General features: G+C 46.6%; 1 long non-coding RNA gene and 1 pseudogene across 1 annotated transcript; one reads left to right on the top strand and one right to left on the bottom strand.

Moving 5' to 3' along the window:
* Positions 1–10,654: 10,654 nt before the first annotated feature.
* Positions 10,655–11,454, bottom strand: LOC141058179 (uncharacterized). Its single transcript, XR_012222116.1, has 3 exons — positions 11,075–11,454; positions 10,921–11,002; positions 10,655–10,843 (listed from the first exon to the last, which is right to left on the bottom strand). It is a non-coding gene; the product is annotated as an uncharacterized lncRNA (long non-coding RNA).
* Positions 11,455–34,995: 23,541 nt separating this feature from the next.
* Positions 34,996–53,686, top strand: LOC141058153 (probable tRNA(His) guanylyltransferase; annotated as a pseudogene).
* The last annotated feature ends 18,403 nt before the right edge of the window (positions 53,687–72,089 follow it).

Genomic DNA, 72,089 nt, shown 5'->3' with positions numbered 1-72,089 from the left:
TGCGGGGGGCAGTGATCCATCACTATCACACTGTACATGGTGGATGCTGGGGGCAGTGATCCATCACTATCACACTGTACATGGTGGATGCTGGGGGCAATGATCCTTCACTATCACACTGTACATGGTGGATGATGGGGGCAGTGATCCATCACTATCACACTGTACGTGGTGGATGCTGGGGGCAGTGATCCATGACTATCACACTGTACATGGTGGATGCTGGGGGCAGTGATCCATCACTATCACACAGTACATGGTGGATGAGGGGGGTAGTGATCCATCACTATCACACTGTACATGGTGGATGCTGGGGGCAGTGATCCCTCACTATCACACAGTACATGGTGGATGCTGGGGTCAGTGATCCATCACTATCACACTGTACATGGTGGATGCTGGGGGTAGAGATCCATCACTATCACACTGTACATGGTGGATGCTGGGGGTAGAGATCCATCACACTGTACATGGTGGATGCTGGGGGTAGTGATCCATCACTATCACACTGTACATGGTGGATGCTGGGGGTAGTGATCCATCACACTGTACATGGTGGATGCTGGGGGTAATGATCCATCGCTATCACACTGTACATGGTGGATGCTGGGGGTAATGATCCATCACTATCACACTGTACATGGTGGATGCTGGGGGCAGTGATCCATCACTATCACACTGTACATGGTGGATGCTGGGGGCAGTGATCCATCACTATCACACTGTACATGGTGGATGCTGGGGGCAGTGATCCATCACTATCACACTGTACATGGTGGATGCTGGGGGCAGTGATCCATCACTATCACACTGTACATGGTGGATGCGGGGGGCAGTGATCCATCACTATCACACTGTACATGGTGGATGCTGGGGGCAGTGATCCATCACTATCACACTGTACATGGTGGATGCTGGGGGTAGTGATCCATCACACTGTACATGGTGGATGCTGGGGGTAATGATCCATCGCTATCACACTGTACATGGTGGATGCTGGGGGTAATGATCCATCACTATCACACTGTACATGGTGGATGCTGGGGGCAGTGATCCATCACTATCACACTGTACATGGTGGATGCTGGGGGCAGTGATCCATCACTATCACACTGTACATGGTGGATGCTGGGGGCAGTGATCCATCACTATCACACTGTACATGGTGGATGCTGGGGGCAGTGATCCATCACTATCACACTGTACATGGTGGATGCTGGGGGCAGTGATCCATCACTATCACACTGTACATGGTGGATGCTGGGGGCAGTGATCCATCACTATCACACTGTACATGGTGGATGCTGGGGGCAGTGATCCATCACTATCACACTGTACATGGTGGATGCTGGGGGCAGTGATCCATCACTATCACACTGTACATGGTGGATGCTGGGGGCAGTGATCCATCACTATCACACTGTACATGGTGGATGCTGGGGGCAATGATCCATCACTATCAATCTGTACATGGTGGATGCTGGGGGCAATGATCCATCACTATCACACTGTACATGGTGGATGATGGGGGCAGTGATCCATCACTATCACACTGTACATGGTGGATGCTGGGGGCAGTGATCCATCACTATCACACTGTACATGGTGGATGCTGGGGGCAGTGATCCATCACTATCACACAGTACATGGTGGATGAGAGGGGTAGTGATCCATCACTATCACACTGTACATGGTGGATGCTGGGGGTAGTGATCCATCACTATCACACTGTACATGGTGGATGCTGGGGCAGTGATCCATCACTATCACACTGTACATGGTGGATGATGGGGGCAGTGATCCATCACTATCACACTGTACATGGTGGATGCTGGGGGCAGTGATCCATCACTATCACACTGTACATGGTGGATGCTGGGGGCAGTGATCCATCACTATCACACTGTACATGGTGGATGCTGGGGGCAGTGATCCATCACTATCATACTGTACATGGTGGATGCTGGGGGCAATGATCCATCACTATCATACTGTACATGGTGGATGCTGGGGGCAGTGATCCATCACTATCACTCTGTACATGGTGGATGATGGGGGCAGTGATCCATCACTATCACACTGTACATGGTGGATGCTGTGGGCAGTGATCCATCACTATCATACTGTACATGGTGGATGCTGGGGGCAATGATCCATCACTATCATACTGTACATGGTGGATGCTGGGGGCAGTGATCCATCACTATCACACTGTACATGGTGGATGCTGGGGGCAGTGATCCATCACTATCACACTGTACATGGTGGATGCTGGGGGCAATGATCCATCACTATCAATCTGTACATGGTGGATGCTGGGGGCAATGATCCATCACTATCACACTGTACATGGTGGATGATGGGGGCAGTGATCCATCACTATCACACTGTACATGGTGGATGCTGGGGGCAGTGATCCATCACTATCACACTGTACATGGTGGATGCTGGGGGCAGTGATCCATCACTATCACACAGTACATGGTGGATGAGAGGGGTAGTGATCCATCACTATCACACTGTACATGGTGGATGCTGGGGGTAGTGATCCATCACTATCACACTGTACATGGTGGATGCTGGGGCAGTGATCCATCACTATCACACTGTACATGGTGGATGATGGGGGCAGTGATCCATCACTATCACACTGTACATGGTGGATGCTGGGGGCAGTGATCCATCACTATCACACTGTACATGGTGGATGCTGGGGGCAGTGATCCATCACTATCACACTGTACATGGTGGATGCTGGGGGCAGTGATCCATCACTATCATACTGTACATGGTGGATGCTGGGGGCAATGATCCATCACTATCATACTGTACATGGTGGATGCTGGGGGCAGTGATCCATCACTATCACTCTGTACATGGTGGATGATGGGGGCAGTGATCCATCACTATCACACTGTACATGGTGGATGCTGGGGGCAGTGATCCATCACTATCATACTGTACATGGTGGATGCTGGGGGCAATGATCCATCACTATCACACTGTACATGGTGGATGCTGGGGGTAGTGATCCATCACTATCACACTGTACATGGTGGATGCTGGGGGCAGTGATCCATCACTATCACACAGTACATGGTGGATGAGGGGGGTAGTGATCCATCACTATCACACTGTACATGGTGGATGCTGGGGGCAGTGATCCCTCACTATCACACAGTACATGGTGGATGCTGGGGTCAGTGATCCATCACTATCACACTGTACATGGTGGATGCTGGGGGTAGAGATCCATCACTCTCACACAGTACATGGTGGATGCTGGGGGTAGAGATCCATCACACTGTACATGGTGGATGCTGGGGGTAGTGATCCATCACTATCACACTGTACATGGTGGATGCTGGGGGTAGTGATCCATCACACTGTATATGGTGGATGCTGGGGGTAGAGATCCATCACTATCACACTGTACATGGTGGATGCTGGGGGCAGTGATCCATCATTATCACACTGTACATGGTGGATGCTGGGGGCAGTGATCCATCACTATCACACAGTACATGGTGGATGCTGGGGGCAGTGATCCATCACTATCACACTGTACATGGTGGATGCTGGGGGCAGTGATCCATCACTATCACACTGTACATGGTGGATGCTGGGGGCAGTGATCCATCACTATCACACTGTACATGGTGGATGCTGGGGGCAGTGATCCATCACTATCACACTGTACATGGTGGATGCTGGGGGTAGTGATCCATCACACTGTACATGGTGGATGCTGGGGGTAATGATCCATCACTATCACACTGTACATGGTGGATGCTGGGGGCAGTGATCCATCACTATCACACTGTACATGGTGGATGCTGGGGGCAGTGATCCATCACTATCACACTGTACATGGTGGATGCTGGGGGCAGTGATCCATCACTATCACACTGTACATGGTGGATGCTGGGGGCAGTGATCCATCACTATCACACTGTACATGGTGGATGCTGGGGGCAGTGATCCATCACTATCACACTGTACATGGTGGATGCTGGGGGCAGTGATCCATCACTATCACACTGTACATGGTGGATGCTGGGGGTAGTGATCCATCACTATCACACTGTACATGGTGGATGCTGGGGGTAGTGATCCATCACTATCACACTGTACATGGTGGATGCTGGGGGCAGTGATCCATCACTATCACACTGTACATGGTGGATGATGGGGACAGTGATCCATCACTATCACACAGTACATGGTGGATGATGGGGGCAGTGATCCATCACTATAACACTGTACATGGTGGATGCTGGGGGTAGTGATCCATCACTATATCACTGTACATGGTGGATGCTGGGGGCAGTGATCCATCACTATCACACTGTACATGGTGGATGATGGGGGCAGTGATCCCTCACTATCACACTGTACATGGTGGATGCTGGGGGCAGTGATCCATCACTATCACACTGTACATGGTGGATGCTGGGGGCAGTGATCCATCACTATCACACTGTACATGGTGGATGCTGGGGGCAGTGATCCATCACTATCACACTGTACATGGTGGATGCTGGGGGCAGTGATCCATCACTATCACACTGTACATGGTGGATGATGGGGGCAGTGATCCATCACTATCACACTGTACATGGTGGATGATGGGGGCAGTGATCCATCACTATCACACTGTACATGGTGGATGCTGGGGGCAGTGATCCATCACTATCACACTGTACATGGTGGATGCTGGGGGCAGTGATCCATCACTATCACACTGTACATGGTGGATGCTGGGGGCAGTGATCCATCACTATCACACTGTACATGGTGGATGCTGGGGGTAGTGATCCATCACTATCACACTGTACATGGTGGATGCTGGGGGCAGTGATCCATCACTATCACACTGTACATGGTGGATGCTGGGGGCAGTGATCCATCACTATCACACTGTACATGGTGGATGCTGGGGGTAGTGATCCATCACTATCAGACTGTACATGGTGGATGCTGGGGGCAGTGATCCATCACTATCACACTGTACATGGTGGATGCTGGGGGCAGTGATCCATCACTATCACACTGTACATGGTGGATGCTGGGGGCAGTGATCCATCACTATCACACTGTACATGGTGGATGATGGGGGCAGTGATCCATCACTATCACACTGTACATGGTGGATGATGGGGGCAGTGATCCATCACTATCACACTGTACATGGTGGATGCTGGGGGTAGTGATCCATCACTATCACACTGTACATGGTGGATGCTGGGGGTAGTGATCCATCACTATCACACTGTACATGGTGGATGCTGGGGGCAGTGATCCATCACTATCACACTGTACATGGTGGATGCTGGGGGTAGTGATCCATCACTATCACACTGTACATGGTGGATGCTGGGGGTAGTGATCCATCACTATCACACTGTACATGGTGGATGCTGGGGGCAGTGATCCATCACTATCACACTGTACATGGTGGATGTTGGGGGCAGTGATCCATCACTATCACACTGTACATGGTGGATGATGGGGGCAGTGATCCATCACTATCACACAGTACATGGTGGATGCTGGGGGCAGTGATCCATCACTATCACACTGTACATGGTGGATGCTGGGGGCAGTGATCCATCACTATCACACTGTACATGGTGGATGCTGGGGGCAGTGATCCATCACTATCACACTGTACATGGTGGATGCCGGGGCAGTGATCCATCACTATCACACTGTACATGGTGGATGCTGGGGGTAGTGATCCATCACTATCACACTGTACATGGTGGATGCTGGGGGTAGTGATCCATCACTATCACACTGTACATGGTGGATGCTGGGGGTAGTGATCCATCACTGTCACACTGTACATGGTGGATGCTGGGGACAGTGATCCATCACTGTCACACTGTACATGGTGGATGCTGGGGACAGTGATCCATCACTATCACAATGTACATGGTGGATGCTGGGGGGTAGTGATCCATCACTATCTCACAGTACATGGTGGATGCTGGGGGTAGTGATCCATCACTATCTCACAGTACATGGTGGATGCTGGGGGTAGTGATACATCACTATCACACTGTACATGGTGGATGCTGGGGGTAGTGATCCATCACTATCACACTGTACATGGTGGATGCTGGGGGCAGTGATCCATTACTATCACACTCTACATGGTGGATGCTGGGGGTAGAGATCCATCACTAACACACTGTATATGGTGGATGCTGGGGGCAGTGATCCATCACTATCACACTGTATATGGTGGATGCTGGGGGCAGTGATCCATCACTATCACACTGTACATGGTGGATGCTGGGGGCAGTGATACCACTCATCTGTGAGCTCGCAGTAACCCCCTGATGTCCGCCGCCTGTGCAGGGAATATGAAGTTCTCTATTGACAACTCCCTGGGCCGCTGCTGACCCGATCCCGCCAGGCCACATCACCCTGCCGCACACCTGTATGGGGTAAGCTCGTACATCCGGCACACTCGCAGTGCCCCTTCCCCTCAGCCTCCGCGCCAGGTACTGTGTGACTGCACAGACAGGCGCTGCCTCCCGCTAAGGCCTCTTTCACACTTCAGTTTTTTGCCATCAGTCAAAATCCGCCAAAATTTGAAATTGGCGGATCCGCAAAAAATGGCAACAAAACGGATGCAAACTGATGGAACGGATCCGTTTTGTTGAGGATCCGCCATACCGATTTGACGGCGGATCCTCAACAAAACGGATCCGTTCCATCAGTTTGCATCCGTTTTTGTCATCCGTTGGATCCGTTTTCTTGCGGATCCGTTTTTCCACACCTCCAAAATGGGATGCTCCCAAATATGATTGGCTCTTGGAAAATGCTCTCAAATGTGATTGGATGCTGGAAACTAGGGAGAAATATATCTAGGGTGTTGTGATACTATTTCTTTGAAAGGTTTTAGAGCTTGTGGCAGCGATGGAAGGAGTTAGTGCGAGTCTGGAAGGAGTTATTGTGAGTATTGACAGCTTCTGTGTGGAATTGGATCTTCACTTGAATCGGTTGGCAATTATTGCTATCGAGAGGGAGAAAAGAAGACTGCGAATCCTGCGTATGAGGAGACGGCGCCAGTGGATTCATCCCATTAATGCGCAGAGGTTCACCCGTGGCGTTTTTTCCACACTGTACCTGGAATTGAGGGAGAATCCGTTCAAGTTCTTCAACTACGTGCGCATGCGGATGGAATTCTTTGAGATATTGGTGGATCGTGTTGGAGAACAAATCCGGAGAAGGGACACCTACATGCGGTTTTCTATATCACCGGCGGAGCGTTTGATGGTGACCCTTCGGTTAGTTATCTACCTTTTAAAATGTTTCAGATTCTGCAGGCTTTTGTTATGTTATGGCTTGTAGTTTGTATAAATTTTACTTTTTTTCCCTTTTTTTAAGATTCCTGGCAACTGGAGAATCCTTCACCTCCCTCCATTTCCAGTTCCGGATTGGGATTTCCACTATTGCTGGAATTGTACAACAGACCTGCCGGGCATTATGGGATTCTCTACAGGAGGAATACATCCCAGAGCCAACCCAGGAGAGGTGGCTGGAGATTGCAGAGAAGTTTCATGATATCTGCCAGTTTCCAAACTGCATCGGTGCCGTGGATGGCAAGCATATCAAGATTGTGAAACCCATGGGATCTGGTTCACAGTTTTACAACTATAAAAAATACTTTTCTATTGTGCTTATGGCCATTTCGGATGCAAACTGCAAATTCATTGCCGTGGACATTGGTGCATATGGTCGTTCTAACGACTCACAGGTATTCAAGATTTCCACCATGGGCCGTCGCTTGTATGGAGACAATTTTAACTTCCCACCTCCAAGACCACTCCCTGGAACAACAGGCCCACCAATGCCTTTTGTGTGCGTTGGCGACGATGCTTTTCAACTTTCTAAACACCTACTGAAACCATATGGTAGTCGTGGACTAACACACCGGAAAAGAATCTATAACTATCGGTTAACTAGAGCGCGCAGAGTGGTGGAGTGCGCGTTTGGAATTTTAGCTGCCAAATGGAGAGTCCTGTTAACGGCCATGAAAATGAAAACAGAAACTGTGGATGAGGTGGTAAAGGCCTGTGTAATCCTGCACAATTTTGTCCTTTCAAAGGAACCAGTTTCCATCGATGAAAATGTGTATGAAACCACCTTGTGGGATTATGAGGAGCAAACTTTTCGGAGTACTGGTTCAGTGGCAAGAATTAGGGATACCTTTGCAGATTATTTTGTTACACCAGAGGGACAAGTGGACTGGCAAGATGACATGATATAATTTTCTTCATACCAATTGTGAGTAATTTTTTTTTTTTTTTTTATCTGAAATTTTACCAAGTGTTTGCTTTGCACAAGCATTGTGTTTTACCATGTGATTTGGTTAGTTTTACACTTTGCAGTGTTACCAATTGTTGGGTACCAAGCGTAAAGTTACAAAGTGTTATGTACCTATGTTACCAAGTGTTGTGTACCAAGCGTTTTACACTTTGAAATGTTCACAAGTGTTGGTTATCATATGTTGTGCTACCAAGTGTTTTTTTGTACCTTGTACACCACCGGTGTACTGTGAAATATTACCCAGTGTTGTGTTACCCAGTGTTGTGTTACCAAGTGTTGTGTTTACCTTTTACACCACTGGTGTAATTTGAATAAAGAAAGAAGCAAAATATAAACATCACAATAAAGTTTTTTGAAAAAAAAAACTGTTTATTTCTGACAATTTGTATTAACTGTATTTTTTTTTTTTTTTTCTTAACTTTTTTTGTAACTTTTTTTGGTATATATTACCTTTTTGGTAACTTTTTTTGGTATAATTACCTTTAATTTTTTTGGTATATTACCTTTTTTTTAATTTTTTTTTGGTATATTACTTTTTTTTAATTTTTTTTTTTGGTATATTACAACAAATTACAAACTATGATAATGTTGGGTGGAGATAGTATTGGAGGGGTTGACCACATCGAGGGGGGGGGGGGGTAGGGGACTGGGGAGGGAGTTGGTGAGGACCAGAAGTGGAAGGGGGGTTTAACACATGTGGTTGGGACGGGAGTGGATGGACAGACGAGGTTCGTGGGTACATTGAAGGTGTATGTGGGGGTGGGTATGGTGAGGGCATTGGGGTATAATGCAATGGGGAAGATAGGTACTGGGAAGAATGGAATGGGGAACTAGAGAAAGGAGAGGGAGTGGTAGGAGGAGGGACGGCTGTGTGATGGATGGTGGTGGAAGGATGGACGGGGGAAGGATGGACTGTGGAAGGATGGACGGGGGAAGGATGGACTGTGGAAGGATGGACTGTGGAAGGATAGACAGGGGGAGGATGGACAGGGGGAGGATGAGATGCTTCAGCAAGCACTTCCACTAGAGCATTGTGACAGGCTTGCATCACACACATCTGCTGGTGAGTACTTAAACCTTCCATTTGCCGGACAACAGATTGAAAAAAGGTATGTCTCGGTGTCTGGTTTGATTCTAAATTCATCTGTTCCATGTATCTTCTGAGTTCCATGATACTTTGATTGATCATGGTCAACCCAGAAGATAACCGTTGTCCATAAGTGTGGAAACCGTGTTGAACAGTTGAGTTTAGATTCAAACAGTCAGACAAGGTCAGCCTTTCCTGACTCCTCAGACGCTGCCGGCCAGAACCAAAAGTTGGTCGAGATGTTGCGGCAGTGTCTGAGGGGTGGGGAACAGGGAACAAGTCGTCACCAGCAGCTTCATGTGATGAAGTCTGCCCTGCTGCTCCAGTGCTGGTGGAGGGGATAGAGGGATGAGACAAGAGGGTAGGTACAGAGGGGTCGGATACCTCTATGTGGTCACCGGGGGCGGTCTCACTAGGGATCACTCCAGAGGGACGCAACTCTGATGCAGACTCCCGAGTGCTGCAGATGGTGCTAAAAAAGGAGAAAAAAAAATGTATATTAAAAATATTGATATTTAATTTAAGTCTGCTGAAAAAAAAATTGGTTAAACATTTCTACTACAGGAATTGTTTGGGGAATATTTACCTTCTGCACGCCATTGTAGATCGCAGGAACACCAGGGCTTTGTAGTTTTTGTACTGGGGTCCCTGGCGTCCTCCCGACGATCCACTCGGGGTCTGAATCTCTTTGTTGTAGTCCCTCTTGAAGCGATCCCGGAGCGACCGCCACCGTGTGATAACCCTGTCACCTGTGAAGCAAAAAAAAAAAAAGGTTTAGTATTCAACACTTCACATGCTGGAAATATAAGTTACTGAAGTTGTAATACTTACGCACAAAATCCCTGGCCCTCGCATTGAGTTCCGCCCAGTTGTCAATAACTGAAGAACAGACTTCATCCCAGAGCCGTCGGGTGGTTGGTTGGTCGGCATGAAGACGGTTTGCCATGTTCCACAGCGGCTCCCGGATTTCCACCTCATGGATGAGGTCATCAGTATCAATAATGACACCCTCCTCCTGATGTCTGCGGGGAGCACGCTGTGAAACCTGTTAAGATAAAAAACAAAACAAAAAGCAAAAAATTACATTATATTCAAACACATGATGTTCATTTAAACAATTATCAAAATAGGGTTACTTACCGTTTGCCGACCACCAGAGGCATCACCTTCACGACCCTGGGATGTCCTGGGAGTCACTCTAGTGCGGGCACCGGATTCTGAAGACTGTGGGGGGAAAAAAAAAAAAAAATGTTTGGATGGATGCATAGTTATGGTGTGTGCACTGTGATGAATGTTTGTGTTGGGTGTAGCATTATGTATCTGTGTATGTGCTAAACTTACAATCTGCGCACCCCCTCCGTGTGTCTCTCCACCCTGCACGTCTCCTCCTGGAAGCTCCTCTGAATCAGCTTCCTGTTAAAACATAATAGGATAGTGTTTTTAACCACAAAAAAATTATTTTAAATAAAAAAAAACAAAATTTTTTTTACCTCAGCTCGCTGATGATGTGAGGGGGAGCTTTCAGGAGAAGACATTACGGCTTGGGGCAGCTGCGTTGCTTCCTGAACTGATCTGCAAGTATAAACACACTTGTTAAGCTACTATACAAAGTATCATAATAAACTCTCAGGCTTTTATACTTACAGGGAAAATGTTTGGCTGGCAGTCTCTGCTTCGGCCTGGCTGGCAGTCTCTGTTGCGGTCTGGCTGGCCCTCTCTGCTGCAGCCTGGCTGGCTCTCTCTGCTGCTGCTCTCTCTGCTGTGACCCTGCTGGTAGTGCTTGAAGTGATCTGCAAGTATAAAGACACTTGTTAAGCTACTATACAAAGGATCATAATAAGCTTTCAGGTCTTTATACTTACAGGGAAACTAATGGTTGCCTGTACGCCGCGGTGTGGCTGTTCCTCTCTGCTGCGGTCAGGGTTGTTTCTGCTGCGGTCTGACCGGTCATGTCTGCTCCGTTGTTGATCCCTGCTGCGGTCTGAATCTCTGCTGCGGTTGGGCTGGCCGTGTCTGCTGGTATGGTGGCGCTTCATTGTGTGAACTGAAAGAAAATGATATGAAAGTTTAAAAAAAATAAAAAAAAAAAAACATTTTGTATGTGTAATTCCCTGAAACTAATTATACGCAATTTTAAGTGTTTGCATGTCTACATTCCCTTATCTCAGAGTGTAACCAGTGATTGAAGGTGTGTAATATTTTGTGTAAACCCACTTTCTTTGTGTTTTGTAACTGAGTGTAACCAGTAATTGAAGGTGTGTAATTGCTGTGTATGCCAGTTTGCATTCACTGAAGCTCTCACCGAGAGTGTAACCAGTGATTAAAGGTCTCACCGAGTGTAACCAGTGATTGAAGGCGTGTAGTGTGTAATTGCTGTGTATACCAGTGTTTGCATTCCCTGAAACTCTCAACAGAGTATGTAACCAGTGATTGAAGGTGTTTAATTTCTGTGTATACCCACTGTGTTTGCATGGTTTTGAATTCCCTGAAACTCAGTTGTGTATACCCATTTTTTCATGGTATGTTGCAATCTCACTTTTAACCACACTTGTATACCAAAACACTTCAACTACCTTTATGGTAACTTAATTTTACCTTTTTTAAAATGATACAAAGGAGATTTTTTCAAAACAATTTATTTATTTTTTTTTTATTATTTTTTTTTCCTAAAAATAGGAGCTACTCTGCTCTTTATTTTAAATACCACAATACATGAAAAATAAAAAAACGCAAACACGCATAACAAACAGCCAGGCTACACACTCCAGGTGTCTTGCAGGTGGAAGATTTGCAGCGGAGTTTGAAATTCTATCAGTCAGGCTGGTGTTTGATGTCTGGTTCGGTGTCTTCAGTGTGGCTGTTGCCAGATGTCTGGGCCCAAACCACATACAATACCATTTAGGCCGGTTTCACATTTGCACTTTATAGCGCAGCGATGGCCTGCACACATCCGCCACTAGTCCCCGCCTACTACCGCACATGAACGCTTGCGATCTGCGCACCCTATCTTTATCATAGGGTGCGCAGATGGTGCGCTGGCAGGATTTTACAGTGTGCTGCGCACTTTTGAAGGTGTGCCGTGCGCGCCAAAATGCAACATGCTGCGTTTGGCGCACAAGGGCACACCTTCAAAAGTGCGCAGCACACGGTAAAATCCTGCCAGCGCACCATCTGCGCACCCTATGATAAAGATAGGGTGCGCAGATCGCAAGCATTCATGTGCGGTAGTAGGCGGGGATTAGTGGCGGACGTGTGCAGGCCATCGCTGCGCTATAAAGTGCAAATGTGAAATCGGCCTAAATGGTATTGAATGTGTTGTTATTGGGCCCAGACATCTACATCAAACACCAGCCTGACTGTATCAGTCAGGCTGGTGTTTGATGTAGATGTCTGGGCCCAATAACACCACATACAATACCATTTAGGCCGGTTTCACATTTGCACTTTATAGCGCAGCTATTTCCTGCACACGTCCGCCACTAATCCCCACCTACTAGCGCACATGAACGCTTGCAATCTGCGCACCCCATACTAAAGATAGGGTGTGCAGATCGCAAGCGTCCATGTGTGCTAGTAGGCGGTGATGACCAGATGGGACGGGGATTAGTGGCGGACGTGTGCAGGTTATCACTGCGCTATAAAGTGCAAATATGAAACCAGCCTTACACCACACAATCACAGCAAGAAATACAATATTAAAGTTGTATGAAAATAACATGCAGTACACATGCAACAGAAAAAAAAAAAGATGGAAAAAAAAAAAAATGCAACACACACACACACACACACGCTCCAGGGGTCTTGCAGGTGGTAGACTTGCAGCTGGGCAGACAGGTTTTATAGCTCTAGTTGAATCTTCTGTCAGGCAGGCTGGAGTCGGATATCTTGCTTGGAGTCTTCAGTGTTGCTGGTGCCAGATTGTCTGGGCCCAATTACACCACATACCATACACCACTCAATCGCAGGCCATACACAGAAATGTCATAGGTATACTCACACTTGGTAAAGCTGGTACTGGCAGGCCTCTTGATAGCTGTGGCTGCAGGCTTGGTGGGTGTCTGGCAGGCTGGGTGGTCTGGCAGGCTGGGTGGGTGGTCTGGCTGCTACTGCATGTCTGGGCCCAATTAGCCCATCTTATATAGTTTTGGGACTGTCTGGAAAAGTATCTTTTTTTCTGGGCATGCGCAGTGCGATTTTGCGGATCCTGCCCATAGGGGCTCATTCTACCGCATGGCGGATGACGGCGGATCCGCCGTCATCCGCCATTTTGACGGCGAAAAAAAACGTTACATGCTCCGTCCCCCTCAGACAGAATCCGCAAAGAATTTTGCGGATCCGCCGAATATCGGACGCAACGGACGACCATCCATCAAAATCCGCCACTAATGTATCCCAATGGGGAAAATGGCGGATCCGCAACAAGAAAAAGCGGATCCGCCAATTTCAAATTTTGTCGGATTTTGACTGATGGCAAAAAACTGAAGTGTGAAAGAGGCCTAACGAGACCCCCATGTATTACAAGAATGTGAGGATTCTACTCGGGACCCTCATAACAAGTCTGTATTGGGGCAGCTGTGGAGCCAGAATGAAAATACTAGTGGTAGACTGACATGAATCAGTAAGGCTATGTGCACACACTGCGGATTGGTCTGCGGATTTTTATCTGCAGAACCGCAGGTAAAATACCTGCGGTTTTACCTGCAGTTTGTCCTGCGGTTTTGCCCTGTGGTTTGCCACCTGGACAATGGAATAGGTGGCAAACCGCAGCAGAATCCGCAGAAACAATTGACATGTCAATTGTTTCTGCGGATTCAAAACCGCAGCTTTTCTGCAGTTAAAAATCTGCAGCGTGTGCACAGAAGAATGTTAATCCCATAGGATAACATGCTACTGTACACTGTCTGCAGTTCTGCTGCGGCCAAAACCGCAGCAGAACCGCAGCGTGTGCACATAACGTAATAGGGATGGGGGGGCATAAAATTAATGTGCTGTCCCCTATGCTGATTCATTTCAGTTTCTTAAAGAGGTTGTTTCATCTTGTTATAAATGGGTTAATTGTACTTTACTTGTTAAAAATCCTCTGTTCTCAAGAAAGGGGGAATTTTACATTTTTTTTGTGGACTGCTCTGTTGTTGCCTATGTGCTGCTGTAATACTTGAAAGTGACATTTAAAGGGATTGCCCACTACTCAGACAACCCCTCCTGAATCCGTTTCTCCCCAGTAAAATAATAACACTTAGGCCGGGATCACAAATGCGAGAAACACAGCCGAGTCTCGCATGTTAATACCGGCACTGCCGCTGGCACTCAGGAGTGGAGCGTTCAGCTGCATGTATTGCTCCCTACACAGCCTCCAGGCACTAAGTATAGGGGGTCATGTGTCAAAATGGACAATACTGTCAGATCAGACGATGAACAGACAGGGGGCGCCACTGAGCCACGTCACAGCTAAGAAAAAAGCTGTAATTACACATTGGGTCAGGAAATATTTTATGCAGTATGCAAAAACTACAGCCCGGACCATGAAATGACCACAGTGTGCTAATAAAAAATATATATTTTGGAGGGGGACTGAATTAGGTAAATATATTGACAATTTTTCTGAGTCTAGAGCATAACACCCTTTTGTTTTGGCGTTAGTCTGGACAGCACGTCACCGATACAGGCAACGAAGTGCATGATAAATACAAATAGCTGACATTGTATATCCGTTTCCACTACAGGGAGCTCAGGAGTTCTTTATACACCAACACTGTATGCAGTACGCTCCTGAGCTCCCTCTAGTGGCACCTGCAGGAAGTGAGAATTTATCCACTTTCCCCTCCATGATGAAGAGAGAGAGTGTGCATGGAGCTGGCTCATATGGGCAGGTTCAGGCTGTGATCTACCTAGCACTGATCACTGCTGTTTAACCACTTAAATGCTTCTGCCAATCTGAAAATGGCATTTAAGTGAAGCGATCCTGCTGTGGAATCCAGTGGGGGGGCCAAGTGCCAAGCAAACATAAGCAGTGACTCGAAGGACCACCGATGCGTCAGCGCTGGACCTGGGGAGGATTAGAAGTATTGAAAAGTCTCTGGAAACAGAAATTTGTACATTTTATTTGCTTGACTCTTTATGTTTTTGCCTTGAAACTTACAGCCGTGTCAGAACTTTGTTCTAGGACCCATCTTAGATATCGGTAACATTGACGTCTTCATCATGTGCTTGAGTTCGTCCCTCGGAAGTAATGTCTCCGAAAATAATCTGCTCCATAGATAACAGATCCTCATACAGATCATCATCAGTTCCTGTGTCAAAGGGGTTTCCTACCAGTCTGTGACAGCTGCCCAAGTCTTCACTAGCAACCTGCTGACAATCAAATTCGTGGCAAGGGTAGTCCCTGGTAAAGCCCGAAATCATGGGGTCATGCTGGTGGTACTGGTCCTCATAATACCTCTGGTAACCTGGCGGCTGTCCTCCAATGTCACCGTGAGTAAGCAGTCTGTTGCAGGGATACATAATGAAAACAATGAAATGGAAGATGGTTAACAATGAAGAATTTAATTTCCAAACACCAATTGTTATCTTAAAGAAGACTCGTTACTTTCTCAACCAAAACTGAGTCAAATACCTTATAAATAATCCCTTAGCTCTCCCGATTCTGCCGCTCTTTTCCGTTTTGTGCTGCATAGCTCCATTGCAGAGATATTCACATTTCTTACTTTAGGATTGCAGTATGTGAAATCTCTGCTTGTAAACCAACCAGGTGTATCTTCAGAGTCATCTCTCCGAGTGTTCTTTCACGTCCCTTCCTCCCAGATGCTGCCAATCACAGTTTTCTAGCTGATCTAGCATTCACTGTGATTGGTAGCATCTGGGAGGAAGGGGTGAAATCGCACTCCCCAAGAGAAGTCTCAGAAGAAACGCCCAGTTGTTCTCCAAGCAGAGATTTCACATAGTGCGCTCCAGAATAAACAAATGTGAGTATCTCTGCAAAGGAACGACGCAGCGAAAAACTGAAAAGTGGGAAATCAGGGATTTTTACAAGTTATTTAATTCATTTCTTTAGTAAGTGACAGGTCCTATTTAAAGGGGTTGTTCCTCTTCATATTTTATGGCACATCCTCAGGAGGTAATGTGTGAATATGCCATAAATGTACATGAGGTCTTTGGCAACTTCTTACCCCCCTCTCTTCATTAGGAATACATGAACACATGGGTTGAGCTATCTTTTAGTGTATATGGGGGTTCAGGAGAAATAGCTGTTGGTGTAGATATACCCTTGAGATGTTCATTTGGGAGAAAGCTACTTCTCCTTTTACAAATTCAAGAAACATGGTCAATGCTCAGGAGACCCGGCCCATCCAGTGTGTGACCAGCTATGTGTATGCCTTTGAAGCAGTTCGCTCAGGTTGGGAGTCCTGACTAAGGACGAATGTGTGAAACTGGTCTTACTCAAGGGAGAGAGTAGTGATCCTTTATCCACATTTGTATTGGACACTCCGAAGCCCCAAGAAGCTTCCACATCCGTACACAGCAGTCATGTGATCGCTGTGTATAGTGAAGGGTCATAGGAGACACAGGCGGCTCTGCTATGCAGCTAAGATGTGGCATTTCCCCTGTAACTGGGGCTAAGATACCAACCTCAGTTACAGGGGAAATAAGATAGAATTATAAGTATTGAAATGATCCCTGCCCTTCACCCCCACCCCCCAAAAAGGTCTTTTATTACCTTATGAGTGGGGGGGCACAATGTACAAATAAATAAATAACAGGTAAAAAAAATACTAATGAAACTAAATTCTCACAGTCAATCTAAACCATTCTTACTAGTCCTGCTTCTATAATATAAAAAAATTTGTTACAGAATGGGGAACACATTTTTAAATGTGTTTTAGTAATTCTTCATGGGCATAAAAAATGAGGAAAAAATAAAAATGTTCTTTATTTTTCCACCCATAAATAAAAAGAAAATAGGACAGTGACAAACATAAAAATGACTCATGAAAAAAAGGTGCAAGAATGACTTGAAAATCCAAACGAGAAAACAATAAGGTGTGGTGGGTCATGGAGATACATCCAGGTCCCATAAGATGACTACTTAATGCACTTTATGACCGTTGAAAACAGGCAAAAATGTCTCTGAGACCCCAGATCACCCTGAGAGTCCATCGTCTTTAACTTCTCTGGGTTTTTCTTATCACTTCAAAGTCTCCAGTGATCAGATATTGCTCCCGCTCATCATGCGACTACTCCCCCATCCTCCTACAGACACAGAACTTACTGTTCAGCCACTGATTTATCTCACAAGACCGATCTATGCAGTGAAAAATGTAATCCGAGTCATTCTACACCCACCTTACTATAACCTGCATCAGGGTGGGCACTAGAGCCGTCCATAGACAGTGTGTTCTTTGTGCCCGACCTGAAGATGTCATACTGGCAATACATGAGATATGTGGGAAATGTGGACATTCCAGACCCCAGGACTCGCGGTCCGAGGAGGTATGAGCAACGATATTCTAAGGCCGGCGTCACACATCCTGCTTTGGCGGTCAGTGTACGGACTGCTGTGTCAGAGCCCTGCGGTCAGTGATTGGCTGCAGTGGTGATGTGAGCTGTTGACATGGAGACCATATCAGAGGTGAAGAATCAGCCCTAAACTGGGAGAGGGTGGGTTCCAGTTGGCTTTATTATCTTACATGACTGCTGGCGTTTGGTTTTTCTGAGAGTGGAAAACTCCTTTCATCCCACTGGTTAAAGAGGTATTCTCAAGTTTGGAAGTTATGTCCTATCCATGAGAAAGGAAATATCATGTGAGGGTCTGACAGCTGGGCCCCCATTTCTCCTGAGATTTGGACTGTAACCCCTTTACCACCAAGGGTGGTTTGCACGTTAACTCCCGGGCCAATTTTTACAATTCTGACCACTGTCCCTTTATGAGGTAATAACTCAGGAACGCTTCAACGGATCTAGACGATTCTGTGACTGTTTTCTCATGACATATTTTATTTCACTTTAGTGGTAAAACTTCTTCGCTATAACTTGCGTTTATTTATGAAAAAAAACAGAAATATGGCGAAAATTTTGAAAATTTTGTAATTTTCAAACTTAGAATTTTTAAGCCCTTAAACCTGAGAGTTATGTGACACAAAACAGTTAATAAATAACATTTCCCACATGTCTACTTTACATCAGCACAATTTTGGAAACAAAATTTTTTTTTGTTAGGAAGTTATAAGGGTTAAAAGGTGACCAGCGATTTCTCATTTTTACAACAAAATTTACAAAACCATTTTTTTTTTAGGGACCACCTCACATTTGAAGTCACTTTGAGGGGTCTATATGGCAGAAAATACCAAAAAGTGACACCATTCTAAAAACTACACCCCTCAAGCTACTCAAAACTACATTCAAGAAGATTATTAACCCTTCAGGCGCTTCACAGGAGCTCAAGCAACATGGACGGAATAAATTAACATTTAACTTTTTAGTCACAAAAATGATCTGTTAGCAACAATTTTTTTTATTTTGCCAAGGGTAACAGGAGAAATTGGACCCCAAAAGTTGTCCAATTTGTCCTGAGTACGCTGGTCCCCATAAGTGGGAAAACACTGTTTAGGCACACGTCCGGGATCGGAAGGGAATGACGTTTTGCAATGCAGACTTAGATGGAATGGTCTGCGGGCGTCATTTTCCATTTGCAGAGCCCCTGATGTGCCTAAACAGTAAAAAAAAAAAAAAAAACCCACAAGTGACATTGTTTTGGAAACTAGACCCCCAAGGAACTTATGTAGATGTGCCCCAACTAATCTAATGTTTCCGGTAAAGTAATTTAGTAGTGCATTGAGGTGTGGTACAATCTGAAGCAATCCTCCATACACAGGCCAGGTGTCACATTGATAATGTTAGGAATCTGGTTTCTCCCGTGCCTATGCAGGAATCCAGATTCTCACATCTCTCTCCAGAGGCTGTCTTTTGTTCCATCTTCTGAGCATGCTCACGGGACGAGCTCCCATTGGAGTTCGGGAGTCAGGTGCTCAGGTCCCGCTCCGGATCCTATTGGCTCCTTTTGGAGACCAGGAGATTTCCGGCAGGTCCCGTTTGCTATAAAAAGTGCGCATGGCCGTTCCGCCATGCGCTAGTATAGTCATACTTGCTGCTGTATGTTTGTTGATGGATGCATGTTCTGGTGAATGACTCATTTGAAATCCCCATTCCTTTGATACTACGAATATGTGAGAGTTTGAGTTAGAGCCAGTACCAGCGCCAGCGCACTATTGCTCCATCGCTCAGCAGCCTAGCGTCAGCATCGCGCCTGCTAGTTAGCGGTCTATTTGCAGCGGCTCAGCTATCGCCGCGCTGCAGTTGCAGATCCTTGGTGCGGTTGCGACACCTTTGCACACGTTTCCCGGTAGGTCTAGAAGGAGATTGTACCGCCATCTAGTGCTTCTCCTGTGACCGCATACCGCGTGTGTAGCGCTGAGATTCTGTGCCCTGAACAGATTCAGCGCCTTTTTGTGTTACCATTTATTACTGCAGCTCTGTGAGCTTAACAGAGTTTGCTCAGTGCACCTGGGTGGCGTACTTAACCCTGTGCACTCTACCGCCATATAGCTCTGCCAACACCTAGCAGCAGTCTTTCAATCTACCGCACGGTGGACCCCGAGCGGCGAACGCACTTTATTTATAATTTTATTTAGTGTGTTCCGCCACTCCTAACAGATAAATGGTAAGCATTCAGAAAAGATGGCTGACAGCAACTCATAGATCCAGGAGAGGCACGTTCAAAGTCCAAAGACCCAGTTGGACATCACGGAATCCAAGAAATGAAGGAGAACAGCATCTCATCCTGGTGAAAGATAAACAAACATTTATTTTGCCATGGAAAAATGCGACGTTTCGACCATCACATGGTCTTTTTCAAGCTTGAAAAAGACCATGTGATGGTCGAAACGTCGCATTTTTCCATGGCAAAATAAATGTTTGTATATCTTTCACCCGGATGAGTTGCTGTTCTCCTTCATTTCTTCGATACATTGATAAATGGTGTCCTTGCGAATTCCATTTTTTGTAACACACTTGGCACCTTTTTTGCGATTTACCTCTTTTTGCAGTTTGCGGGACCTCCCCCGGGAAATGCTGACCTGGTACAATACGAGCACCTTCAGTTCCGGAAGTACTGTGGCCCGCTCCTTCGAGTGCCAAACATCAGGGCCTTAACCACTACCTCCTGGAACTCAAGGTACGACGTATCGGTGTGGCGTGCACATTGTGACAGCAGGAATGCGTTGAGCATTGCCAATTGGACGATGTGCATGGCCAGCTTTTTGTACCACACCTTGGCCTTTCTCAAAGCATTGTACAGTTGGAGGAGTTGATCAGAGCGATCAATGCCCCCCATGTTTTTATTGTACCCCAGCACACATTCAGGTTTGCTGACCTGTGCAGAGGTACCCCCTACAGTGCTGAGGGCGCTGCCATCACTGTGTATGGTGGTCAAGAAAATGACATCCCTCTTGTCCTTGTACTTGACCAACAGCAGGTGGTCGCTACATTGGGCCCTGCTCTCACCTTTTCGAAGCATCTGGCCAAGTAACGTCTTTGGGAGGCCTCTCTGATTTTTGCGGTCAGTACTGCAAGCTGCGGTACCTCACGCAGAGAGGGATTTGTAGAGTGGGACACTGGTATAAAAGTTATCAGTGTAGAGGTGATAACCTTTATCCAGCAGTGGGTGCACCAAATCCCACACAATTTTCCCACTCACTCCCAGGACAGGACACTCAGGGGGTTCAATCCTGGTGTCCTTTCCTTCGTACACTCTAAACCTGTGGGTGTACCCTGAGGTACTCTCACACAGCTTATAGAGTTTGATTCCGTACCTGGCCCTCTTACTGGGCAGGTATTGACGGATTCCGAGCCTGCCCTTAAATTGGACCAAGGACTCATGGACGCAGATGTCCCTTTGGGGCACATACAGTTCAGCAAACTTTTTGTTGAAGTGTTCGATGACTGGCCGAACTTTGAACAGACGGTCAAAGTTGGGGTCATCTCGTGCGGGACACTGTGCATTATCGTTATAATGCAGGAATTTGTGGATGGCCTGAAAACGCTTCCGGACCATGACCATTCGGAACACTGGAGTGTTGTATAAAATATCAACACTCCAATATGGCGGAATTTCAGGCTTCTTCAGGATACCAGGCCCCAAAACTGCGTACTTTCAACTGCGTCCACAGGAGACCAGTTAGAATATGATGAACGCGGGTTTTGTTCCAAAAATTGCCGAGCGTACAGATTAGTTTGCTCCACCATGAGGTTAACAAAATCCTCAGAGAAAAAGACTTTGAAAAAGTCAATTTCTGTGAGGCCGGTGGTGTCAAACTTGATTCCTGATTCTGCCATAAAATCAGGAATCAGTGGCTCGTAATTTTCGGGGGGCGAGGTCCACACAGGGTCTGCTGAATCAGCTGCGGGCATGGTGGGCACTGCCTCATCTTCTGTCCTGGAGCGTCTGCGTGGCGGTTCCGCAGGACCCGAGGAGGAAGATGAGGAGGGGGAAGAGGATGAAGAATCAGAAAAATAAAGAAAAGTGGGATCTTCTCCTTCGCGATCAGTGTCAGAGGCAAGTAAAGCATTTGCCTCCTCCATTGAATAGCGCTGGTGGCAGGGCCGAATCATCCATGAGCCAAGGCGAGATATCAGCTCAGGTGGCAGAGATTCTCTGAAGAGTGGGGGCGAAAGAATAGTGTTGTCCCCCTGCAATCAGATAAGCTGACGGCGCCGTGCTCCTGGCTGCAATGCTGTTTGTGGTGAATGATTGGTGAGTCAGTGAGTCACTTGTTGTGTTTGTGTCACTGTGTGAGTGTGAAGATAAGAACCGGAGAGAGAGCTGCCTGGTAGGGCTGGTTGTGATCAAGATCTGGGAGGAGGGAGGTAGGAGGACTCGGAGGCTGCCTGTCTCTCTGTATACTTTTGTTTCACTTCCATTTGACAATTCGCTCTCTGCCTCCTCTGTGTCCGCCCCCTGCAGCCAGGGAGTGTGATGAGATGATTGGTGATCCAGACAGTGAGTCACAGTCACTCTCTACCTCTATGTATGTGTTCATCCCATGTCCTGTCCCAAACTCCCAGTGCAGACTGCAGATTAATGGAGAAGAACTTGGAGAACAGAGATCGAGATATAATACCCACATACATCAGCGATTGTAAGCTGCAGGACTGTAGCCAGCAGGTGAGGGGGAGACAAGGTGGCAGTGAGTGTGAGTGAGACCAATATCAGCAAATGATTGCGGGCGGCCCTGGGTGTGTAACATGGTGACAGTGAATGTGAGCGTAGCTACTGGCAACAGGTGAGTGCGGCCCCCAGGACAGTCAGCATGAATGTTTTCTTTAATGGGAACCTGTCACCTAGTTCAGCTATCTTCCTGTCCCTGCATCTTCCTAGCACATCCCTAACCTTCCCTGTCTGACCTAAATGTGAATTATAAATGTTGAAAAAAGCGATTTACACACTTACTTTTGTCTTCCGCTCTGCAGGCATTCCTAGATGGGTGGCCGATGAGTGGGTGGTCTACCCGGGTCCATTTCCTCCCCCTCGATGCTGGTATCACGCCCCAGTGGGTGTGATAATTGTTTCAGGAATGTGGTCCAAATTTCAAATTCATGGCTCCTCCTTGTGGGTATGACGCACTGCCGGACGGTTGTCATTTCCAGTCCGGTGCATTGTCGGGGAGTATTGGTTATACTGGCTGGCTCCGGAGCATGTGCAGTGCGCAATCCGAAGCCAACCCGTACACCCGATAATCACCCACAATGCAACAGACTGGAAATGACAATCGTCCGGCAGTGCGTCATCCCCACAAGGAGGAGCCATGAATTTGAAATTTGTACCATGCTCCTGAAACAATTATCTCATCCACTAGGGCATGATACCAGCAGCGAGGGGGAGGAAATGTACCCTGGAAGACCGGCCACCCGTCTAGGAGCACCCACAGAACAGGGGAGTGGAACAAAAGCAAGTGTGTAAAACGCTTTTTTTCCCACATTTGTAATTCACAATTAGATGAGACAGGGATGGTTAGTGATGTCACGGATGTGCTAGGAAGGTGCAGGGGCGGGTAGGATAGCTAAACTAGCTGACAGGTTCCCTTTAAGGCTATGTGCCCACGTAGTTTTTAGGTGCTGCGGATTTCTCCCCGCAGATTTTGTAAAATCTGCAGGTCAAAAGACCTGCGGTTTACCTGCGGATTAGCTTGCGGTTTAGCCCTGCGGTTTCACACCTCATAATGGATAAGGTGTGAAACCGCAGCGGATTCCGCACAAAGAATTGACATGCTGCATTTTTGTCCCAGTCTGGCCCTGTGCCAGGCCCACCATTGCCATTATTGACCCTTGTTCTGGATACTTCTGTGTTGTTCTTCTATGTGCGTGTGATGCTGCTGACATCCTTGTGTTTGGACACCTTTTTTTTCTATTTATCTAAATCAAAATGTCCACTATTGTACTCAGTTTTACAGGATAGATATGAAAATTTACTTTGTGTGCGGGAGGGGGCCTCATTTTGCTGTTCGCCTCAGGCAGCAAAGAGGCTAGGTTCACCCCTGGCTGTTGGGAGGAACGTGATGGGCGAGATATTTTTTTGTGTAAGTATGGTGCTTGGGTGTACTTTATTTATAACTGTGTGTGTGTGGGGGCTAGTGATTGGTGCACTCTATTCTGTAAGAAAAAGCTAAAAGGAAATGGGGAGAAAAATACCTGTGAAAAAAGTCTAAAAGAGCAGGCCCTAGGTATGATAAGTGAACAGCGTCACTTATCAAAATTTAGTGGCTGCTGGATGTGTGCACGGGTGTGGTACAAAGGGGAGGGGAGGTGAAAAAGAAAAATGGAAAACAGCCGGCACGAGCTTTGATAACTGAATTGCTTCACTTATCAAAATTCGGCGGCTGCTAAATGTGCACACGGAGACGGGGCAAAGGGGTTAAAAAGAGGGGGCTGGGGGGATTGGGGTGGATGAATAGAGATCGGGCAGGGATCAACAGTTAGGATTGTAGTTAGGTGGCACAAAAAGGGGTGAAAAAAATGAAAAACGGCAGGCACAATCTCTGATAAGTGATGCGCGTCACTTATCAAAGTTTTGCGGCTGCGGGATGTGTGTGAGGAGGTGGCGCAAAGGGGGCTGAGTGGAAAAAAAGCGAGCACAAGTGTTGATTGGTGAACTGCGTCACCGATCAATGCTCGGCGGCAACGCAAAAGGGGGGGTGGAGAGGGGATGAAGATACATTGGGCAGGGGATCAGGGATCAGTTAGCACTAACAGTTGTAGTGTTCTTTCTTCTCCTTTCTTCTGCAGGGATTGTGATGCTACAAGTTGTGGCACCACAATACCCAGCACAGAAGCTCTTGCGTCTTACCTCTCTGCAGGAATCCTCAGCTAAGAGTGAGGACCCCTGCAGAGATGTCAGACAGGTCAGAGGCAGGTCAGGGACAGGTCACAGAGCGGTCACATCGCTGCTGTGACCTGTCATTGGTGGGATCGAATGATTACATCGATCCACCAATCCCTGCTCTGCCTGGTGACCATGGCAACTGCCTAGGATCGGAGCTCACAGCCAGGTCACCAGCAGGGCACAGAGCGGTCACAGCGTGACCGCACTGTGCCCTGTGGTTGGCGCAATTGCCGATCTAATCGATCGCGCCAACCACTTCCTGCAGGCCCTGCTGGGCGTGTCCTAGGCTCCGGCCTAGGATCGGTGCTATTACAGCACCGATCCGGGCCGGTACCGGCAGGGCACAGCAGCGATATTCCGCCTCTGTGCGCTGCGATCGATTAGATCGGCAATTGCGCCAATCCGGGGGCTTTGAACCAGTGCCTGACAACGCCAGGCACCGGCCCTAGGATCATGTACATTGGTACTCGATCCTAGCTTAGGACCTCGTTGTTTTAGCTAAGCTGATTGGCTGAAACAATGAGAAGCGCTGCGATTGGCTGTTCTGAATTGAACAGCCAATCACGGTGCACAGAGGGGTGGGCCAGGGAGGAGACAGCCCGGGATGTCGAGGCCATCTACCCTGAGGTAAGATGGTGTCGGAATTTTAATGCGATCTCCGCGACTTAAGTCGCGATGTCGCATTAAGGGGCATGACGTACTATTCCGTCCATGGAATTAGGTCCCAGGTCACATGGACGGAACAGTATGTCTAATGTAGGAAAGGGGTTAAAGAGACCCATGTGAATGAAGCAGTGGTCGATTATGTGACCCTCCACTCCATTCACTCTTAATAGGAGCACCGGAGACAGACTAGTACAGCGACTGGATGATTTTCGTCACTGTGAGTCCGAGGACACTAGGGACATCATACGCTGTGTATGTGAAGGGCATGGGTGCGTTATACTGTGTGGGAGGACGCTGGGTATATGATGGGCTGCAAATGTGAAGGACATGGGGGACATTATACTATTGGGGCATTATACTGTGTGGGAGGACACTAGGGACATCATACACTCTGTATGTGAATGACATGGAGGGCATCATACTATCGGGGAATTATACTGTGTGGAGGGGCACTGGGGAAATCATACTATGTGGGGGGCCATGAATGGAGTATCGTACAGTATGGGCACATATTAAGGACTCGGAGAGGTTAGGAGAGCTGCCATGGCATGTTATGTGTTGCTATTTCATAACCTTCATGTCATGGTTTGAACAGGGTTCTTGCCCTGCACTCACAGGGTTAAGTGTTCGTGGCCTCTTTCTGGATCTGGGAGGGGTATTTATACTCACTCTTTACCAGGGTTCTCTGTCAGCTATACTGTTGTTCTTGTGTGTCTGACCCCTGGTGTGCGTGTATTCTGCGTTGCTTGTTTGCTTCCCGTGTATGACCCGGCCTGTTCCCTCACTCTGTACTCCGTCTCTCGCTTTAGTACTATTGTCTTCTCCGGTTCTGACCTCCTGGCTTGCCTATCGTTACTCAGTTACAGTTTGTCCCTATTGTACCGTCTATTGCCCGTTCTGGTTTTCTGACCTATTGCTACGTCCTGACTATCCTTTCTGTCTAAACCCTGTGGTACTGTATTTCTATCTTGTTCTTTGACCCTGGCTTCATCTGGTTTCTGTCTCTGTCTATGTCCCTTGGTAACATTGTCCCATAGTTACCTTTCTAGGAGTTTCCCTGCAGCTCCTAGATCTGTGGAGCTTAGGCCACGCCCCCAGCAGTCATGTGCTTCAGGTCCTGATACTCTGAAGCACGCATCCTCACCGCTGCTGCCCTGCTCCACAGGTATCTTTGAGTACTGTCTTTGTACTCAGGACATCCGCACTGGCTCAGTGAGCAAGTGCAGTGCGGTGTTCCTGACACTTCACTGTTGGGAGTTGTGGTGGTGCAGTAGAGGTCATGAGCGCACCTCTGCCAATCCTCTGCCTGCTCCTGCCCGGGCTCTGCACTGGCAATGTTATATACTGCGTCCTGACAGCCGGACTAGTATTCTCATGAATCGGAAAACAGATGGGCATCTAGATATATTAAACACAACCTACACAGTGAAAATCCTGCTCACCTAGAGGGATAAAAATGGGGCCCAGGCAGAAATTGATTTTGGAAGCCAAGCTGTGGATGAAACCCAAAGTAGCCCGGGTACACAGGAGGGTGCGGCAGAATACCAGGTTGTGGCACGCAGGCCAGGAGCCGACTGTAGTCGCTGCGATAATCCTGCTCTTGTGTGAATGGTCCCTCCTGTGATTTAGATGATGGCTGCTCTGAAGACTGAACCACATCTGGACTGTACACTGATGGAGACGGGTTCTCCTCTAGGAGAGGCTCTGGGTTTATGGTCTGCAGAGGGGTTAGAGCAAGCGATGGAGTCGTCTCCACCGGTACCACAGTGCTGGGATGCATCGGTGGGGCGGATACAGAGTTGTCAGCAGCAGCTAGCAATGTGACAGCTTCTTCACCTTCATAAACAAAGAAAAAAAAATTAGTAACTAATATCAAGAAAAAAAAGCCTACAAAGGACAAGAGTTTTGGATTCAAAAGTACAGAAGTTCAAAAAAGTGCTGAAGGAACTTAATTAAAACTACGGAAGCATTCTCCATAATCTAAAACCATTGAAAAAGAAGCTAAAAATCGAATCTAAAAAAAAATCTAAAAATCTTACAGAATCATGTATGTAAGTGAAAATATCAGTATAGTGGAAGTGCATTAAAATACCTACTAATAAGAAGAGGAGTGGAGCTGCGCTGGAAGCAAGACATGATGGCTTCTCTAGCTTCCAGCGCAGCTCCGATACTCTTCTTATGCATGTGACTTTAATTCCGACTATCCAGATCACACTAGGGTTAATGTTTTGTGCCTCCGTAGACTTGCTGTTATGATCTGAATTTGATCTGACAGTTTTAAATTGCACAGGGTGAACTTTTTTTACTTTGGCAAGTGCCAAGTGACTTGACTGTCCCCGGTGGTGGTTAGTGGTATCGCACTTTAGATTTAATGTGCACGTAATTATGAATCAGGTGTGGGGCTCTATAAGTGAGTCTCAGGGTGTGCAATCACTGCTGGTGATATTGATTGATTCATTCATTCTGAGTTTGTGAAGCCTGGTTGAACATGGAGCTGAAGAGGAGTCCTGCGCAGTCAGCCAGAGGAGAAGAGTGGCAGCTAATGGTGTCTGCAGGAATTGCTGGCATGGCGTGGAGGAGTCGCAGTTTATGGTGTCGGCGGGAAGTGCATGCATGGCTTTGTGGAGTGGCGACTATGGAGAGAGTTGCACTCGGCATGCTCGACTTGGTGGCCGAGAGCTGGACTCAAGCATGCTTAGAATTTTGGCAGAGGCTGACTCATCCTTGGGACTTTGTTATTGGACTGCTGCAACTGGTGGTGGACTCTGCTCCAAGGCTGCACTATGGTGTAGTATCCAGGATGGTGGTGGATCCGGGTGGAGGAGAAGACGCACGCAGGTGGTGGGGCTCTGTTGCAGGAGCATAAGCACAGAGCCTAAAGCTAAGTGGTGTTTCCCCTGTATTGTCTTCTTTCCTCATGTGTGCTGTTAGGGCAGTGGTGGGATTAGTCTCCGCACCGACCAATTCCATAGTGAGCGTTTAGGGTCAGGGCGAGCAAGGGTTTAAGGTTCGCGTATGGCGACAGGTGCAGAGCCTGTATAGGGAACGTAAGGAGTGCGGGGACACTGGCTCAGGGGAGCTTAGGAGGTCTCCACGTCCCCATTCCCTATCGCAGGGCCCACCATTGTTAATGTTTCCCAGGTTCCCCTTATTATTTAAATTCGCCACTGGAGGCGCTGTATCCAGGGTCACGTGTGTTATGGGTCCGCCTTGCGGTATCATCTGCGTCCAGACACGCGTGACCATGACACTTGCATTGTAAAAGTAACTTCCCAAGACTTAAGTGACATAAATCGCTGTGTGGTTCATTATTGAAGTCACAAGAGCCAGAAGAGAAACAAAATCACGATGGAAACCAGGGAAGCCGACAATCGGTAAGTATTTTGCTAGGCAAGCAGAGTGCACAAGCTTTTTACTAAAGAGCTTGAAAGTGCTGCTCTGAAGCAGGTCGGGTCGCTGTATTTTAGTGCCCCTGGCAAAGCTCCTCTGCTTGCAGTGTGAGGGGAGAACGCAAAGTTTGGGAAAGCGGCGCAAAAAACGCCGCTGGTCCGGACTGTCAATCATGCAGCATGTTCAGTCCCGTGGAGGAAGCTGTGAGGCTCAGGAGTGGTGAACTTCTGAAGACAGAAAGGAAGAACAACTCTTTAAAGAATGTAGACACCGTTGGACAAGAATTCATTTTGGCTTTTAGGTTTCACTAAAAGTTTTGAAACATTTGGCTATCCCCAGGCTATTTGTTTGCCTACACTTTGCTGGCTGGAGAATGAGATGAACTAAGAAATAATCTGTCAGGGAGCTCGTTTTCACTCCACTCTGCTGATTTCTAACCACATCAAAGCACATGAAAGTGCAGCTGAGCGCACCACTACTATACCTCCCAGCTTCCTGCCTGCCAGGGGATGGTGACCTCCTGAAGATTGACAGTTAGGGCTGTTGGTATAGCTGTGTGCTCTCCCATTCTGCAAGCAGAACCAGCTTTGATTCTACATATCAGCTGAGTGCAGGCGCTCTCCCGCCTTATTTCAGAAGCAGTGCGCTCCTGAAAATTGACAGTTCGGACCAGTGGCATGGTGAAGGGTCCAAGTAGAGCATTCTTTAATACTGCAAATAGAGGCAGAATCAGAGGAGCCCAGGAGCAGTGAAGCTAGTCAGACCCAGATATTAGGTGAGCTTCAGAACAGTGCTTGCAAGCTCTATAGAAAGCAGCTTGTAAGTGCAATGCTTCTTGTCTAGGAAACCCACAACCCCTGGGGTGGCCATTGAGTTACATGATTAAAGATCCCTTTGTTCATGAGGATTTTTAAAAAGAATTAAATAGCAAAGTTGATGGTTTTCATAAGCACGTCGCAAGTTTAACAATTTAATAGCAGGAGACAACCCTCTTTTGCAACAACATTCTTCTCAGTTAACAGTGGCAGTGCGCTCCATCACCAACTCTAATTAGAAGTGACAGAGACCGCGATTAGTGCACACTGTAAGGAGAGAATGCCGCAAACAGATGTCACTTTCAGGGGGCCAGGCTTGTCTCTGCTCATTGGGTTATCTCCTTATAACGCACACTGACAGTGCACTCTGTTGTCGGCTTGACACTTCACATAACAGCCGGTGAGAGAGCGCACTGTCACTGTGCACTGAGAAGAATATTGCAAAGTAAGAATGGAGCTTGCACTGAGCATATGTGGGTATTAACAATCAATACATGCTCAGAACAGCAGGGTCTAGCCCAGCCCTTGAGACAGTCACTGCTGATGCTTCATTTAAGGGAGGGGACAGAGGCTGTGGCAGTGACCGCATTCTCTGCCTCCTGATGACTAGGTAGTCTCAAACAATGCGTCATTAAAACAAAAATAAGTAAAAAAACAAAAAAGCAGCTAAACTAGAGAGGGAAGGGTGGGCACTTTGTATTAGAAAGTGAAAAAAATCGGTAGAAGTGAAGCCATGCTATTTTTCCTGCCTAATTATTCAGTTTTCCAAAAATACCACTTTATAACAAATTTTAAGAGGTTTCCGCTACCTGTACTTTGAGCAAGTGGCGGCATTGTGAAGGTGTAGGTCGGCAGTTGGTACTGGACCTCAGGATAGTTAGTACTGACACTAGGCTGAGGTTTCCTACATTTTCTTGGTTGTGGGTGATATTCCCAACCTAAAAGATACAAGGAAAAGGGTATGATCGCAAGGTTTGTTTGTAGTCCGTTACCATAGAGACACACAGATCCATATTGGGGCTGTGAACACAAAAGAGTAGGAGATTTTTCATCGAGAATATTTGCAAAGTTGCTTCTTATTTTTGATTTGCTGGAATATTGGATGTAAGGAAGTATGTACTCTAGCTGGATACACAAAATTCCACTTTAATTTAATGTGTACAAGAGAAGCCCGATTGTCCCTTGACTGTAGCACACTGAGCCCGCATCTTTCCCCGCACGTGATGGCTGATTTAATCATAAAAGGGAAGACTTTAAACTATGAAATGCTAACTCCACTGTTGTGCAACCTTAAAAATAAAAACCTCTGGAGTCTGTGTAATTTGTATAGATCTGTCGTCAAGGACCTAATGAGCCACAAAACATATAAATGAAGAGATGTGAGTCCGATTTAGGTGCTGATATCCGTCTCAAGAATTGGAGCGATGCCATCAAAATCACTTACAATTCCAACATATCAATGGGTCTTCGCGAGGGTTATTTTAAACTGTTAACCTTGTTGGGGTATAGTACCACCTATTTATCACATTTTAACACAGAATTATCTTCCTTGTGCTGGAGAGGCTGTGGACATCAAGGGAACCTCTACCATATATTTTGGGGTTGTTCAAACATCAAAAACCTCTGGTTCCAGGTCACACAGCACATTAACCTCATTGCTAAGGACTTCACAATTACGCCTGAAAGAGCACTTCTTTCATTAGACATGGAACAGTTTGATGATTCGGTAAGATACATTATCGTACACATCCTCTTAGTGACTAAGACCGTGTTAGCACAATGGTGGAAGAAAGTCGAGGTTCCTAAGTTTTCGGTCATACTTGATAAGATAGGCCAGCATAGCGATTTAGAACGCAGATTTGCGATTAACAACAATCACATCCACAAATATACAAAAAAATGGATGACTTGGAACAACCAATTCCATATCAAATAGACCTATTAAGAGGTATTATATTTTGAGGCCTAAACATGGCCGATGTAGTACCGGGATGTTGTATCTCCTTCCACGAATGTTACCCCATAATAAGGATTGGCGATTTTCTTTTCCTTTTATGTTGTTATTCGCTATATGCTATTTAATGCCTATTTGTGGGTTCTCTAGTTTTAAATGTTTTCCGTACCTGTACAAGGTTCTTTACTTCCCATTCCTCCCTTCCTTCCCTTACCGTGTTTAATTACTGAAAACCAATAAAATTATTTGAAAAGAAATACAGTAGCATCTAAGTAGTTAAAGGGGTTGTCAGGCCTTAGGCTACAAGTCAGACTGGTGAATCCTCACAGTGTACACGGTACGCACTGTCAGGATTCTCCGATGCCGGGCGGTCATGTTACCGCAAGCATGTGATTTGCATTCTTCCAGTCACAGACTAAATGTGTTCGGCTGTGCACGTCTAGTAGTCATGTGACCGCATGTATGCAAATCACATACTTGTGCCGCCACTGGAGAATCCTCATGGTGTGAGGATACACAAGCCTGCACTCACATAGAGACTTGTAGCCTAAGGCCGAACAACCCTTTTAACCCCATCCAGTCTGAGACAATTTTTAGCTCTCCTTCCAAGAGGCATAACTTTTTTTTTTTTTTTATTCTACTTGTCAACATCACCGTATGCGAGATTGGTTTTTTTTTTTCCCGGGACGAGTTGTAGTTATGAATAACATCGTTCTTTTACAATGTAATGTTAAAAGGAAAAAACAAAGTGGGGTGAAAAAGTGATAAAAATGCAAATCCAACAAATATATATATTTATATATAATATTTTTTGTGTGGGGGGGGTCACTTTTAAGGCATTTACAATGCGGTAAAAATCACCTAGTCGTTTGACTTTTCACGACAATACGGCAATACCAATATGTATATGGGTTTTTTTATTTTAATTTTACTGCTTTTAATAAATTCTGAAAATAAAAACAAACAACTGCAACTTTTTTTTCAATTATTTTCTATCCAAAGGTCTTATTTTTATTACATTATTTTAGCCTCTGTAGGGTTTTCCTCCTTTTCTTTTTCTACAGCTTTTTTTACCGTACAGAATAAATAACTATATCTTGATAGACTGGATACTTACAGACACTGTGATACCAAATGTTGATTTTTTTTTTGTGGGGGGGAGGAATACGGGCAAGTCTCCGGTTGGCGGTCTCACCTGACTCGGCAGGAGGTAGCGTGGCGGGGACATGTTTGGTATCCAGCTTCGCCAATGGCTCCATCACTAGAGGGTCAGATGCTTTCCCAAAAGATGGAAAGAGGGGAAGGTGAGTTTGTGTCTCTGGAGAAAGAGCGACGAACGTCTCTGGAAGAGTTAGGTATTCTGTCAGATCCAGGCCTAGGGTCTCCTCGATCTCCATGGTTTGTAGGTCACAAGAGTCCATGGCGCTTTGGACAATGTCCACATTGCAGGTCTTGTCCTCATTTTCTGAACTTGTAGGTGATAAGAGAGAGTCTTTCCAATTTAGGTCCCTTTTCCTCTCCATATTGGTCCCTCTGCAGGTGCCTGTGTGCTGTCTGTATCACCACCTGTTTTACACACTCCTTTTTTTACAGCAGAGACTATATATTTCTTCTTACCATCACTGTGCCACAATCAGCTATTACTTATGTCCTCCTAACCATAACTGCCACATTTAAACTGTAAATGCACATGCAGCCTAGCGTTCCTATTGGCTCTGCGAGACGTCCATCATCAAGGCCACCCAATAGATGGACAAAACATGAGAAGGCCACGCGCCCATACTGAACTGTCATTATCTCCCACATCCAGGTCAATGAACACTGGTGCGCATGAATGTAAAATGGGCGGAGCTACGACTCTTCACTCTGCATTCCCCAAATTATGTTACCATGGAGACCCTATATCGTTTCCCTCATAAACTGTGTCACCAGGACAGCCTGACAAAGTAATAAAGCCAAATGGCTATATATATATATAATATATATATATTATACATACACACACACAGTGTGTCCGTAAAGTCATGGTGCACTTTTGATCAGCCACTGGAAAGCAACAAAAGACTATATAAATGTGAAATCTGCTCCAAATAAAAGAAAACCTCTCCCAGTTTCATACCTGTTCAGTGCAGTTCGATGTGGGCTCCATTTGTTACCCTACACACATCCAAACTTGTGGTTGCATGATGTCACAGACCTGGCAGTGTATTAATCAGAGTTCAGTTTATCAGGGGTTAATCTGACTGGGGCTCAGCAACAGCATAAATGAGTGTGTGTTGTTTGATTGTTTCTTGTTATCTCTCCTCATGAACAGGTCTGATATGATTGGGCCAGAGAAAGGGCGCCACAATGTAAACTATAAAAGTGCACCATGACTTTACGGACACACTGTATATAGGCTATTAGTCTCTCTAGGAAGCATGAACCGCCAATCGCTTATATAATACACATATTGTAAAACTCTCTCAAATAGACCCCAACCTACGACTTGACCCAACCTAAGCTCTCCTTTTATACACTGTTCTTGGGGACCACTTGGACCCAGGTTTATGGTTCCTTGTGGGTTTATGCCCTTTTGTAATTTTTTTTATGGTGGTCTGCAGTCTGTCTTTGGGATGTGAGCACCGTGGATGGTTGTTTTGAATGTGGGAACTGTGGCTGGGACTAGAACAGAAGGAAACTATGACTGCAAAATCAGACTGTTTGTAGTCTGTTCCATGGATACACATAGGTCGGACTGTTTGTAGTCTATTACCATGGATACACGTAGGTCGGACTGTTCCATGGATACACGTAGGTCGGACTGTTTGTAGTCTGTTCCATGGATACACGTAGGTCGGACTGTTTGTAGTCTGTTCCATGGATACACATAGGTCGGACTGTTTGTAGTCTGTTCCATGGATACACGTAGGTCGGACTGTTTGTAGTCTGTTCCATGGATACACGTAGGTCGGACTGTTTGTAGTCTGTTCCATGGATACACGTAGGTCGGACTGTTTGTAGTCTATTACCATGGATACACGTAGGTCGGACTGTTCCATGGATACACGTAGGTCGGACTGTTTGTAGTCTGTTACCATGGATACACATAGGTCGGACTGTTTGTAGTCTGTTCCATGGATACACGTAGGTCGGACTGTTTGTAGTCTGTTCCATGGATACACATAGGTCGGACTGTTTGTAGTCTGTTACCATGGATACACATAGGTCGGACTGTTTGCAGTCTGTTACCATGGATACACGTAGGTCGGACTGTTTGTAGTCTGTTATGATGGATACACGTAGGTCGGACTGTTTGCAGTCTGTTACCATGGATACACATAGGTCGGTATGGGAGCTGTGGAAAAGACATTTTAAATAATTATGTATTGGAAAGCGTTGTCACTTTAAAATTTTGTAAAGAAGTTGGCCCCTCTTTTTTCATTGCTGGTTTATCTTGAGGATAGGCCATCAGTACCTGATTTGTGGGGGTGCTAAGGATGCGCCATCAATAAGTAGTGGCCGACCCCTGATGACACAAGCTGCTGATCTCCCCAACTGATGTAGCGCTGCAGACAAACAAAAGAGACCCGGTTTCTAACTACCCGCCTGACGCGCCCAGCACGGATCTCTGCCAGCACAAAGCGGTCACAGTCCGTTCCTGCAGATTCCGCTGGCATCACGTCACAGAGCAGCGGCTTCTGCTCTGTTCTGTTGACAGGGTGTGACTGCCAATGTCACGCTGATTGCTTGCTGGCTCCCCGTGGTCTTACTGTAGGGAGCCCACTGTCAATCAGCATGAGTCTACAGTAATGTCTCGACAGAGCAGCCTGGAAGAAGAGAAGCTGAATCACCAGTGGCGCTGACATCGGGTACAACAGGCAGGTAATTGTTTCTGTTAGTAACCGCCTCCCTTTTAGTTTTTAGGCCCATTGTAAAAAAAATATGTAACAGCTCTGGACAACCCCTTCAAAGGTGGTGGAAGTAGTCAAGTAGTCTATATAAGGTAAATCTGGTGACACATTAGTCTTAAAGATCCTCAGATATGTTGGCAGCCATATGATACACACAGAGATCCAGTTATTCTTTTCCCATTTTTGCAGTGTTTTTTTTTTTTTTTTTATTGAAACGAATGAGAAATTGCAAACACACTGACCTGAGTATCTTCACACATTGCGTTTTTTTTTCTCCTGCATTTTTCTATTTATACTAGCTGAAGAGCCCGGCGCTGCCCGGGCATAGTAACTAACTACGGTAAGTTATAACAAATTATAATATATATATATATAAAGCTGAGTGTAGAGCACCGCCCATTCCGCATAGCCACCAAACTCTCAGTATATGCTGGGGATTGTAGTGTGTCAGTGAAGGAGTTGCACAATTTTTTTTTTTTTTTGACACTCGCTGCCGTAATCACATATTCTTCATGTTTTGATTTTATTCTATTTTTTTTTTTAAGAAGACTTTTTTTCTTCATGGATTTTAAAGCCTGTGAACACCAGCTAAACGATGGTTTTCACAGGGTGATTGTAATGAGAGGCACGGGGGTCTTCTGCAGACCCCTGGCTGTAACGGCAACCCATTGGTGCCTCTTTGACATCGTGCGTGCTTGAAATGGCGCATAACCCTGCCGGCGCGTGTTAAATGCCGCTGTCAGAGATTCACAGTTGGATTTAACGGGTTATCATTTATTTTTAGAGCGCTATTGATTCCATGGTGCCAGACATGAGAAGGGAAAGCACCCAGAGAGATCACGGAGATTCAACCAAAATGTCAGTGGAAAGCAACTCCGCTGCCTCCAGTACGGTCACTGCCAGCTCCACAATAACAATAGTAACCACTAGCTGCCACCACCAACTGCTTATACTGGCCGATTGGACACCCGTTACTGGTAGCATGTGGCTTCAGGGGGTGGTTTACAGAGCAAAAGGAACAGAGCTATTATATATATATATATATTCAATCTAGAAAGGTAGGCAGTGTTTATACAAAGATGATACAAAATGGGAACAAAATAATACAGTATACATAAAATAGAAAGGATAAAAAGAAGAAATGTAGTAAACCTGATGTGACAGGCTTGGCTCTGGCTTCTATGAAGGGGAGCTCTTAGTTGTTTATGGAGGGAGTAACTGACAGAACTACAGCGCACTGTGCCTCCCAGGACTGACACTGATCATAGTACAGTATTTGCTTTTATTAACACAAGCCCCGTCCACATACCACCACCTCCAGTGATTAATAACAAGGCTGGTCAGAGATGTTTCTATTATTTTTTAAAAATTACAGGGTCCCTCAGCTTCGATGATCTCTTTCCCCTGGAGGTCCCAGGTGGAAGATATTACTGTCATGTTTCCTTCTATCCTTTTCTAATGTTGGTCTTTTTTTTCAGAGTCTCTGAGCAGCACAAGTTTACCAAACCCAACAATCCCCAGGCTCTGCTGCTCATGAACCACTCCGCCGAGACCGTGATGTAAGAAATCAAAGACATATGCCTGGCATACGGGCAAAGTGATGAATACAGTTTTGTCTTCCACAAAAAATCCAACTAGCACAAGCGTCGCGCAAGGTCGGTGAACTTGTGTAGTTTTTCCTTTTTTTTTTTTTTGCCTAGAAGCTCACAATCTGGGTAATGGGGGAAAGCCGTTCAGGATCCCTCCCTTTATGAGATGTTTATCCCTCAGTAAAACATTGGTGGCTAGAATATGCCAAAAGGGTTTTGCTGTGGTGATCTGGCACCTTTCAGGTAAAGCAGGAGCTTTAGAGATGTCGTGCCTTACTAACGCTGCTCTCTCCACCGTCCATGAAGGGGCACAATAAGATCCCCACAGACCCGCCATTGATGCCCTTCACTATCAATATAACAAATGCTTTAACTAGGTCATCCCCTTTAAGCTCAGATTTCTGGCATGTAACGTTATAGGAAACACTAAAATGTCTATCTCTTGCATGGTGGGTCAATTCCTGGGGTAATGTATATAAACCAACTAGAAATCGGACTGAGAAAAAAAATCGCAGCGATTCTCGGACGAGACTCGCCACTGCAAATCAATGGGTGCGAGAAATATATATTCTAGAGTGTATATATAATGTTTTTTGAGCTGTCAATGTGACTTTACAGTAGCTGGACATGAATCGGACGGCATACGCATGGTGCGAGTGCTGTGCGAGTTTTGCAGTGGCAAGTCTCGTCTGAGAATTGCAGTAATACGCAGCATACATTACCCCAGGAAAAGACCCACCATGCAAGATGAGGTAGACAATTTAGTGTTTCCTATAACGTTACATGCCATAAATCTGAGCTTAAAGGGGATGACCTCGTTAAGGCATTTGTTATATTGATAGGGAAGGGCATCAATGGCGGGTCTGTGGGGGTCTTAGGCTATGTGCACACGCTGCAGTTTTTGCTGCGGATCCGCTACGGTTATGGCCGCTGCGGATCTGCAGCACTTCTGCAGACAGTGTACAGTAGCATGTAAGTCTATGTGATTTACCTTCTGCTGTGCACATGCTGCGGATTTTTAACTGCGGAAAAGCTGCGGTTTTGAATCCGCAGAAAGTATTGACATGTCAATTCTTTCTACGGATTCCGCTGCGGTTTGCCACCTATTCCATTGTCCAGGTGTCAGACCGCAGGGGAAAATCGCTGGCCAATCCACAGGTAAAACCGCAGGACATTTTACCTGCGGTTTTACCTGCGGATCCGCAGATACAAATCCTAGGGTGAATCCGCAGCGTGTACACATAGCCTTATTGTGCCCCTCCATGGACGGTGGTGGGAGCAGCGTTAGTAAAGCACGACATCCCTAAAGCTCCTGCTGTGCTGGGTGAAAGGCACCAGATCACCACAGCAAAACCCTTTTGGCATATTCTAGCCACCAATGTTTTTACTGAGGGATAAACATCTCATAAAGGGAGGGATCCTGAACGGTCTTCCCCCATTACCCAGATTACCCACCATTGGACGTCTCCCCCGCTTTGATGAGGGCTTTGGCGGTGAGCCTGCATCAAAGCCGGGACATGTCAGCTGTTTTGAACAGCTGACATGTGCCCGCAATAGGCGCAGGTGGAATTGCGACCCACCTGCGGCTATAAACTAGTTAAATGCCACTGTCAAACTCTGACAGCGGCATTTAACCGGCGCTTCCGGCCGTCGGGCCGGAAATGCGCGCATCGCTGACCCCCGTCACATGATTGGGGGTCAGCAATGCGTTGGCATAACAACCAGAGATCTCATAGAGACCTCTGATTCTTGCTGCCTGATTGCTATGAGCGCCAACCGGTAGTCGGCTCTCATAGCAATGCAGTATTTCTGCTACATATAGGCCATCTGCTCATCGTCTATATGTAGCAGAGCCGATCGAGTTGTGGATGCTTCTAGCATGCTAAAATTTAAAAAAAAGTTTTTACTAATATGAAAAAAATAAAAAAATATAAAAGTTTAAATCACACCCCGTTCGCCCCATTTAAAAAAAAAAAAAAATTACACATACACATATTTGGTATCGCCGCGTTCAGAATCGCACGATCTATCGATAAGAAAAAAGAATTAACCTGACTGCTAAACGGCGTAGCGAGGAAAATAAAAAAACCCACCAGAATTATGCTTTTATTCAGTCACCATGACAGCACCACGAGAGAGGGGATCCGCCCTTCGGGGACAGGAAACCTACAGACATAAAAAGGCGGCCCTCTCTCCTACCTCAGTTGGTTTCCTGTCCCTGACAGGGGATCCCTGCAGACATACCTTTAGGATCATGGATGAAGGCCCAGGCCTGGCGGCTGACTCAGGCAGCGGGGGTCCCCTGCCTCGGCCTGACCAGAGCTGTGGAAGTGCCGCACGACAGGGGAACTGTTGGTGCAGGCGGTGCCAGGTGGAAGTGGCCTCCAGGGGGAGAGCCCACTTCAGGATGCCCAGCGCCGGTACCGGGTGAGTAGGCCCGATCTCCTTTCCCTCCTCGCCCGGGCCAGGGGGGAGGTGGGCGCTGTCCTTTCCGGTGGCGGGGGTGCGCGGGCCCGGGTACATCCGCACCATTGCCGGGCATCTGCCTCCGCTTCAGTGGGCGGCCGACAGCGTGCAGGTGTGGTCTAATGACGCAGCTCCATCGCGCCGCATGATGCGCCGGTCACGCGCTGCGGGACGCGGCTTCACGTCAGAGGTGTGCACCTCTGGAGGGACTGGGCAGTGGCGGTGTGCGCATGCGCGGCGTCCGGGGCCGCGCGCGACGGCCGCGTGGGAGAGCATCTCGCCGTTGCGGTCAGGGGGAGGGGAGGATACCGGGCACCGGAGAAGAGGGTACTCCACGGGCCTGATGGGAGACACCTGTGGGCCCCAGAGGGGGCGGTACTGTGGCTATTTGAGGGCTCAGGTCACAGGGAGCGCTGCTTCTGGCCTTGTGTCATCCTATAATGGCATCGCAGGAGCAGCCAGAGCCTCTGGAGGAGACGCAGCCTCAGTCTTCAGAGAAAACGGAGCAGCGCTCTAGTAGCAGCAGCCGTTCTGAGAAACATATGTCCACTCAGATGGCGAGACCTGAGAAGTCCACGAGCTGTAAGGGATTGGCAGCTCCGATGGACCCCCCACAGAACCCGGTACTGCGCTGTTTTAAGCCAGGGTAAGTGAGCTACGAGAAAATTAATCTGGGTGATTATCTGTTCCCCTTATGTTCCCTCTCTCCCATTCTACCAGGGGAAAAAGTGCTCAGGGAAAAGCAAGCACAGGGAGTGTGCCGAGTGTGGGGTCCCCCTCCCAGATGGTCAGGGGAGGAAGCTCTGTAAACCCTGCATTCATCGCCTGGTCTCGGAAGAGACAGCTAACTTTACCTCCAGTATAAGGGAGATAGTTAGACAAGAAGTCAGGGGTTCGGCTAGATCACTTTCTCCGGCAAGGTCTAGAGAAAAGTCCCCTAAAGCCCTGGTTCTAGTCTCCGATAGTGATTCGCAGGAGCTAAAATCAGATTCATCATCATCATCATCTTCTTCGTCATCTGAAGCCAGATCAGGCCATTCCTGTTTCCCACTGGAACAAGTTAATCATCTGGTAAAGGCGGTAAACACTACAATGAGGATTGAGATAACCCCAACAGAGAAGTCGGTACAGGACTCTATGTTTCGGGGTTTGGACCGGAAAAACCGTAGGTCATTCCCTCTAATTGATAAAATCAGTGCCCGTTATTACAACGGAATGGAAGAAACCTGAGAGGAAGGGCTCCCTACCTCCGGCCTTTAAAAGAAGGTATCCCTTCGAAGAAACAGCTTCATCCTCATGGGACAAAGCCCCAAGATTGGATGCGGCTATAGCAAAGGCATGCAAAAAGACTTCCCTACCGTTTGAGGATCTTGGTAGCTTAAAAGACCCTCTGGATAGGAAGGCCGATGCGTTTTTTAAGGGAACCTGGGAGACATCAGCTGGAGCCCTACGGCCAGCAATTGCAGCCACATGCACCGCCAGGTCCTTAACGGTTTGGTTGGACCAGCTGGAAGAACAGATTAGGGATAAAGTCCCAAGGCAGGACATTCTTTCCCCCCTCTCTACAGCTCAGGGGGCGGCGGCGGCCTTCCTCTCTGATGCATCGGCGGACTCGGTGAAGTTAGCAGCCAGATCCGCGGCCCTCTCCAATGCCACCCGTAGGGCCTTGTGGCTTAAATGTTGGCCAGGCGATATGTAGGCCAGATCTAAATTATGCGGGATCCCATGTGAAGGGGTTTACCTGTTTGGCAAAGTTCTGGATGAGCTGTTAGAAAAGGCAGGCGACAGCAAGAAGCGCTTCCCATATTTAGGAAGACCACCTTACAGAAGGGACTCCTACAGAAGGTGGTTTGATCTTAGGAGAACATTCAGAGAAAGACCCAGATATGACACCAGGAGAAGAGGTAGGGGGTATATGTTTAATACCCCTCGAGACCGTAATGATCCCAAATGACTGACGGACCAGGTGGGAGGGAGGTTGTTGTCCTTCTACCCAGCCTGGTCGCGTATTTCAAATAGTCCTTGGATAGGGAGCGTCATCAGAACAGGACTGAGGTTCGAGTTCCAGCAGACTCCGTGTGAGAAGTTTATTCTAACTCCCGTCCGTTCTTCGTCCACAGAACAGAAGGCGTTGGAGGCGGAGATCTACGATCTTCTCCAGAAAGGTGTATTGGTCAAAGTTCCTGAGCTACAAAGAGGTAAGGGGTTTTACTCCCCCCCCCCTCTTTCTAGTCAAGAAGCCAGATGGCTCTTATCAAACCATTATTAATCTCAGAAGCCTTAATAAATTCATTAAAATCTACTCTTTCAAAATGGAGTCTGTGAAATCGGTGATTAAACTGCTATTTGGTGGGTGCTTTATGGCAGTCCTAGACCTTAAAGATGCCTATTATCATGTCCCGATACATGCAGACCATCAGCAATTTTTAAGGGTGGCCATCTCACTGGGTGGAAAAATAAGCCATTTTCAGTATAGAGCACTTCCCTTCGGGGTGGCGGTGGCACCCCGGGTCTTCACAAAGTTAATGGCGGAGGTTATGGCCCATCTGCACGAACAGGACATTCTCGTAATTCCCTATCTAGACGATCTCCTAATTGTGGGGAACTCGGACCCTCACTGTGCCATCCAATTAGGGAAGGTAATATCCAGCCTTCAGAGTCTAGGTTGGATCATTAACTTTAAAAAGTCATAACTACAGCCCCTGAAAGTGAAACAGTTCCTCGGCCTTACCCTAGATTCTGATATACAGGCGTGTCGGTTACCAGCGTCTAAGGTTCTGAAAACCCAACATCAGATACCTAGGGTAATAGATAATCCATCGATGACCCTTAGAGGGGCTATGTCACTTTTAGGCCGGGGTCACACTAACCGACGCAAAATACGGTCAGTATTTTACATGCGTAATATGGATGAATGGCCCCTAAACAGTGATCCGTATGTCATCCGTAATCAAGGTGTGGTCGCGTATTTTGCGCATATAAGCATCTGTATGGCGAGATTTTCTCGCAGGCTTGCAAAATGGACATATAATGGAGCCCTATGACAGGGTTTCTAACAGAAACCAAAGAATAGATATAGACACATAGAATGCATATATATATATGTATTCTATGTGTCTATATCTATTCTTTCGTTTCTTTATTAAAACTGTCAGTGTGAGTTTACTGTATAGCGCACTGTATTGCCGGCTTTGCTAAAAGACACCGGGTGCGTATTTCTCGCAAGTCATATGTGTGGTCCGTGTGTAATACGTATTTTTTGCGCATCCATAGACTTGCATTGGCGTACTACGGCCGTAGTATGCTGACAATCGCAGCATGCTGCGATTGGCACGGACCGTAGAATACGGATGAGAAATATACGGCTGGTGCGAGGGACCCCATAGAGAATCATTGGTCCATGTCTAATGCGTGCTTTTAGCGCCTCTCACTCGGCCGTATTCCTCGCCAGTGTGACCCCGGCCTTAGGCTCACTTACGGCGTGCATTCCAGCAGTACTCTGGGCCCAACTCCACACAAGAACTCTGCAGTGGGACATCTTACACAACACCTCTCGACTACAGGGTTGCCTCGAGGGTAGAGTCACCTTATCTAACGTTACCATTCAGTCCCTTCATTGGTGGTCCCTGAGTTCGAATCTGCATAGAGGTGGTCCTTGGATAAACCATATCTCCCGAATTCTAACCACGGATGCTAGCCCCAGGGGCTGGGGGGCTCATATGGGGGATAACTGGGTCCAGGGAGTGTGGTCTCCGTCCGAACAGAGATTCTCCTCTAACCTCAAAGAACTGCTAGCAGTAGAGCGGGCGGTAAATGCTTTCCTTATGTCCCTACAGGGCGAACACGTCAGACTATTCTCAGACAACCAGGTAACTGTAGCCTACATTAACCACCAGGGGGGAACCGGGTCCAGGCCCTTAATGGATGTAGCGAATTGTATTTTCCAGATCGCCGAGCTTCACCTCCTATCCCTCACAGCTCTACACATAAAAAGAAAACAAAATCTAACAACCGATTTCCTAAGCCGCAACAGGCTCAAACAGAGAGAGTGGACACTAAAAAAGGATATCTTCGGACAAATCGTACACAGGTGGGGGCTTCCAGAGATAGACTTGTTCGCCAGCAGAGCAGTGGACGCTTTCCTGATTCCGTGGAGCTTTGGTCTGGCATATGCCTCCCCCCCCCACTGAATCTGATTCCAATGTTGCTAAGGAAAATCCGAGAGGACCGGGCCCACGTTATCCTAGTAGCCCCATTCTGGCCCAGGAGGTCATGGTTTCCTTGACTGAGGAAAATGTCTGTATCTCAGCCATGGATTCTCCACGAGCTCCCGGACCTTCTATCCCAGGGTCCAGTATATCACCCACGAGTTTCCAACTTACATCTAGCGGCAAGGAGCTTAAGGGGGAGGGGGTTTTCCCGGGGGCTAGTCAACACCCTCTTAAAAAGTAGGAAAGCCTCCACAACAGATATTTACGCCAGAATCTGGAAAAGGTTTTTTGCAGTGTCTGGGGCGGAGGTCGGTTAAAAAATCCGCATTGATCAGATACTGGAATTCCTTCAGAGGGGGTTGGAGATGGGCCTAGCCACAAATTCGCTTAGAGTCCAGGTTTCGGCACTAGGGGCCTTCTACAACTGCAACTTAGCAGGTAATGACTGGGTGGCAAGATTCATTAAAGCAGCAGCAAGATCCAGACCCATTATTAAAGATAGGCTGGTCCCATGGGACCTCAACTTAGTTTTATCAGCACTAACAGAGCCTCCCTTTGAGCCTATTGACTCCGTTCCCATAAAAATCCTGTCATTTAAAACTGCCCTGTTGTTTGCCCTAACATCAGCCAGGAGGGTTAGTGATCTGCAAGCCCTCTCTAGGATACCACCATACACTGTTTGGAGAAGATAGGGTCACCTTAAAGCCAGACCCCTTATATCTACCCAAAGTTGCCTCAAAATTCCACAGGCTTCAAGAAATAGTCCTCCCATCCTTCTACCCGAACCTGACCGAGCAGAAGCTCCATTCCCTTGATGTGAGACGATGCCTCCGTAGTTATATTTCGGCCACGGAGCCATGGAAAAGGGACAATGCCCTGTTTGTATCCTTTCAGGGAGCTAGGAAAGGACTTGGAGTGTCCAAGAACACCCCAGCTAGGTGGATTGGGGAGGCTATCTCTTTTGCTTATACAGCAGATGGGCTGGAGATTCCGGAAGGCATAAGAGCGCACTCAACTCGGACCATGGCAACATTCTGGGCAGAGAAGTCGGAAGTATCCATCGAGGACATATGTAAGGCGGCCACATGGTCCTCTTCATCAACTTATTTCAACCACTATAGACTAGATTTAGGTGGGTCCCCCGACCTCATGTTCGGGAGAAAGGTGCTTGAGGCAGCTATCCCTCCCTAGAGCTCTCCTCATCTCTGTAAATCTCTCGTGGTGCTGTCATGGCGACTGAATAAATGCTCAGCTACTTACCGGTAGTGGTGTTTTACAGCAGCCCATGACAGCACCTTCACATTCCCTCCCTCTGCTTTCACGTCTTGGATCAGAACCTTTCCTTTTATTTTAAAAAGTTAGTCACAGTGGTAAGGACATTTAGTTTGACTGTACATAAATATAAATTGCTACTAACCAGGGAGGTCCTCTCATGCTCTGTAATCCAACTGAGGCGGGAGAGAGGGCTGCCCTTTTTATGTCTGTAGGTTTACTGTACCCGAAGGGCGGATCCCCTCTCTCGTGGCGCTGTCATGGTCTCCTGAAAAACACAGCTACCGGTAAGTATCTGAGCATTTTTGGTCGCTGCGACATTGCATTAAAATGCAATAACGGGCGATCAAAAGATTGTATCTGCACAAAAGTTGTAGGATTAAAAACAACTTCTCGGCACGTAAAAAATAAGCCCTCACCCAACCCCAGATCACGAAAAATGGAGATGCTACGGGTTTCAGAAAATGGCGCAATTTTTTTTAGAAACTTTGGAATTTTTTTCACCACATACATAAAAAAAGACCTAGACAAGTTTGCTGTCTATGAATTTGTAATGACCTGGAGAATCATAATGGTAGGACAGTTTTAGCATTTAGTGAACCTAGCAAAAAAGCCAAGCAAAAAACAAGTGTGGGATTTCACTATTTTTGCAATTCACTGCACTTGGAATTTTTTTCCCGTTTTGCAGTACACGACATGGTAAAACCGATGCAGGAAAACAGGTCTGGGAGCTGTTTCCATATTAAAACCACTCTGGGGCCGAGTCCAATCCTACACAGGTGGGTGCTCGTGGAGCTGGTGAGCACAGCAGAAATGTGAAAGAAGGAAAACGGCCCACCATCCCATGTATAAAATGTAGAAAACTTTATTCGGCTATTGAGCCATATTAAAAGAGTGAAACAACTGACGCGTTTCTGGCGCGCTGAAAGCACCCTTAGTCATAGGTATATTAAAAACAAATCCACAGGAGTTATATAGGGGTCATAGACCAATCAGAATGTGCAAACACTCAACAATCAATAGTGGCTACCTGAAAGAGTATACACACCAGAAATTCAAAAACACATACAAATACCATAATTCAATAAATATAAAATCATTACGAAAATTCATGCTATTCGGGAATTTTGTATCAAGTTTTAAAATCCAAAAAGCCTCCTGTATATTCAGCAATTTTTGTCTGTCACCTCCCCGTTCAGGGTTATTAACCCTTTCTAAAGCATAAAATGCAAATGAGCTAATATCGCCCTGGTGTGTTCTGACAAAATGTTTTACCGCTCCAGAATAAGCTGCGTTTTTTAATTCAATGTTCCTTAAATGTTCTGCTATCCTTTTTTTTATTTTTCGCATGGTGCAACCAATATGTTGAATTTTGTACTGTGTGCAACAAATACAATAAATAACATATTCATTTTCGCAGTTCATGAAAGAAACAATATTTTGTGCAAAACCATTGTATGAAAAAATGGATTTTGTTTTGTCAATGGCATAAATGCAAACGTTACACCTGGAAGACGCACATTTAACAAAACATGTAGTTCTGAACCATGAACTGCAAATGGAATTGGATTTTCATAGACTAGGAGACAAATAATTGCCCAAGCTGGTGCCTCTGCGCGCAACATATCGGCCACCCGATTGTATAATTTGTCTCCGTTTATCATCTTGGTTTATCACTGGCAAGTATTTCTTGACAATCTCCTTAATCTGGTTAAATTGAGGACTAAAAGGAGTCGAGAACGTGACTACTGAGTTCTCTGGAATGACATTATGGTTATTACTTAATTTGGAAAACCGGGATTTACTGGAAACTTTATGAAACGCGTTATTGACATTATAATGATTATAACCTCTTTCTTTTAAACGTTTGATAATAATTCTGCTTTCTTGGAAAAAAAGGTCATCATTGGAGCATAACCGTCTTGCCCTGTTAAATTCCCCATAGGGAATAGCCCTGATTGTATGTTGGGGTGACAAGATGACGATAATAATAAAGAATTCCCTGAAGTTTCTTTTCTATAAATGGGGTATGAACCTCGCCTGAACTCGGATCGCCCAATAAAGTGATATCCAAAAAGGAAATTTGAGTGCCAGTGTCACTGATGGTGAAAAATAAATTCAAATTATTTAAATTAAGGTAGGACTGAAAAACTGGCAGTTCTGCTGGATCTCCCTGCCATACAAACATCAGATCGTCCACATACCTGCCAAATCAGAAAATATCCTTCAAGAATGGATTTAAATCATGACAAAGATATTGTTCCTCCCACCAAGCCATGTATAGTATTGCAAGGGATGGTGTAAAATTTAACCCCATAGGGGCACCCAAAATGTGAAGAAAAAAAGATTTATTGAACATTAAAAAAAGCTTATTCTGGAGCAGTAAAACATTTTGTCAGAACACACCAGGGCGATATTAGCTCATTTGCATTTTATGCTTTAGAAAGGGTTAATAACCCTAACGGGGAGGTGACAGACAAAAATTGCTGAATATACGGGGAAGCTTTTTGGATTTGTAAAACTTGATAAAAAATTCCCGAATAGCATGAATTGTCGTAATGATTTATTTTATATTTATTGAATTATGGTATTTGTATGTGTTTTTGAATTTCTGGTGTGTATACTCTTTCAGGTAGCCACTTTTGTTTGATTGTTTGCACATTCTGATTGGTCTATGGCCCCTATATAACTCCTGTGGATTTGTTTCTAATATACCTATGACTAAGGGTGCTTTCAGCGCGCCAGAAACGCGTCAGGTTGTTTCACTCTTTTAATATTGCTCAATAGCCGAATAAAGTTTTCTACATGTTATACATGGGATGGTGGGCCGTTTTCCTCCTCCTCACATGGTAAAACCAATGGTGTTGGTCAAAAGTAAAACTCGTCCAGCAAAAAACAAGCCCTCACATGGCCATATTGACAGAAAAATAAAAAAGTTATGGCCCTGGGAAGAAGGGGAGCAAAAAAGGAAAACGCAAAACCGAAAATACCCCTGGTCGTTAAGGGGTTAAAACGATGTGTACATTATTTTTTTTTACAATGCTATTTTAACATGAGATTTAACATAGAGTGAACAGCTTTGTGTAAAAGCTCATGTTAAAACAGCATTGCATAATGATGTCATACGGATGTTCCGTGGAAAAATCGCACAGAAATCGCCTAACACTCGCATGACACTCGCAGAGCACTTGCATAGCACTCGTCATTTTTTGGTCCGGAAATCGGACCATTATTTTTCTCGCAAATGGATATAAGCCCTGATAGTGATATTTGGGAGATGTGACCTTTTGCATGCTGTTTAGTCCTATATGTTCAATTACCACATTAGACTTGTCTCAATAGTGAATTTTTGTCTTTGTCTCTTTTTTCCCATTTCTAAGCAAGTCCATCACACACGTGGTCTCGCAGCTTTCCTCCAGTTACGTCTTCTACTGGAACAAATTTTTTCTGGACCAGCCGAAGCTCTATCTTCCAGGATTCGATGGCAGAGTTGGGCTGTACCCCAGCCTGCAAAACCTGATGGATGACCTCAGCTGGAGACAAGCGGACTGTAAGTGTTACTAGCAAATTCCTGAGAAACATGTAACTCCCCAAAATCAGCTTTATTACCACTACGTGGTCACATTACTAATGCCCTGCAATATGCAGCAGCCCCCCATGATAAAGGTGGGGCAGCACAGGTGCCAAATATTGATGAACTGACACTGACTCCTACCCTTCACAAACATGGGGGTTGCATTATATTATAGCTGCACATGGATGAGGTGTGTATCGGGCACCAGTCACACATTCATGTAGGGCACAGGGTCTGGTTTAAGGCTCATTCAGACGTCCAGTCCAATCAGTCCAAACTCATACTGGCCGCGGCTCTCCCGACCTGAGCGTGATTGCTTCATATATCTCTATGAAGCTGCCACGCTCGGATTATGAGACCCTCGACCAGTCCATGCATGCAGTCAGATTTCGAACCGATTGATGCAGACGTGTGAATGAGCCTTTACAGCTTATTGTTCACGTCCGTACTATAAGATCAGGTGGGGTCCTGCATTTAACTCGTGACAACAAATTCTATAAGGAGGAGTTTTAGAAGTGGTGACCAAACCTCCCCTTTCCATAGGATAGGAGAAGGCTTAAAGGGGTGGTCCAAGATACAAATTAATTTTTATCCTAAATCCTTATCTTTTTAGTGCCATAATAGAAACACTTTTTTAATCTTCATTTGACTCGCCCCCAGAGGACGTGGGGTACTCGGTGCCGGGCCCGTTGATTTCAATGGGAGATGTCACAGTGGCAGTGACCCGGTCCGTGGCCTCAGGCGGTCAATGTAAAAGGGGTAGAGTGATGGGGATAAGGTTATTGAGATGATTCGTGACGCCACCTGTGGTTTCTGGTCAGTTTGACCAGTGCTGCAGGGTTGCTTCTCTGGGACAGATGGTGTGGTGCAGCAATGATGTTGAAGCTCCCCACAGGTGGAGCTGTAGTCCCAGGGCAGAGTAGATGAAGTTGGTAAATGGGGAGATGGTGTAAAGAAGTAGATGTAGCAGAGCCGGGTGCAAGGCACAGGAATAAGTGGAGGACACAAGGGCATGTAGTTCTAAGTCTTTACTCAGTCTGGTGCACACAGATGCCCGCTTCAGTGCCGTGTCCTCCAGGTCAGGGGCTCAGCCAACTCCCAGGCAAGGTAAAGTACACCCTTCCAGCACTCCTCCAACATGTGCCTTCTCTGAACGTCTCCTCACTAGCGCTTAAACTGAAGAACTTGTAGTTGTGTATTAAACTCAAGTTCCTCCTTCTAGATGTTGCTTGGAACTCTGCTTGTACGGCAGACAGCTGTAGCCTGCTTCGGGGACTTCTTACTATCAGGTCCCGGCTCACACACGTTGCTATTGTGCCCCCGAGTCTTAGGTGGGAATAAAGTGGTGACAACTTCTATTCCTCCGGTTTCTGCTGCAGGAACATCAGTGTCCATACAAGCTCGGAGACCGGACTCCGGCCATGCGCTTTAACTTTGGGAAGGGCTCTGCTCTCACCCTTGTCCTCAGTTCTCTTCTCCCCATGTTCCGTACTAATCTATCTTCCTTCTGAAGAATTAGGCTTTCTCTTGCTCCTTCCCGTGCCAGCTGCTCCAGATCACAGGAGTCTGCTGCAGCATTTGCTTTCACTCCATCCCTCTCTGGGGATCTTCTCTCACTGACTGGCCTTTCCTAACATTCTCCCGGTCTCATGTGCAGTCTAAGCTTCACCCACCTCCCAGCACTCTTCATGTTCCAAGCAGGGAGCCACAAAGGTTGCTCTGCTACACTACTGGTGTGTGTGGGATATGAGTGTTGGAGTGTGGTCAGGTGTCTCCACCTTACCTGGATAGTGGGGTACTACACCTCAGGAGGAGGTGCAGTACCTCTGTGACGACTGAACCCTCAGGGGCGCCACACATTAATTTAAAATTCCCTATACTTCTCTAACTACAAAATCTTACTGTTTTTTTCACATTTTCTTTTTAATGACGCTTTGTTGGAGAATCCCAGTGCATGCTGAGATACTCAGAAAAAGCTTCATCGAGGGGGGCAGAGGCTTCAGTCACTGCCGCAACCCCTACCATGAAGCGAAGAATCATCAGTGATGCTAATTTCAGGGGTTGGGCTAGTCCCTGAACTGTATGCACAATGAGAGTGCTCTCTCTGTTGCTGGCTCAGATCAGTAGTAACAAGCCGGTAGGAGAGTGCGCTGTGTCAGAATACCCGGTATGTAGAGAACAGCACCGCAACCGCAACTGACGCACACTAACAGTGCACTCTGTTGCCATGTCATCACTGCTAATCTGAGCCGGCAACAGAGAGCGCACTGTCATTGTGCACATCGCTCAGGAACTAGCCAACCACTGAAATTACTCTGGCCAATTAAAACTGATGGAAACAGAAAAATTATTAATCCGCTCATTACCCCTTTGGTTTCTGTTCTTGACAACAGCGCCATCTGAAGGCTATAAAAACATCAAATGCGTTTCCAAAGCCTGCGTATGTCACTGAGGTGTTTGTGAATGCAGCAAAGCTCTGTCTTGCCCTAATTCAGCAATCTTTAATACGTCTGACAGGTTGGATGCTGCTTTATTTTCACACAATTAACCCATTAATAGCTTTATTGTGAAATTCCCATTTTTCATCAACAACTTGTGCAACAGTGTTTTGGGCTCTGGTGCAGTAGAAAGGGCTGACCCCGGCACAGGCTCAGGAACGGCTAAAGGTGAGCGATCAGTTTGCCTTGTGATGGCATTTTTATGTAGCTTTCCATAGATAAATGCGAAGAACATAAATATTTGTGACAGATTTCGATCAGCGGAGAACCGTCCTCCTATATCGGTCATTGCAGAGATTAACATTTTTTATGAATGTTTGCATCGGATCGCTGGAATGATTATGGGTCACCCTCCCAGGGCAGTGGGGTACTCGGTGCCGGGCCGGTCACTCAGGGGGGAAAGGTGTCACAGCAGCGTTGACCGGTCCGTGGTCCTGGGCGCTCAAATAAAAGGGGGTTGATGAATAGAGTTTATGAATGGTTCGTGAAGCCACCTGTGGTGTTCGGCAAGTGAGATGTTAGGCCGACGCTGCATGCAGATCCTCTGGGACTGGTGGTGTGTTGCAGCCAAGATGTTAAAGCTCCCCACAGGTGGAGCTGTAGTTCCAGGGCAGTGTAGATGTAGCAATGGAGGAGAGACACAGGCAGTGAAGAAGCTGGCACCCAAATATAGCAGAGTGGAGTGTGTTGGCGTGGGAATAAGTGGGGACACCAGGGCATGCAGTTCCAAAGCTTTACTCTGTAGTACACACAGGTGCCTGCCTCCGTGCCGTGTCCTCCGGGTCAGGGGCTCAGTCAACGTCCAGGCAAGATAGGATGCTCCCTTCCAACACTCCGCCAACATGTGCCTTTCTGAACGTCTCCTCTATAGCGCATTTAAGTGAAGTACTCCCAGTACTGAGTTACACTGGAGTTCCTCCTGTCCGATGTTCCTATGAACTTTCCTTGTACGGCAGACAGCTGTAGCCTGCTTTGGGGATTCCTTGTTTCCTAAGTCCCGGCTCACTATCAAAGTTGTTGTTCTGCCCCCAAGTCTGAGATGGGAATAGTGCATTTACAGCCCACTACTCCTCCGGTGTCTGTTGCAGGACCATAAGTATCTGAACAATCTCGGGGACCGGGCCCCGGCCTTGCGCTTAGAACTTTTAGGTTGGGTTCTCCTCTAACCCATGTCCTCTGTTCCCTTTTTCTCCTATGTTCCGTACTAGTCTTTCCTTCTTATGGAAGATCAGGTTTCTGTTCAGTGCCTTTCTCCTTCTTTCCTTTCCCGTGCCAGCCGGCTTAGATCACTGAGGGCGGCTGCAGCACCTCCTTCCTCCATCCCTCTCTCAGGGATCTTCTTCTCACTGACTGACTGACGTGAAATTCTAAACCTTCCCGCTCTTATATCTATACTAAACTCCACCCGCCTCCCAGCATGTTTCGTGTTTCCAAGCAGGGAACCACCAAAGGGGCTCTGCTACACTCAAAGCAGGGAGCCGCAATGTGGCTTTGCTACACTACTTTGTGGTGATGGGTGCAGGTGTTGGAGCTTGGTTAGGAGTTCCCACCTTACCTGGATGGTGGGGCACCACACCTCAGGAGGAGGTGCAGTACCTCTGTGGCGACTGAATCCTCAGGGGCGACACATTTACATGGGTGGATAATCGGGCTGAGCGTTTCTATGAACTGTTCTTTGATAATCATCAACTTGTCCATCAGTTAATCTTTAGGAAATGGTTCATATTGTCACTACATGTTATTTCCCACAAATGGCAGGAGGTATGGGATTGCTTTAAAGGGGACCTGTCACGTGGATCTGTGGACAGCATGGTATAGAGAGGGAGAATCTGAGCAGAATGATACATAGGTTTGGTGGAAAAGGTTTAATATAAGTTATAGTATTCATGAACATCCCTGGTGTTCCTATGCTTAGGAGTCCAGTGGGCGGTCTTACTACTGGTTGACATCTATCTGCATGCACAGTTATACAGGGAAGACTGTCAATCACTGAAGAGCACCGCCCACTGGACTCATACACATATTTCAGTGAATACAATGCAAGGATTACTGAAACCTTTCCCACAAAAATGGCTATCCATCTGATCAGCTCCACCAGCTCTATACCATCCAGCCCACGGATCAAATACTGTTTTTGCATGACTGCTTCATCACTGGTGATTGGAAGCGCTGACTTGCCTGGAGCAAGCACAGTCTTGGATGCAATGCGCTGCAGATTTGTATGTCCGGAGGCAGAGCCGTCCATGTAAGGCAGCATTGAGGAACATTCATGGATCCTTCTGTTTCCCGCAGGGAACGCTTTCTGGAGATATTGTATTCAGAGTTAAACATCAACTACAACAACGAGCCGGCAATGTACAGGAAAGGCTCCGTCATCATACGGAACAAGGTAAGATGGTGACATAGGAGAGGGAGAGTCGCCGTACAGAGAGATGGTAAATGATTGGTTGCAGCGTTCTCTTTGCATTCATGAAATACTGAAATTGTGTCAGATCCCATTAGCCCCTTTACGACATGCGCCATACTAGTACAGCGCATGTCTCATCTCCCCCTTTGAAGTGGGCTCCGGCAGTGAGCCGCAGGCAGAATCGCGATCCGCTCGCGGCTATTAACTAGGTAAATGCCGCTGTCAAACTCTGACAGCGGCATTTAACAAGCTCTTCCTGCCGTTGGGCTGGAAATACATGCACCGTTGACCCCCTTCACGTGATCGGGGGTCATCACTGTGTCGGCATGACAATCAGAGGTCCTCCTTGAGACCTCTATGGTTGTTGATGCCAGATTGCTATGAGCGCCACCCTGTGGTCGGTGCTCGTAGCAATGCTGTATTTCTGCTACATATAGGCGATCTGAGCATCGCCTCTATGTAGCAGAGGTGATCGAGTTGTGGCAGCTACTAGCCTCCCATGGAGGCCATTGAAGCATGCCAAAAGTAAAAAAAAAAAAAAAAGTGTTCAAAAATATATAAAAAAAAATACAAAAGTTCAAATGACCCCCATTCAAAATAAAACAATTAAAAAAATCAAACCTACACATATTTGGTATCACCACGTTCAAAATCGTCCGATCTGTCAATTAAAAAAAAGGATTAACCCAATCGCTAAATGGCGTAGCAAGAAAAAAAATCAAAACGTCAGAATTACGTTTTTTGATTGCCGAGACATTGAGTTAAAATGCATTAACGGGTGATCAAAAGATCGTATCTGCACCAAAATGGTATCATTAAGAACATCAGCTCGGCATGCAAAAAATAAGCCCTCACCCAACCCAAGATCATGAAAAATGGAGACGCTACGGTTATCGGATTATGGCGCAATTTTTTTTTTTTTTTTTTTTTTTTTTTAACAAAGTTTTGATTTTTTTGTTCACTACCTAGATGAAAATGAACCTAGACATGTTTGGTGTCTATGAACTCACAATTTCAAAAACTGTCCGTCACATCCAAACATAAGCATAGTGTGAACAGGTGCTTAAACTAGAGTCACCAACTCATATATATTCAAGCAGAAAAGGAAGCACACTGCAGTGCCAAACCATGCAAACATGAATAATGAGTTGCATTACTGCATTAGAAATATGAAAAATTTGTGGAAGTTTAGCGCATAAAAAGGCCAAGTTATGTGTACCGGAAGCCAACGTTAAAGCATTTCTTGTTTTCCAGGTCCCTATTCTATGCCAATCCTCAAAGACTGTAGTCACCATCTGAATGGGAACCTATGAAAAATCCTCTGTTAGGACTGAAGTCTATATCTCTGTGGAGGGGAAATGGCCCTGGTATGAACTCATAATGACCTGGAGAATCATAATGGCAGGTCAGTTTTAGCATTTAGTGAATATGGTGAAAAAAAAAAATGGTGTGGGGTTGCACTTTTCTCCTTCGCCTCATTGGGGGACAAAGGTACTGTGGGTGTATGCTACTGCTGCCTGGAGGCTGACACTAAGTGAAAAAAAGATGTTAGCTCCTCCTCTGCCGTATACACCCTCGCCCTAATTGCGAGCGGAAATCAGTTCATGCTTAGTGTTGGAGGCACACGTCTGTTTTTCTCCAGATTCTTTTTTTTTTTCCCTATGAAGATGAGACAGGGGCGACGGACCCTACTGAAAGGGTCCGATCTCCCCAAACCAGCAACGGGCGAGCACGTGCGAGTGTCGCCTCCACGTATCCTCTCCCGCACTGTGGGACATGATGCCGGACTTAGCCCTGATTACCCTAAGGTATTGAAACCCTAGGCTGTACAGAGGCACAAGCATAGTCCGTGCGGCCCCCACTGCTCCACCAATGCTAGACTGCGGTGCTGCAAGGCGGCGGACGGTCCCTCTCCTCATCCCTGGAGGGAAAGATGGAGCTAGGGTGCCTGCACTGTCTTATATTTGGCCCCCCCTCCCCTCTACCTGAGCTGGGAGGCTGAAGCATTGTCACGGAGGGGGATGGCCGGGGAGGGCTCCTGCAGCAGGAGTCCTTAGCCTTATCCCCGGGGGTCAGAGCGGCAGCATCCAAAGATAGCAGCCCCCATCGCGCACGGCGGCGGGTCCTGATGTCCAGCCATGTATCCTCGGCTTGGGACTCCGTGGGTAGGTGGGTCCACCCCCCCTGTCGCGGGCAAGCGCTGTAAATCTAGCCCGCGGCTTCTGCCGGGCAAACCGGAAGTACCGCCCCAGGACTCTTCTTCCGATGGCCCGCCCGCAGCTGTGGCTCGCGCTTCTTTGAGCTGGAGCAACGCCCGGCACTTCCAGGACATGTGGGGGCACAGGACTGGGGTAAGTGCTGCCCCCCAACCCGAGAGGCCTCGATACGGGAAAACGAGGAGTGCCCCCCCCAGCGGTCTGCAGGGCTGATGCAGCATGTCCGAAAAAGCGAAGACGCAGCGTATAGAAATGTGTGCATGCATCTCTTGTCGGGCCGATTTTCTGCGGGCGCAGAGCAAGCAATTATGCGAAGCCTGCGATTACTAACACGCCCAGGAGCCCTCCCCTGCGACCGAGCCCAGTGTACCAAGTCCCCCGGAGTGGGCCCTATCACTGTTACAGTCCATGGCACCACTTACGAGAGCAATTGAGTCCCTTCGTGCCCCAGATAGGGGCAGGGACAGTGGCTCGCCTGTCTTAGAGGGGTCCTCTACCTCACAAGAGTCTCCGGCCTGCAGGGGCCGCCCTCACTCCAGGCAGACGCGGGGGAAACTAACCCACACGGCGTCTCCCGATTCATCCGGTGCCTCGGCACCAGTGAGTTTCGCTTCTCGCTCTCCTTCACCAGTAGTCGATAGCGAGCAAAGCTCAGATTTCGACTCGGACGAACCCCTTGACCTAGATACTCCAGGGTGTCATGAAACAGTGGACAGCCTCATCGAAGCCGTCAACCAGACTTTGGGGATTGAGGATGATTCCACCTTGGCTTCGGGCCATAAGGTGTCATTTAAGCGAGTTAAGTGGCCGCATAGAGTATTTTGCACTCACCCAGAGTTCGAGGACAAAGTGCAACGACACAGGGAACGGCCAGACAGACGCTTCTCGGGCCAAAAGGCGCTCGAAGCGAGGTATCAGTTTGCCACGGATCTCTGTAAAAAATGGACTGAATCCCCAACGGTGGATCCACCCATGTCACGCTTGGCCTCTTAAACCCTGTTATCAGTACCTAGTGGTTCTTCTATTAAAGGGCACCTGTCACCCCCTCCAGGCGTTTTTAAGTAAAAGAGCCACATTGTGCAGCACTAATGTTGCATTCTGTCAAGGTGGCTCCTTTACTTAGCCTCTGTTCCACTGCAGAAATAATTGTTTATAAAGTTGTTCCAAAATACCTGAATTTGTCAGGTGGGCGGGACTTTCAGCCTCCAAAAAGTCCTTGTCTTCTCTACTTTATCAGTGCGGCCGTCTATTCGGAGAGAAGTTAGATCAGTTCATCTGACTCCACAGGAGGGAAGAGCGGTTTTCTCCCTCAACAAAAGGTCAAACCGCTGTTTCGTCACCAGCTTCAGGCACGTTTTTGGGCTTTCGCACCCCGGGTGGACTACAGCGGCAAATTCCGCCGCTTCAGATCGCCCCAACCAGGATAGAGACCGACAGGTCACATATAGAGCCAACCCTTTGGGGAGAATGCGTACTCACCAGCCCAGGCCGAGGGGATCCAGGTCCCAAAGATCCTCAGCCAAATGACTCGAGGCATTTTTCAGGCGACATCAGCAAGGTAGGCGGCCGCCTACTCTGGTTTCGCCATGTCTGGCTCACCGTCGCACACGACACATAGGTAAGAGAGCTGGTGTCCTCGGGGTACAAGATAGTTTGTCAGGTACCCCCCAAGACGTTTTTTTCTTTCCCGTCTTCCCAAGGTGGATACCCAGGCAAGGGTTTTACTAGGAGCCATCGAAGCGTGGAGTCATTGTTCCCGTGCCGGAACACGAAAATGACTTTGATTAGTGAACGTGATAGGCTGCTCTGAATAGATGTGTTTTGAGAGAGCGCCTAAAACTGTGCAAATTGTGGATATTCCAAATTTCTTGGGGTAGAGCATTCCAGAGGATTGGTGCAGCGCGGGAGAAGTCTTGGAGTCGGGAGTGGGAGTTGCGGATTAGTGCAGAGGTTAGTCAAAAGTCTTTTGCAGAGCGCAGTGGTCGGCTAGGCCGATAGACAGAAATGAGGGAGGAGATGTAGGGGGGTGCCGCACTGTGGAGAGCTTTGTGGGCGAGAACAAGTACTTTGAATTGGACCCTATAATGAATGGGCAGCCAATGTAAGGACTGGCGATGAGCGGACGCGTCCGAGTACCGATTAGCCAGATAGATGACCCAGGCTGCTGCATTAAGTATGGACTGGAGAGGGGAAATTCGAGTAGCGGGGAGGCCAATTAATAGAGCATTGCAGTAGTTCAGGCGGGAGTGGATCAATGCGACAGTGAGGGTTTTTGTTGTTTCCATGGTGAAAAAAAGGGCGAATTCTGGAGATGTTCTTTAGGTGTAGGTGGCAAGAGCGGGCAAGACATTGTATATGGGATGTGAACGAGAGGTTGGTGTCAAACATAACACCCAGACAACGTGCCTGCTACCGGGGTGTTATTATGGTGCCACCCACAGAGAGGGAGATGTCAGATTTAGGGAGGTTAGTAGATGGCGGGAGCAGAAGTTCAGTTTTTGAGAGGTTAAGTTTCAGATAGAGAGCGGACATGACGTTGGAGACTGCGGACAAATAGTCACTGGCGTTCTGTAGTACAGCGGGGGTAAGGTCAGGGGATGACGTATATAGTTGTGTATCATCAGCATAAAGATGGTACTGAAAGCCAGATCTGCTGATGGTCTGTCCAATTGGGGCCGTGTAGAGAGAGAAGAGAAGGGGGCCAGGGACTGAGCCCTGAGGTACCCCGTCAATGAGAGGAAGAGGAGATGACGTGGAGCCAGCGAACAAAACACTGAAGGAGCGGTCAGAGAGATAGGAAGAGAACCAGGAGAGAGCGATGTCCTTAATGCCTAGTGACTGGAGCCTATGGAGTAGCAGACAGTGGTCAACAGTGTCGAAAGCTGCAGAAAGGTCAAGAAGAATGAGCAGAGAGTGTTCACCGTTACATTTTGCTGTCAGAAGGTCATTGGTCACATTGATGAGTGCAGTTTCAGTTGAATTTAGGGGTCGGAAGCCAGACTGTGAAGGGTCTAGGAGGGAGTGAGTGGAGAGGTAACGGGTAAGGTGGCAGTAGACTAGGCGCTCCAAGAGTTTAGAGATGAAGGGGAGATTGGAGACTGGTCTGTAGTTGTTTGTGCAGGATGGGTCGAGAGCAGGTTTCTTTAATAATGGAGTAATGATAGAGTGTTTGAAGGAGGATGGGAAATGCCTGAGGAGAGGGAGAGATTAAAGATTGTAGTTAGGTGAGTTGTGATGACTGGAGAGAGAGACTGGAGGAGTTGTGAGGGAATGGGGTCGGTAGTGCATGTAGTTGGGCGAGAAGAAGAGGAGTCTGGAGACTTCTTCTTCTGTGATGGGATCAAATGTGGAAAGTGAGCCAAGGGAAATGCAGGTAGGGATGGGAGTCACAGCATTTGGTGGTTGGGAGCGGACTTCCTGACAGATATTATCTATTTTCTCTATAAAATGGGAGGCCAGGTCATTTGCACAAATGTCTGAGATAGGAGCTTGTGCTTTTAGCCTGAGAAGGATAAGGTGGTGCTCAGACCAGCTCCCCCCTTTCTGCCGAAGGTCGTGTCCTCATTTCACATTAATGAGGATATTGTCTTGCCCTCTTTTTGTCCAGCACCGGTACACCATGTGGAAAAGGCTTTTCACACGTTAGACCTGGTAAGAGCCCTCCGGAGGTACGTGTCACGGACGGCACCCTTTCGTCAGACAGACACGCTGTTCGTGCTCCCCGAGGGGCGCAGAAAAGGACTCTCTGCCTCAAAATCGACTATAGCCAGATGGATTCGGTTGACTATTCAGGAGTCCTACTGCACCAGAGGCGCGCCGATTCCAGCAGGGATCAGAGCACACGCTACTCGGGCAGTGGGCGCCTCTTGGGTGCTTCGGCACCAGGCTTCGATGGAACAGGTTTGCAAGGCAGCGATCTGGTCCAGCCTGCACACATTTGCCAAACATTACAATATCCATACTCAGACTTCAGCGGATGTGAGCCTGGGTAGAAGGATTCTCCAAGCAGCGGTGATGCACCTTTAGACAGGAGGTGCATGTAGCTTGGATCGGTGAGTCAACTTCCCACCCAAGGACTGCTTTAGGACGTCCCACAGTACCTGTGTTCCCCAATGAGGTGAAGGAGAAACATGAATTTTTGTGATAAACTCACCGTAAAATCCTTTTCTCCGAGATGCTCATTGGGGGACACAGCACCCACCCTGTTACCCAGCTGGCTCTTGTTTGTTTAATATGCATTTTCATTTGATATTAGGGTGTTTTTTTTCTGGACATGTTACCTGCATTAAGCCTGATTTTGTTGTTCTCCCACTGCTTTTGCACTAAACTGATTTCCGCCCGCAATCGGGGCGAGGGTGTTTACGGTGGAGGAGCTAACCTCTTTTTTTCACTTAGTGTCAGCATCCAGGCGGCAGTAGCATACACCCACAGTACCTGTGTCCCTCAATGAGCGTCACGGAGAAAAGGATTTTACGGTGAGTTTATCACAAAAATCCATGTTTTCTGCAATTTCACCGCACTTGGAATTTTTTTCCCGTTTTTGAATACACGACATAGTAAAACCAATGGTGTAGTTCAAAAGTAAAACTTGTCCCAAAAAAATCAAGCCCTCACACGGACATATTGACTGAAAAAATAAAAAAGTTATGGCTCTGGGAAGAAGGAGCGAAAAACAGACGCAAAAAAAAAAAAAAATGGGCTCCAGCGTGAAGGGGTTAAAGTTCCATACAAATTGATCGTTTGTTCACTGATAACTGGGGAATTAACCCCTTAAGGATCAGGCAATTTTTGCCTTTTTGCTCCCTTATTTTTGCTCCTCCCTAAAAATTTTACTTTCTACATAGCCATGAGTTCTTTTTCTGTTTTTTTGTTTTTTGTCGGGGCGCGTTAATTGGCACACCGCCGCACTCGTATGCCCTGGATTTGCAGGTATATAGCCTCATTTATATTCTATTGCCAACTGTGGATTGAGAGGCTGGTTTTTGTATAGGCGCCTCAGCACTTTAACATATGCTAATATCACCACTGTGATTGTTTATCTATACATGTTGTTTATTGGATTATAGCACCCCAGCACATAGGTGATATATTTCTTATCATTGTTTTTTGTCCACTTTGCTAACCTTGCAGGCTTTTTGGCACATTGCTTTAATAAAAAGTCCATTTCTTGCACATTTTTGGTTTATATATACCGTGTTTCCCCGAAAGTAGGACCCCCCCGAAAGTAAGACAGGGTGGGGGTTACGGGGGGGTCCTTCAATGTAAGGCCTCCCCCGAATGTAAGGCAGGGTTGGGGGCCGCTGTGAAATGTAAGGCCCTTACCTTTGGGCCGCCGCTGTCCCCCATTGGGTCCCCAGGCTCCAGAGGTGTCCTCAGGTGCAGCTGGGCGGGTCCAGCGCTCATGGGGTTAACTCGCCGTGTTAACCCTGCAATCCGCCCAGCTCAACAGCTCATTGGCCGCCCCTGTTCCCCACGTCACCGCCGGCCCCCGGCTCGAGCACTGATTGGTCCAGCAGCTCGGGCTGTAATTGGCCGCCCCAGCCCCACGTCACCGCTGTTTCCCTGCTGATTGGCACAGCGTTCCCTGCAGCACAGGCCTTCCGCACCCACAGCCGCACCGCAGAGGAAAACGTCCAGCATTTAAAAACCAAGTAGGGAAACATGTACTGTATAGGGTATGGGGCTGTGTGCAGTGGGATACGGCACTGTTATGGGGTGTGGGGCTGTGTGCAGTGGGATACGGCACTGTTATGGGGTGTGGGGCTGTGTGCAGTGGGATACGGCACTGTTATGGGGTGTGGGGCTGTGTGCAGTGGGATACGGCACTGTTATGGGGTATAACAGCATGTTAATAAATGTTAATTTATTGGTTAAAAAGAAATTGTCATTTTTTTTCGGCTAATGTAAGACCTCCCCCGAAAGTAAGACAGGGTGGGACTTTTTGGGGTAAAATTAATGTAAGACAGGGTCTTACTTTCGGGGAAACACGGTATCACTTTAGTATATTTTTACCATTTGTGTCTTGCACATGTTGCAATTTTCTTAATTCCTTTTTTGCACACACTGAATCTTGATACAGATTTTTTCCAAATTATTGCACATTGGTTTATATTATATTTTATTTGTCACCATTGGCTGGTAATTTTTGCACATTTTTTTTATGTTTGTACTCCTGCATAGGTTTAAACCTATTTTTTGTACATTATAATCATTTTTTGCATATTATGCGTTTGTTGTGCTGGCCATTTATGTATCCATACTGTTACCTGCTCCAGGACTATGTGACATAAAAATATTGGTATTATCCTATTATTTTTATTGGACCATTTTTTTGGGGGGGTCATATATATGTATTGCGGTGTTTGCTTATTATACTATTATTATATTTACTATATTTTATATGTTGTTGAGCCAATATTTCTAATAAAGACTCTTTTAAAAAAAATTTTATGGTAAAGTTTTTATTTTATTTTACATGACCCTCACCAGGTTGTCCCTCACTATCACTAGTCGGTATCTTTGACTACTTGTTCTTATGATGGAAGTTTTATTCTGTTATTTATTCAGTGAGGATGGACAATTTTATTTTAAGATTTTTCAGCTTTGAAGTGTTAAAATAAAGCATTTTATAGGTGTTTATTCTGCATTTATGGCTGAAGGACTCATTCACATCATGGCTATAGCGCAATGATTCCACAAGGAGAGAGACAATCATCCATCTTCCTCTGAATAAAAGAAAAGTTGAATCTTTGATCCCAAAAATAAAGGCGCCACTTCTGTCCGCTGGTTGGGTGCGGTATTGCAGCCACTTCTGTGAAATGTGTGGCATGGGATTACAACAGAAATCAGTTTAAGAAACGGTGCCATCCTGTGTTTGTCTCTGGTATTGCAGCTAAGCCTCACTTCAAACAGGTGAAACTGCAGTACCAGGCAGGGACTATAGGCAACAGTGGCACTGTTTCTAGAGGAAGAAAGAAATCCATGCCAAATTTGCCTACCTGACATACGCTATGACTTTCGTGGTGGCAAAGATGCTAAAATGTGTTCTATTGAGTATATTATTTTCCAGTATGTGCTGAGTCTACAGTACCCCTTATATTAAAGCTGCCATCTACTTAAAGGGATTGTTCATGAGTCAAAAAAACTTGCTTTATTTCAGAAACAGCAGCAGTCTGGCATTGGAACTGTGCTCCATTGAGGAGTTGAACTACGGTACAACTCACACATCATTCAGGTCTGAAACACGCAGGCCCCCCGAGGCTCCACTGTTTGTCCTTGGGTTACTGAGCTCCCGACACGGTGGCGTCCACAGAGCAGCCGATGCCAGAGTTTTGATTTTTTACAGCTGAATGTGCATCATCGGATGCTTATTCAGTGTGCACATTATTTTTTTTTGTGTGTGTGCATGTGACCCTCAAAATGGGGAACACTACTACAAGAGGGAGGACCAGGATTGGGGGGGACACTACTACAAGGAGGAAGACCAGGATGGGGGGGAAGAGGACATTACTACTACAAGAAGGAGGACCAGGATAGGGGGGAACGCTACTACTACAAGAAGGAGGACCAGGATGGGGGGCACTACTACTTCAAGAGGGAGGACCAGGTTTGGGGGGGACTCTACTACAAGAAGGAGGACCAGGTTTGGGGGGCACTACTACAAGAGGGAGGACCAGGATGAGGGGCACTACTACTACAAGAGGGAGGACCAGGTTTGGAGAGCACTACTACAAGAGGGAGGACCAGGATGGGGGGCACTACTACTACAAGAGGGAGGACCAGGTTTGGAGAGCACTACTACTATAAGAGGGAGGACCAGGATTGGGGGGGACACTACTACAAGAAGGAGGACCAGGATGGGGGGGTGTGGACATTACTACTACAAGAAGGAGGACCAGGATTGGGGGGAACGCTACTACTACAAGAAGGAGCACCAGGATGGGGGGGCACTACCACAAGAAGTAGGACCAGGATTGGGGGTGGGGGGGACACTACTACAAGAAGGAAGACCAAGATTGGGGGAGGACGGGAACACTACTACAAGAGGGAGGACCAGGATTGGGGGGACGCTACTACTACAAGAAGGAAGACCAGGATGGGGGGGACGGGGACACTACTTCAAGAGGGAGGACCAGGATTGGGGGGGTTGGGGACACTACCACAAGAGGGAGGACCAGGATTGGGGGGGGTTCAATTTTAATACATACAAGTTTGGATTTATAGCCCATTCTGAGTCAATAATTCAGGGTATATTTCCAGCCATTTTGCTCATATTTTTTGCATATTTATTAAAATAGTCATTAGCAGTAGCGATTTTTTTTTTTTTTTTTTTGTTCATAAGACCTGTGCAGATTAATTTTGTCTGTAATGTCAGAGAAGGTGGGTGGAATTGGGTTCTTCCAATGGTAGGCTATAGACTGTTTTACAACCCAAAAAATATGAATTAGGTTGGGTCTACCTGTTGGGTTCATGTTTTCCATCTCTAGTGATAAGAGCCATTTGTGGTGTAATTATGATACTATTACCATGGATTTTATTGATCAAGTCAGAGGTTTGAGCCCACAAAGAGTTAATTTTGGGACATTTCCCAAACATGTGTAAAAGGCTCCCGTAGCATCCACAATTTCTCCAGCACATAGAGGAATTGCTTGAATTTATGTGTAAATAAAGTCAGTGGAGCCTCATTTAAGAGTCTCAAACACAGGACTAGCCAGATCTTCCTCCAGGGTAGGACCCAGCCAAGGGGTGGCTCCTTTCGGAAACCACCATTACCACCATATTAAGTGGCCCTTTAAGTCAATATCCAGCTCTTTACGAGTTTACAGATATTTCATGAATGAAAAAAAATATCCGGCACAGTTGTGTGAATAATAATAATAATAATAATAATTTTTATTTATATAGCGCCAACATATTCCGCAGCACTTTACAATTAAGCGGGGACATGTACAGACAATAAATTCAATACAAGTTAAGACAATTCAAACAATGACATTAGGAGTGAGGTCCCTGCTCGCAAGCTTACAATCTACAAGGAAATGGGGGGACACAGTAGGTGAGAAATGCTTGTTAATTCAGGTCTGGCAATTATAATAGGGATTTTCATATAAAGCTGCATGATCCGGTCATCAGCCCGTGTGTTTAAGCGCAATAGACAAGTATCAAGTGCAGTTATCATGTGCATGAAGGGTGTGGAGACAGATGAATAGTAGGGTGCAGATTCAGAATAATATTTGGAAGGAGGGAACAGGGCAAAGTTAGCTTGCTGAGTAGTTGATGTGATAGGCTTCTTTGAAGAGATGGGTTTTCAAAGCGCGCTTGAATAGGTCAGGGCTAGGTATCAGTCTGATCGTCTGGGGAAGTGCATTCCAGAGAGCTGGAGCAGCACGAGAGAAGTCTTGGAGACGGAGGTGCGAGGTTCGGATTACGGGGGATGTTAGTCTTAGGTCATTTGTAGAACGGAGGGCACGTGTAGGGCGATAGACAGAGATGAGAGAGGAGATATAAGGCGGTGCAGAACAGTGGAGAGCTTTGTGGGTGAGAGAGATGAGTTTATACTGGACCCTGTAGCAAATAGGTAGCCAGTGTAATGACTGGCACAAGATGGAGGCATCGGTGAAGCGGCTGGACAGAAATATGACCCTGGCTGCCGCATTCAAGATGGATTGGAGAGGAGAAAGTTTGGTAAGAGGGAGACCGATCAGAAGAGAGTTGCAGTAGTCCAGACGAGAATGAATAAGAGCGACAGTAAGAGTCTTAGCAGTTTCAAAGGTGAGAAAAGGTCAGATTCTGGAGATGTTTTTAAGATGCAGGTGACAAGAGCGACTGAGTGATCGGATGTACGGAGTAAAGGAAAGTTCAGTGTCGAATATGACCCCAAGACAGCGGGCATGCTGCTTGGGAGTTATGGTTGAACCCTCCAGGGTTATTTCGATGTTAGGTAGAGTGAGGTTAGTAGAGGGGAGAAACACAAGAAGTTCAGTTTTAGAGAGATTTAGTTTCAGATAGAGGGAGGACATGATGCTAGAGACAGCAGACAGACAATCCTTGGTATTTTGAATTAGGGTAGGGGTGATGTCAGGGGAAGAAGTGTATAATTGGGTGTCATCAGCATAGAGATGATACTGGAACCCAAATCTGCTGATTGTTTGTCCAATAGGGGCAGTGTATAAAGAGAAGAGGAGGGGGCCTAGGACTGAGCCCTGCGGGACCCCGATAGTAAGGGGACGAGAAGAGGAAGAGGAGCCGGAAAAAGATACAGTGAAGGAGCGGTCAGAGAGGTAGGAGGTAGTAGTGAAGAAATTAACCCTCAATGTCAGCACATGTTGTTCCATATCCATAATCAATGAAAACACCTTATTTCCCTATGGAACGGGCGCTCAGTCCCATGCAGAAAAAACATGAAATATCGTCAAAGAGAAAGAAAAACGGGTGGCACTCACCGTTCTCATGTAGCGATTTACTTTATTTCATTAAAACGAGGCATATGCATCGGCACAGGAGTAATGTATAAAAGACGGACAACAGCCGTTTCGCGCACAATGCGCTTCAACAGGTCCTATCAGGCTCCACGGACTTTATTTGCATATTTGAATTTCCCAGGGAGCATTGCACCTAGGATTTCACTGTGTTTGAGCGCCTTTGCCGGAATGCCGCAGTGTTTTCTTTGACTGGTCTCCATAAGGTCAGTGATTGTTTTGTGATGTTGAATTTATGTGTGAAAGACGGGCTGGTGTATAATACCACCTAGTAAGTATTTTAAAGTATGATGCCTGTAACGCCATGCAGATATTTGATGCATATGTGTAAAGCGTTTTCCCATTGCTCAGGATGATGTGTGATGGTTAATTCTGCTTCCCACTTCAGCATATAGGAGGATTTGACCAAATCTGTGTCAGCGTTAAACCATTTGTAGATTCTTTGGTTGCTCCAAAAGATGCTATGTTTAATGTTGCTTAACAAATTGATAGTAGCTTCTGAGAATAATGGTTTGTTATGCAGAAAGTTTTTAATCTGATTCTTAAGTATCAAATAGTGTAAAAATGCTGAAGAGGGAAGGTTAAAATTTGCTTTTAAACTACTAAAGGTGAAGTTTTCCTCATCACATATTGGGGCTTGATGGCACTTTTCAGCTTGGGGGGAAATAACAAGGCAGTGGCCCTCGAGTTGAGGTGGCCCTCCATTTCCCTGCTGATCTCTGGCCATTGCATTAAAGCAGCAGAGATAACAGGCTTTACAAATAGGCTGGTACCTAGATATGGGAACAGTAAGGAGCTTGCTGCATAGATATGGGAGCAGAACAGAGCTTACTCCAGAGATATGGGAGCAGAACAGAGCTTACTCCAGAGATATGGGAGCAGAACAGAGCTTACTCCAGAAATATGGGAGCAGAACAGAGCTTACTCCAGAGATATGGGAGCAGAACAGAGCTTACTCCAGAAATATGGGAGCAGAACAGAGCTTACTCCAGAGATATGGGAGCAGAACAGAGCTTACTCCAGAAATATGGGAGCAGAACAGAGCTTACTCCAGAGATATGGGAGCAGAACAGAGCTTACTCCAGAGATATGGGAGCAGAACAGAGCTTACTCCAGAGATATGGGAGCAGAACAGAGCTTACTCCAGAGATATGGGAGCAGAACAGAGCTTACTCCAGAAATATGGGAGCAGAACAGAGCTTACTCCAGAGATATGGGAGCAGAACAGAGCTTACTCCAGAAATATGGGAGCAGAACAGAGCTTACTCCAGAGATATGGGAGCAGAACAGAGCTTACTCCAGAAATATGGGAGCAGAACAGAGCTTACTCCAGAGATATGGGAGCAGAACAGAGCTTACTCCAGAGATATGGGAGCAGAACAGAGCTTACTCCAGAGATATGGGAGCAGAACAGAGCTTACTCCAGAGATATGGGAGCAGAACAGAGCTTACTCCAGAGATATGGGAGCAGAACAGAGCTTACTCCAGAAATATGGGAGCAGAACAGAGCTTACTCCAGAGATATGGGAGCAGAACAGAGCTTACTCCAGAAATATGGGAGCAGAACAGAGCTTACTCCAGAGATATGGGAGCAGAACAGAGCTTACTCCAGAAATATGGGAGCAGAACAGAGCTTACTCCAGAGATATGGGAGCAGAACAGAGCTTACTCCAGAAATATGGGAGCAGAACAGAGCTTACTCCAGAAATATGGGATCAGAACAGAGCTTACTCCAGAGATATGGGAGCAGAACAGAGCTTACTCCAGAAATATGGGAGCAGAACAGAGCTTACTCCAGAGATATGGGAGCAGAACAGAGCTTACTCCAGAGATATGGGAGCAGAACAGAGCTTACTCCAGAGATATGGGAGCAGAACAGAGCTTACTCCAGAGATATGGGAGCAGAACAGAGCTTACTCCAGAGATATGGGAGCAGAACAGAGCTTACTCCAGAGATATGGGAGCAGAACAGAGCTTACTCCAGAAATATGGGAGCAGAACAGAGCTTACTCCAGAGATATGGGAGCAGAACAGAGCTTACTCCAGAGATATGGGAGCAGAACAGAGCTTACTCCAGAAATATGGGAGCAGAACAGAGCTTACTCCAGAGATATGGGAGCAGAACAGAGCTTACTCCAGAAATATGGGAGCAGAACAGAGCTTACTCCAGAGATATGGGAGCAGAACAGAGCTTACTCCAGAAATATGGGAGCAGAACAGAGCTTACTCCAGAGATATGGGAGCAGAACAGAGCTTACTCCAGAGATATGGGAGCAGAACAGAGCTTACTCCAGAAATATGGGAGCAGAACAGAGCTTACTCCAGAGATATGGGAGCAGAACAGAGCTTAGGCTAGTTTCACACTAGCGCTTTTGAGCGCAGCGACGGCCTGCGCACGGCCGCCGCTAAGCCCCGCCCCCTGCCGCGCCTCCGCCGGTAGCTCCGCCTACCGGCGCATGGCGCTGCATGCGTCCCCTATCTTTATCACTGGGGGTGCAGGCCGTGCTCAGTATGCGTTTGGCGGCGCATGCGTCCTTTTGACGGTGCGCCGACCTGCGCCAAACGCAACCTGCTAAAGTTTGGTTGCGCCGGCGCACCGTCAAAAAGGCGCATGCACCGCAAAACGCATACTGCGCACGGCCTGCGCCCCCAGTGATAAAGATAGGGGACGCAGGACGCATGCAGCGTCATGCGCCGGTAGGCGGAGCTACCGGCGGAGGCGCGGCAGGGGGCGGGGCTTAGCAGCAGTCGTGCGCAGGCCGTCGCTGCGCTCAAAAGTGCTAGTGTGAAACTAGCCTTACTCCAGAAATATGGGAGCAGAACAGAGCTTACTCCAGAAATATTAGAGCAGAAACGAGCTTACTACAGAGATATGGGAGCAGAACCAAGCTTACTCCAGAGATATGGGAGCAGAACAGAGCTTACTCCAGAGATATGGGAGCAGAACAGAGCTTACTCCAGAAATATGGGAGCAGAACAGAGCTTACTCCAGAGATATGGGAGCAGAACAGAGCTTACTCCAGAGATATGGGAGCAGAACAGAGCTTACTCCAGAGATATGGGAGCAGAACAGAGCTTACTCCAGAGATATGGGAGCAGAACAGAGCTTACTCCAGAGATATGGGAGCAGAACAGAGCTTACTCCAGAGATATGGGAGCAGAACAGAGCTTACTCCAGAAATATGGGAGCAGAACAGAGCTTACTCCAGAAATATGGGAGCAGAACAGAGCTTACTCCAGAGATATGGGAGCAGAACAGAGCTTACTCCAGAGATATGGGAGCAGAACAGAGCTTACTCCAGAAATATGGGAGCAGAACAGAGCTTACTCCAGAAATATGAGAGCAGAAACGAGTTTACTACTGAGATATGGGAGCAGAACAGAGCTTACTCCAGAAATATGAGAGCAGAAACGAGCTTACTACTGAGATATGGGAGCAGAACAGAGCTTACTCCAGAGATTTGGGAGCAGATCCGAGCTTACTACAGAGATATGGGAGCAGAACCGATCTTACTACAGAGATATGGGAGTAGAACCGAGCTTACTACAGAGCTATGGGATCAGAACAGAGCTTACTCTAGAGATATGGGAGCAGAACAGAGCTTACTAAAGAAATATGGGAGCAGAACCGAGCTTACTACAAAGATTTGGGAGCAGAACAGAGCTTACACCATAGATTTGGGAGCAGAACAGAGCTTACTCCAGAGGTATGGGAGCAGAACTGAGCTTACTACAAAGATTTGACAAATCCTATTTGGTCTTCATCTATTAGTTTGGGAAGGAAAAGTTTTAGTCTATTAGTTAATATTTTTAAAAACTCATGTGACATGCACAAATGTGAACAAATCGGTCGAATAGTGTTCACACCACCCACTGACTGAAACACAAGAAGGAAACACAGAATGACAAATTTGCAAAAATAGTCTGCATTAAAGAATATGACAGTAAACAGCAAGTGCTGGTAAAAAGATGATAACAAATACAGGGTATTTAGTCGATGCATTTTTTGCAAAAAATGTATACCAAGCTGCTCCACCTCGTCATGGTAACCCTTAGCGGAGCAGTCCCTATCTAATGTATTTAAAACCTGAGCATATGAACAGTGTCTAAATGAACAGGATTCAGACAGGTGCTTCCTAGTATGGGCTTGTGGTGTAAGACAGCTCTTTATGTGCAGGTCACACAAGAGAGGGGTGGGGTCTCCCAAACCATGCAAAGCAAGGAAGACACAGATTAAAAACACATGTGACATGCACAAATGTGAACAAGTCGGTCAGACAGTGTTCACACCACCCACTGACTGAAACACAAGAAGGAAACACAGAATGACAAGTTTGCAAAAATACTCTGCATTAAAGAATATGACAGTAATCAGCAAGTTCTGGTAAAAAGATGATAACAAATACAGGGTATTTAGTCAATACATTTTTGCAAAAAAATGTATACCAAGCTGCTCCACCTCGTCATGGTAACCCTTAGCGGAGCAGTCCCTATCTAATGTATTTTCAGGTCGGAGTTATATCTAATATATTTTCAGGTCGGATTTAATTAGGGAGATTGGTCTGTAGTTAGTGACTTTAGTTGGATCTGTTTTGGGCTTAGGGATTAAAATGATCATTGTTTCCAGCATCTCCTCGGGGAATGAGCTGGAGGTAGATGCCTTATTAAATATTTGGAAAGATGGGGAGACAAAATTTTATTAATTGACTTGTAATATTCATTGCTGTATCCATTGGGGCCAGGGGATTTAAATAATTTGAGCTGTTGGATGGTTTCCTCTATCTCTTCAGGGGTGAAAGGAGAGGTTAATGACTCTAGATATTCCGGAGCTAAATTGTGTAATTTCATAGATTCAAGAAAGATCTCTGTCTGTTTTACTGGGTTGGGGGGATGAATGTTGGAGGTTTAAATTATATAGTTTGATAGAATTCAGCGAATGCTAAACCGCAGGCTAATCCGCAGATAAACCGCAGGCTAATCCGCAGATAAACCGCAGGACTTTTGACCTGTGGATTTACCTGCGGATTTCACCAAATTCGCTCGGAATAATCCGCAGAGCAATCTGCAGCATGTGCACATAGCTTTAAATGAGTTTCTTGCCTCGATAGATTCCTCAGACAGGTCGGCAAAATTTTTTAAATTGTTATATGGTTCGGGAAAATGTTTTTTTAGCCTTTATAAATTGCTATATCTTTTCTTTCGTGCTATAAAAGTGTATAAGAAGGATTGTATCTCTTGGCACGTCTGGGGGAATATGCGCTGGACGAGGCAACCTATGGATCCTATCAATAATCAATTCTTGTAGGAATATTTTTCAACATACTTGACAAAAGTCCAACTACTTCTCTGTAGACCTGATGGAAGACCCAGTCATGTAAAAACCAGCCATGGGTTTATTGTGGACTACTGCTAGAACAACTACAATACCAGTCACATCATGTTCCCATGGACACCCTCTTAGAGACTTAGGAACAGGACACTGATGGCACTCGGTGAGTGCCTATTGGAAGGACCTTTGGTCCACCCCTACCTCCATAAAGGAGGAAGTCTAGGCCTCCGGAAAGGGGCAGTATTTTTTCTTACATGTTTCAGATGTGCTGTCCTTCCTTTAAAGGGGTTGTCCACTACTTTAAATTATCCCCCCGGGGCCCCTATAGAATTTTGTAAATACCTTATGTTGCCTATAATGCTTGTGAGCGGCGCTATCTGTGGCTGCTCACAGGCAGCACGTGACCCAGCATTGACATCACGACAAGTGAGGCGTGACTCAGCGCTGGGTCCCCGTGGTGGCTGCTGGGTT

The sequence above is a fragment of the Dendrobates tinctorius genome, unplaced genomic scaffold (assembly GCF_039654945.1).
Source record: "Dendrobates tinctorius isolate UK_male_01 unplaced genomic scaffold, ASM3965494v1 ptg000211l, whole genome shotgun sequence".
Classification (NCBI taxonomy): domain Eukaryota; kingdom Metazoa; phylum Chordata; class Amphibia; order Anura; family Dendrobatidae; genus Dendrobates; species Dendrobates tinctorius.
This window is presented reverse-complemented; position numbering and strand designations above follow the sequence as displayed.